This window comes from Urocitellus parryii, chromosome Y (genome assembly GCF_045843805.1).
Source record: "Urocitellus parryii isolate mUroPar1 chromosome Y, mUroPar1.hap1, whole genome shotgun sequence".
Taxonomy (NCBI): domain Eukaryota; kingdom Metazoa; phylum Chordata; class Mammalia; order Rodentia; family Sciuridae; genus Urocitellus; species Urocitellus parryii.
In genome coordinates, this window is record NC_135548.1 from 59,215,251 (window position 1) to 59,287,339 (window position 72,089).

The window sequence follows — 72,089 nt, forward strand, 5'->3', positions numbered from 1 at the left end:
CTACTGCACATCCATAGAAATTCTGCCAAGAACCCCTTTAGCTCCGTATTTACATACATGCAAAGCCTAACATTCCGAAGCTTTGGCATGACCCCCCAGGTGATCCCGACCCCAAATTCCTACACCTAGTCATGCTAAGGAGGTTCTCTTCCCTGCCACCAGGAACACATCCCCTCCTACACATGTGACAAGTCACTGCCACCTCCTCTGCTCCAACTTCACTCATTGAGAATACCAAGTTCTAGGCACTGCAGCCTGCACCCTGGACATATCTCTGCCTTCATCTGTCCACAGCACTTCCGTCTGCACTTCTGGCCTGCAAAACCCACAATACACAGGCCCACTCACCACTGAAGCTGGGCATGCTGATGCTCTCCCTCCTCAGGTCAAGCCCTTAAGACGGACCTCTCTCTTCTTTATTTTCCACCATAGCCCTGGGGTTGGCTGTGTCTCCTGCCTTCCACTGTGTGGACACCCAGGAGGCAGCCCTGCTGTCGGGCTTACCGGGATGCGCTTTGTCTCCCTCAGGCTCTGTCCCTCTAGGAGGACGTGAACAACGCGGCTGTCTTCCACCTGCTCGCTGGAGTGAAGCAGTGAGGAGCTGCTACTCACAGCTGCTGGGGTCCTGGATGCCACTGCCACAGAAGGTTCCAAGAACTGTGGGGGATGACAACATCAGCAAAGCCCAGCAACTGCACCCCACCCAGCCTGGCAGTTGGCTCTGTGGGCATTCTACAACATCCATCCAGAACCTGAGGTTCTTGTCCCCTTGGAGGACGTGGAGTGGCACCAGGAGTAAAGACTGAAGAAGGTGGCTGTTTTGGGAACAAGAGATCCAGCACCTGCTGGGTGGGGATGAAATCCCAGGAGATTAACCCCATGTTGCTGCTGAAATGTAGGTCCCTCCCACAAATGACAGGCAGGAGCTCATTCCTAAGCTGGTCCTGCCTGTAAGGTTCAAGGCTCTGAACCCTGAAGGGCTCCTCCGTGTTCTGATCATTTTCACCCTGGGTTGGGACCAAGAATGGTGGGTTCAAAATGGAAATGGTGACAAACAGAAAAATGACTTGTGCCAATACACTAGAGTCAAAGCACAATGGGACAGTTCCCATCAGTACAAACACACACACACACACACACACACACACACACACACACACACACACAGAGTCAGAATAGGAGTCCTGGGCCATTCATCAGGGATCAGACTAGAGGGCCTGCTGGGCTCACCTGCCCTGTGCTACTCACTGTTACTCTTGAGCTCCTCTGCGACAATCGCCAGAGGCTCTGGCGTCTAAGATGAAGCCTCACCCAGTGTATCCACAAAAGGGCTAGTTGGCCCCCCTGAGATTCCTGGGAGCCTGAGGCTCGGCATTGTCTGCAACCACAGGAGAACATCCTTCTCCCTCCAGTGGCTCCAACCAAGTGAGCTCGGATGGCTTGGTCAGTGAAGTGGGTGCCTGGATACCAGGGTTCCATGTTCTGTTTGATCCATTGTCAAGGCAATGATGTCATTTCCTGTGCCCATACCTGAGCCTCTTTTCACATAAGACCACTTTCAACAGCCCTATGGGCTGCCGATTTCTCCTCCATGCCTACCCATCTCAGGTGCGCAGGTGTTCACCAACAACTACCCAAACATCCCCACCAGCATCTGCCCTGCTTGGTGCCACTAGAGTTCCAGCTTGGAGCCTTCAAAAATGCATTCACAACCAGTCCTTCCCTCTCAGCAGCTTTTGGACCCTGGTCCCATCATTGTGCAACTCATGGTGTGCCCAGTCTTTTCTGGAAAGTAGGGTAGCATCTAATCTCTAGGGTTTAATTAATCTCTAATTAATCTCTAATCTCTGCTCCCCTCTGCCATACAACTTCCCAAGGCTTCTCCTAAGATTTCAAAAGGGCCAAGTGTGTCTAGTGTTGGGGTCTCACAGAGACTCCGAGGTACCACAGCATCCTGCTGCCCAGAACCGGTTCACCCCTCACCTCAAGGGGGCTCAGCCTCTGGATTCATGGGAATTGAAGTGGGTACAGGTGATGGGATATCACCTCCAAGACTGAGTTATGCCAGGTCCATGACCCCTGTCTGCATCCCTGTCTCCAGCACCACTCCCCCCTCTCTCTTTCCTCCTCAGAGCAAACAAATCCATTTAGCAAGTGTGTCCTGTGATAAAGACATGACGGTCACCCATCCTCTCATTACAAAAACACTGAGGCTCAGCCAACATGGATCCTACAGGGAACACAGGCATAAACTCAGACTCCGATCCTCCCAGCCGAGCCTCAGTGGAGCCTGGACTCCCAGCCTCCTGAGTCAAGGAAACAGAGGTTCCTAGCCGAGCCACCTTGGATGCAGCCGCACACAAACTGAACTCATCAATGCCCCTTGCTCTCAGTTGTGAGTAAGAGGGGAAGTGGTGTTTCACAACCCTGGACATCAAGTGCAGTCTCCAGGCTTTGGGGTGTGCCCTGGCCTCTGTCTATCTGCCCAGGCTCTCCAACCCACACTGGCCTCTTACCCAACCTCCTCCTAGGGCCAAACTCAATCCTGCCTCTCAATTTCTGCTGCCTTCCCCAACACACTGCTCCCCAAAATGAGCAGGGCTGGCTCTCGGTTATCATGCTGGTGCCAGCAGCAATGCCACCCCACTGACATAATTCTGAGTCCCAACCTAGGCACTCCAGCTGTCTTTGCCACACCTGGCCTGTTTGGGCTCTGGCTCTTGCTCTTTTCTTTCATGTGCATGTGTTTTGAGGTTTTGAGTTTCTCCCACTGCAGAACTGCAGCTGTGGCAGGGTAGAGCTCATGAGGGTGACATTCTGAGCCACATCCAATCCCATCAGGACTGTTCACTGGGGTGACTGCTGGAACACAGTGATGAGTGAACACATGGGAGGTGGTTGGACCCACCTTGCCTCTGAGTGGCTTCCTTTCAGGACAGGAATGTAGGCACGGGAGCCCCTGGCGTGGGATGCTTTGCACAAGGCGTGACCATGGGCTCTCTTTCCTGGCAAAAATGGCTCCACTCAGCATGGAGAGCACTGTCATTCCTGGTGGCTAACAACAGCCCTGGACCCCAGAAAGGAACCCACACTCAAGATTAACGTCTGAGTGTGCGTGTCCTCGAGGAAATGAGGTCTCCTGATCCCAGGTGCAAAGGGGTAAGTCCTCTAACTCCAGGGGCCATGAAGGGACATCTGAGTTTCCCTTGTCCTTCTTTCCCTCTCTAACTAACCACAGTTAGGACCCTGGCCTCATTCCCCAGTGAGGATCATTAGGCTCCATAAAGGACAGTCTCTAAGATGCTCAGTGGACCAACACCCTCTGCACAACCCATAACCCTATTCACCCAAGAGGCAAGAGGATTTCTATTCAGGAAAACCAGGAAAGGGAGAGCCTTTCTCAAGGACACAAGGACATTAGTGAGTGAGGGAGTGATTAATGGATGGAGAACTATTTCCAACACCAACTTCCAGGAGCATATATGGCCCCCTGGAGAATTCTGCAGTGTGTTGGTGATTAAGGAGAACGTGTGAATTCAGGGGTCACTAGGTCCTCTCAGCCATAAGGAGGGAAACTGCCATAAAGGAACTAGGACAAGGGTGCGAGGAATGCTCACTGGTGGGAGATCGGAAGGAAGGAAAGTGTACTCATTAGAAAAGTGTCGCCTGAAAATTCTTAGCCAGCCAAAAGCCGTGCGAACTTGTGTGGGAAAAGAGTCTTTGCACAGTGATGAAGCTAAGAGCTCACATGATGGAACACAGCATCAACTGGGACCAAATCCAATATCTGATATTCTTGTAGGAAGAGGAGAGTCTGGACCCAGATACCAGGGAGACTGGGGGATACCGGATATGTGAGGTTGGAGCCAGGGCGGGATGCCCATATGGGAACCACAGATCGTGGGCAGCAATAGGAGAGTGGGCAAGGGCTGGGAGAGTTGGGGAGACAGTCCCCTTGAAACCTGGGAGGGGTTATGGCACTGGGACAGCCCAACACCTACTGTGTTGAGCCTCTGGAGCTCAACGGAAGACACTTCCTCTGTTGTCGGCCACCCAGTTAACAGAGTTTGGTTGCAGCAGCCTAGGACCCAGCTGAAGGTCTGAGCATGTTGGCCATGCAGGTTGGATCTGGACCACAGACACCCTCATCAGAGATTGTAGGGTCTCAGCCCTGAGGCAAGACAGGCACTAAGTCAGGCCAGGTGGGGAAACGGATAGGCACACACTCTGGGGGCTGGTGCCTGTGTTACTGGGAGCACTTCTGATCGCAATTCCCTGATCTGCTGCCAACACAGGCTACAGAGGAGGGTACAGAAACACAGACCACGGATCTGCCCCACTCAGTGGGCCCAGGCCAACACCACACCCAGCAGCCTCGTGCCATACCCAATGAGTCTCGAAGCGGCCCCCTCTTCCCATCCTGAGAGCTCTTCCCTTCCTCATGTGCCAATAGCTCCCTACTGTCACTGGCAATATCTACTCTGTGAGATGTCAACATCCGTGGGTACTGTTCTCTCATCCCAGGACAGTGTGGTCCCACACACCCTGGTGAAATGGGCCACCTGGAGGCTGGACCTGGAGGTTGTTGAGGCTGAATGGCAGCGGTGGTCCTCTGGCACTTAATATTATTTAAGTTAAAAAAAAAAAAACAAAAACAAAAACAAAAAACGGGTCTTGGTGCTCAAAAATGTTTGATTTGCATATTCTCATCCCCTAACCCCAATATTTTCATTATTTCCTCACATATGAAATCTTACTAGCATAAAGGTAATTTCGTATTAAACAAAGTGGATTGAAATAACATTGGTAAAAATAATCAATCACCATACTTTCAATTTTTGTTCTGCTTTCCTATTAGAAACCACTTGGATACAAGAGAACAGAGGACAGACTCATGGAAATGCTTGAAATGACAAGAAGCTCCCACTCAAGCTCAGCATTCAGTCCTGGACAGGGTAAGACCAGGCCACTTTGACATCTGTGCCAAAGAGTCTACCAGACAGAATCCTCTGACTGATCCCTGACTGAGCCATAGGAACTGGCTAGAAAAGCCTTCACATCCTCAATACATTCTTCACGTCAGAATACTTGACAACCATTGATATCCATCTCTCGTTAACTTGCTCCCCAGCCAACCATTCTTCAACAAATTCAAAGGAGTAACTCATGCAAGCACACAGAAAGGGGTGTTCACTACACACATCCATGTGCGAAAAAGACAACTGGTATTTCTTGTTTGGGCTATTTCAAATGAAATCCCTTCTGCATGACCTCCACAAACCAAAGGAAAATATTTGTGAAATTCCCACGTAGAAGACAAGATACACTTGCCAAGGAGGCAGTGGCAAGAATTTTGACACTCCAAATGTAGAGTGTGTGTTTAGGAAGCAGTCACAGTTTCCATGAGAGAGTCCCATGAAATCAATTAGGAAGATCCATGCTCTAGCCCTACCATGCAAGTGATGTGACTCGAAAGAGTCACTTAGTCTTAGTAACCATCATCACTAACAAGTAAGTCAATGAATAAAGGTCCTCAGGTGCCAAGCTACAAAATGTGGGATGAGCATGGATGAGGATGGGTGGGAGAAGTCTCCAACTCTAACACAATTAGGGAAGGATGTGCTGACCTCAAGTGGCTGGGGGGCTGGGATCCTGCCACAGAGGGGGATTCCAAACCTCACATCCCCTGACCCAGGCCAGAAGACCAGGTAGAGTCCAAGGACCCTGGGGTGGCCCAATGGCAATAAAGGTCAAAAGGAACTAGGGATCTGCCTGGTCCCTCAATCCCCTACTCTGAGCAGGGCTGCATGACGAGGCCAGAGGCCATCCACAGCAATCTGCCTTTACAGGAAAACACGGACTGCAGGCTGCCTCTGGCTCACTGAATCAGGGTGGTGTTTTCATAAAGCAAGACCACTTCCTCACATTTGACCAGCAGCTCATGTGTTGACAGCACAATGACTGACTTGACTCAGGCCCTGATGAATGAAATAGAAAATTCATAGCAAACCCATCTTTAGCTCTTCCACATCATCAGGGGCTCTGATTCAATTCCGTCCAGAAAGGTGTCTGAAATGATTTCTAAACATGCTGGGGACTCACCTCTGTGTGGAACTTTTCAGGAAAAAGGGGATCAAATCTCATGAAGCAACTCTTCTCTCTTCTAGCCCATGGGCAATGCAAGGAACCTGCATGATACCAGAGGCTCACTTCTCTCTTCTCATGTCTTCTGGAAAGGATTCGTTAATGCTTCCTGCAAGGTGAAGCAGAAGCCTGCATCCCCAGCTGCACAGAAGTGTTTTAGGGCAGTGTCTCCCTTAAAACCCAAAAATAAAAAAACAGGTCATTCAACAGGCACATGGATTCGAGTACATGTTCAATGATCCCTCCTCCCTGGAGCCTTCCACATGCCCATCTTCCACATTCACAGAGCAATGCTTGGCCATTCTCAAGACCAGGAGACCATGATGCTCCTCACCAGGAAGTCAATAAGGAACATGAAGAGAGCAGCATGGATTGCAGAAGGTGGCACATCAAGGATCTTCAGCTCTGCTGCTAGAACACAAGAGCTTAACTTCAGTATTGACTTTTTGCCAACTACCAAGTACGATAGCAGTGTCAAGCCCAATATGCAGATATGCAAGTAGTAGGTGACACCCCGCATCCATTCACAAAAGTGGGCAACATCTGCATCAGAACAAGGAAGTATCTTACCCTTACTCATAAAAATCATCAGAAACAAAATAAAATGGATGCAAGACTTCTCATTTCACTATTAGGTAGCTGTTGGAATTCCCTATTAAATAATACCTCCTCCAAAATAAAAAGTATCTCAGACATGTGTCAACTATTCAATGGATGACATTTTAAAAACTATGGACTTTACTTAATATTTATGTATGCTATATCCCTGCCTAAGGCTCTATGAGAAAGGAGCACATAGAATTGGATCTTTGAAAATCTCACATTTGCTGATAAATATTACTGCTGATCTCAGGCATGGCGAAGTGAAAAGTGGGACTTTGGATATTCCAAGAATGCTATGTTGTGGGATTGGTGTCCCTGATTCATACATAGCATATGGTTTCTATGAAATCCAGTGAGGGAGCAGGAGTAACGAAGCTGATTGCACAGATGACCTCAGGGAATACTGACAGATAGGCCAAATGAAAAATATGTTCCAGCTAACCATTGGTATTTGGGCTTCTGATCCCAGTCCTGTTTTTAAAAAAGGTGCAGACAGGCAGTGTTCATTAAAAACTGTCTACCATGTAAAAGTGGGTAATTTAAATGGCATCTAGTTACACATCTGATAGAATGGTCGGGCAACATATGAATTTCATTCTAACAACAACAACAACAACAAAACATAGAAAATGAGACATAAAGATAAAACCTTGTCTTCACCAGGATGCCTAAAAATAGGTTTTATTTGGCTCATGCAAATAAATATCTTTCAATAGAATTTCTGATTTCTGAATGAATCCATTCAACTTCATACTGCACAGATCACAAGGTTTTCTTTACAGAATATTCTCTTCTTCTTCTTAAAGCCTCACATAGAAAATGTCTCACAGGACATAGGAGGGCTAAAGTTTGAAGGCATCTAATTGTACTCTAAAACAATTATGAACCTATTCGATCCATTATTAATAAATATCACCACTTTACCTCTTGAACCAAATCACAGAAAATTGGAAACAGATGATCATTGGCTTTGATACCTTTACTTCTGTTTCATTACTCAGAGTCGATCAACTCTATACATCAAGTGACACAGATTTATTACAGAATGCCTAAGATCCTAAGGATCTATTTTAGCTCAGCCCATGGTATTGCTTCATTATTTTATTATTTTGTAAGTAATAAAATATAACTTCATGTTGGATGATATATTCAAGCCATGAATATATCATCCAACATTGTTCTTCCCAAAATATTAGCCCAATTTCTGCGCGCGCTCACTTACTGTTCAGGAATTTTACTAATTGTTTGAAGGTTCTAGAGGACCTGTTAGACTCCTAATGGACAAACCATACAACATACTCCAGAGAACGGACGAGTGCCATAAGAAGAAAATAAGGTCAGCCTACAGCAATGGGCAGCTGCCTGCCCTCGGCTGGGAGGAGCCCTGGCCATGGCACCAGGGCTGCTGGGCAGCAGAAGCCTCCACAGCCCTGCAGGGAGCCTGGAGCACAGCTCTGCCTAACCATGCTCAGCCCTGGACAGATGCACATGAGTTCCCATCACAGGCTCGAGTGTGACAGTCCCAGGTGCATGCCTGTCATGCCAGCCACCAGGGAGGCTGAGGCAAGAGGAACGTTTGAGGTCAGCCTTGGCAACTTAGACCCCGAGGCAAAGGGGAAATACTTTTACAGGGGTCTCTGAGGGTGTAGCTCAGGTAGGTCACTTGCCTCACAGGCTCAAGGCCCTGGGTTCAATCCCCAGAACCCACGTACACACAAAAAGTGAACTTGGAATATTGTTTAAAATGATGGATCAGGTACACACAAGGACTTCAATATGACCTCTCAGAGGAGCTCAATTTGAGATCAGACTGAACAAAAGACCACCTGGACCATTGACTCAGTGTCTGAAACCCTCTGTGAGCATGGGAAGCACTGCTGGCAAGACACCAGAGGGCCAAAGCACTTGTGCCCCCTGCAGGGGTGTCTCTTGTCTACCGCCAAAGACTGTTCCCATTCTGGGGCAGCTGAGAGCAAGCTGGGCCTTGGAGCAAGGACTAGTGCTTTAGATATAGACTATGCAAGCAAGGGGCAATGTCTTTAATAAAACTAAAATTAAAAAGTCACATTGAAAAAATTTTAAAAAGAAGAAAATAAGGTCAAGTAGAGGAAGCCCATTTTCACAGGAAAAAATCCCCCACTGAAAAGCATCAGAATAGATACCAAGAAAAATACCAACAAAAACAGTGTGCTCCCACTATGTATCTACTCAACATGCAAAAGTTAGTAAGCTAGATAATACAATCCTGGCCACAGGTAGAGCTATGCAGAAGAGCCACCTGGCAGTGTTTAGTCAAAGAAGTAAGCATGCACACTTTGACCTAGAAATTCCACCTGTGTGTAAACCAGGCGGTGCTTAAGCAGTTTCACAAGGGGACATGCACAGGGAAATTTATCCTCAGGTTCTTATAGAGTTGTCTGTGCTTACAGGGAGTTGATGGTTGTCAAGATGCCCACAGCTGCGAAAGTCAAAAGCTAAAAAAATAATAGATGCCAACCTGGATATATTAATAATCCCGTATCTATGATGACCTTCATAAGGTAGCTTCCCAACTTCTGTGTGGAAGTGTGTTTCTCCTTGGCCCTTACACTGTTGTGGAGACCACTAGGAGTTCAGCTTTGTGCAGGATCATCTGACCTGGACTTTTGGCAAGACCTGTACAGCCCTCACACATGCTCAGATGCTACAGGACTTTTCAGACCAGTCCAGACAACAGTAGGCATCCATTCATTGTCTGCACTCTACAGATTCCTAGATGCACGACATTCATTACCATCAAATGCAGAATTTTCATCAAAAACTAATATATATATCATTCCAATCTGAATCAAGAAAATCGGAAATATCCCCAAATCCAAAGAGTGGATCCCCATTGTGATGCTACAAGTTGAAAATTCCACAGCTGACCTCATGGGATGGTTCACAGTCAAAAGACAGCTGCATGAAAAATATTACATGACCTTCCTGCTATGTGAAAAGTGGCATGTGAAGTACACATGCATGTCTTCCTCAGACATGGGTTCATTTGCAAAACACCTTGTGCAATTGAAAATATTCCAAAAGGGGAGAAATCAGAACCATGTCTCCAAAGTATTTCAGCAGAGACCAACTCCATCTGTCTATCTATCTCTCAGTGAGTGTGTGTGCTCTTGTGTGTGTTTGTGTGTCTTTGTTTGTGTTTGTACCATCATAGCTGATACTTCATTGGACCCATTGGAAAACTGACTCAGATAATGCCATCTGCCAAACTCCTAAAAACCAAAGTTCTTGCTGATAGAATGAAACATTCCTTCCTGTTGGTTTGGATGTGTCCTTTAGGAATCACTGCTACATTTAGTATACTCAAATCATCACAGTAGATCAGGTAACAAATCATATATATTTTAAAATAATAATAATATATTAATGGAAATAACAAATACAGGATAGAGTAACAACTGTGTTACTAAACAAGGTCAAGGACAATGGCAAACTATAGATTCAAACTTTGAAGAAAATAGTAATCAATGTAAATATTCCTGGGCTGCCTCAGCCCCGCCCAGGCACACAGCAACAGAATGGTTTTGCAAGCATCCTCAGGAGGGCAGGAGCCTTCTTTGCAGGACGAGAGGGAGGTTGAGGCTCGATCCACCCATCATTCTTTTGGGAGAGGCTCCTTTTCCTCAGCACAAAGTTGGATTTTTTGTGAGGATTCTTGGCATCAAATACGTTGGCCTCTGCTGGAATCCTCAGCTCTGGGGAGAGAGGGGTGTACAAAAAGAAGGTGGCACTCAGGAGGTGCTCCCTAGGACACGCCAACATCTGAGAGCCTGTGCCAGAAAAGGCCAGAGCCACACACCTGAGAGCTCTCCAATTCAGCACCAATACCAACAAAGACAGCCTCCACAGTCCTCCCTGAGGAAGAACTAGGCAGAGCACTTCAACAGACCTAATGTCTGTTCCTACCGAAGGCTTTGGACTCCAGAATATCTCAGGTCCTCTTGCATCTGCCAAAGCACACCACTAAGGTTTGCATCTGAAATCTCCCACAAAAGGCTCCTGTGCCGAAGATTCAGTCCCCACATGAGCCATCTTCATAGGTGGGTTTGGAGGGAAGCATTGGATGGTGAGTGCTCTGATGTCAACATGAAATTCTCATTCAAGATGAATACACTACTGGGGGGTGGGAGGGACTGGAAGAAAGGTTGAGCATGGTTGGAGTAAGACCTAAACAGGGTTGTGCCCTGGGCAACAGTACCTTGTTCCTGTTGGCTCCACTGAATCCTCATTCTCCAAGGAGAGGTCCTCCCTCTCCATCTTTCTCTCTCTCCCTCTCTGCCAGCCTCGTTCTCTCTCTCCCAGTCTATGCCTTTGTGGCAAGGGCTGAGGAGCTCTCCACTGCCACACACTAGAGCTTTATGGACAGCCTCAGTGCACAACCAAAGAGAAAGCTATGAAACCCAGAGAAAAAAGGCCTAGGATTCCTCCTCTGAGTTATTTTCCTCAAGTATGGCCACAGTGAGGACAGGCTGACCAGCACGGATACCACGTTAGAGCCATGCTTCTGCGTTGGTGGAGCCCGCCTCCATGTGAACCAGGCTTCTGAGAATGGAGGCCACATTCCAAATACTGCCCTACTGAGAACAATGGTTCCAAAGACCAGCAAAGGGACTGCTTCCCTCCAACATGGCGTATGGCCCAGTGGTGCCATGACCCCGAGTGGGGGAATACAACAGCCGCTTCTCCTTCCTCTGAACATGTGTTTCCTGTCGCCCTCCTCTCACCTAGAGCCTGTTCTCCATCCCTTCTGGGTTGGATGTGGAGATCTCTGCTATGAATTTCTTAGGCTACCAAGGCCCCAGACAGACTTCCTCTTCCATAGACTCTACTAACCTAACAGTAGGTTAAGATAGGAGACAAGTGATCCTAGAACTCATAGGGATGGTGGTCTTCAGGGTACATAGGCTGGGATAATGGCTGCTGTGGTGTTTGGCTCACAAAAACCAACCAACCAACCAACGAAAAAGCGCTGGCATTATTATCAGATGAGCTCTGTGGCTACGTGCTCAGGAAGCCCTCATCTGACTTTAGTTAGGGATCACAACCTGGCTATTGTGATCACTCCTTGCCTAGTGGACTCAGGTGCGTAAGACCATGGAATTTATGCAAAAACAGATGATTCAGGCTGTCTCCCAGGCTGTGTTTTCTTCCCAATTTCATCCTGTTACTGCTTGCTAGAATCCTGGCAATGCTCTGCCCAGGCAGTGGTTTTTTGGTCACACAGAAGGCTTTCAATAGTACTGCTTCAGTCCACAAAATGCCAGTTCCCTCTTTAGCCCATGCATTCCCATGTTCCTTTGAAACCACTCCTATCCCAGACCATGAAAACATACTGCTCCTGGAGAGAGGTTTTCCTCCTCACTCCTCAAAGATGTCAGCTTTGGATGCCTGTTCATGTCCAGGGGAGGGCACCTGGTGGGGAGCCGCAATATCCACCGGGGTATACCATTGGACCTCAAGACCTTCCACCAGCAGAAGTGCAGTTGGCTTTGTGCACGAACCCAACACACCTGTTGGAGTGTTCTTGGGGGTCAGAGACTACTCTTTGTTGCTAAGAGTTGACCTGAGTCCACATCCTGACCCTTGCTCTCTGCTATCTGATTGTCTCACTTACTCTGACGGCGAGAGATGATTTGGCCCAGCTCATAATCCTCTGGATTCTCCTCAGTAAGGAAGTGTAGGTCGAGGGCGCTGCGGATGATGACAGGAGCCCTATCGTGGCAGGTCACCTGGAGCAGCATGGGAGACAGGCCTTCAGGAAATGGGCCTTGAAGTGACTACTCAAGGACAGTGGGCAGGGGCATTCTGGAGGCACCTCCACTCTAAATACAAGGGCAACATCCATGACCCTACTACCCGAGGCTGACCTCCTGCTCATCGTGTGGGCTCTTCCCACAGGCTACTAGCCCAATCCTTGTACATAGGACTTCCTGGGCCTGCCATTGCTCTTTGTGGAGCTGCACTCCTCTCGGAGTGAAAGGACCCCACTACCTGCATACAGATGCAATCTCATCCCACAAGTTGGGAGGAATGGGACAATAGCCTCCAAGATCCCAGGTCTGCCCGAGGATGCAGGCGGCATTGGGAATGGCCTAGGCACAAAACCTAGAGGCTTTGGTCTGGATTGCCAGGGCCAAAAACAGACCCAGGAACATGACCACACACAGGAGAGCTGAAAGATAGCCACGAGAGCTCCTGGCCTCCAGAGGCTCAGTGCTGGCTGGGATGTAGGAGGCCACCTCATCCGGCAAGGGTGGTCATTGGGTTACCTGGACATTTAGTGTGCTTGCTCCACATCCATATCGACTCTGCAGAGAGACTCTCTCAGCTCCTTGTTCAAGGAACATGGAGAAACTCACACTGCTGTCCTCCTCCATAGACGTCAGCATCCCATACAAGGGAACCTGCAACCTAGTTCCTGTCCTATTCTCATCTGTCACCCATACCTGTCCCTGCCCTTCTGGACTGCATGCTGCCACCTGACACACAGACTCCCTCAGACATGGAAGTGGACAAGCTGCTGCACTCGCTCATCTCAGCTCCAGCCCTTCACACTGACCTCTCCCTTCTTGATTCCCATCTATCCTCCTGATCATCCAGAAGCTCCAAATTCAAGAGGGCATGAGTAGTCCATGGTATTGGACCAGTGTCTGCTCCCCACCCAGGTGTAAGCACCACGGGACACCCCTGCTCCCAGGCTTACCAGAACACTCTTGGCCATCTCTGGACTTTGTGTTTCTAAGTGGACACGAATTAAGCAGGTGTCTCCCACCTGCTTGTGGGAAAGCGGCCTGGAGGACTTGCAGGTTGATTCTGAGAACTGTGGGGGATGGAACATCAGCAAACCCAGAAACAGAAAGCCACCCCAGACTGTCAGTTGGCTCTATGGGCTTCCAGCAAATATGTCCAGGTGCTGAGGCTTCTTATTTCCTCAGGTCGGAGTGGAATGGCAGCACATGCACAGCTTGAATAAGGTAGGTGTTTACCTCCTTTCCCTTGACCTGGGGGCGTTTCCTCACCATGAAATATTGTATTCCCAGATTCATGGACAGACACACGAGTGAGTGGTCAGAGACCTTGATTTCTGCAGAGCGAAGTGGAGAGAATTGTTAGGTGGCACTCAAGGATTATACCACAAAACACCCACAACCCCTGAGAGTCTCCGCCAGGCCCATCACACTTTGGTATTTTGGGGCCAAGGCCCACTTTCTCTTGGCTGTCAGTTATCCTGAGCCCACTGTGGATCATGTCTCCCCACTGTCTGATTGTCCTACTTACTCTCATCCTCAGACATCATATACAGCAGCTCAAAGTTGTCCACATCCTCATGCTGCAACAAATTTTGGTCCAAGGCCCTGCGGATGAGGCTTGTCACCGTCTCCTGAAAGGTCACCTGGATCAGGGTGGGACAAATGTCATCAGAGAATGGCTTTTAGAAGAGCTACCCAGAAGACTGTGGTCAAACATTCAGGAGAAATCTCAGCTACATATACAAGGGCACAATCTTGTTATCCTGCTACCTGAGTGTGTCCTCCATATACCACCTGGGTTCTTGCAATGTGCTACTAGAACAATCCTGGTACAAATATCTGCCTGTACCTGCCATCTCCCCTCCCCCTGGGGAGCCACATTCCACTCATGTCAAAGGACCAAACTGCCTATGCACAGACACACTCTCATCTCACTGAGATGAGAGCAATGGGCCAGGGATCTGCGCACCAAGTGTGATCTGGGATGCAGGCTGCCTTTGTGGGTGGAAGAGGCAGATGCACTGAAAATTTGGGTCCTGACTGCCACGACACAAAACAGACTCAGATACAAGAGTGTGCACTTGAGTGCTTCATGATAGCTTTGAGAGGCCCTGGCCTCTGGAAGCTCGGTGCGGGTCTGGTTGTCATGATGTACTTGACTCAGCACTGGCAGTCACTGAACATGTCTCCTCTGCAGCTGGACACCTGCAGCATTAGCGTGTCTACTGCACATCCATAGAAATTCTGCCAAGAACCCCTTTAGCTCCGTATTTACATACATGCAAAGCCTAACATTCCGAAGCTTTGGCATGACCCCCCAGGTGATCCCGACCCCAAATTCCTACACCTAGTCATGCTAAGGAGGTTCTCTTCCCTGCCACCAGGAACACATCCCCTCCTACACATGTAACAAGTCACTGCCACCTCCTCTGCTCCAACTTCACTCATTGAGAATACCAAGTTCTAGGCACTGCAGCCTGCACCCTGGACATATCTCTGCCTTCATCTGTCCACAGCACTTCCGTCTGCACTTCTGGCCTGCAAAACCCACAATACACAGGCCCACTCACCACTGAAGCTGGGCATGCTGATGCTCTCCCTCCTCAGGTCAAGCCCTTAAGACGGACCTCTCTCTTCTTTATTTCCCACCATAGCCCTGGGGTTGGCTGTGTCTCCTGCCTTCCACTGTGTGGACACCCAGGAGGCAGCCCTGCTGTCGGGCTTACCGGGATGCGCTTTGTCTCCCTCAGGCTCTGTCCCTCTAGGAGGACGTGAACAACGCGGCTGTCTTCCACCTGCTCGCTGGAGTGAAGCAGTGAGGAGCTGCTACTCACAGCTGCTGGGGTCCTGGATGCCACTGCCACAGAAGGTTCCAAGAACTGTGGGGGATGACAACATCAGCAAAGCCCAGCAACTGCACCCCACCCAGCCTGGCAGTTGGCTCTGTGGGCATTCTACAACATCCATCCAGAACCTGAGGTTCTTGTCCCCTTGGAGGATGTGGAGTGGCACCAGGAGTAAAGACTGAAGAAGGTGGCTGTTTTGGGAACAAGAGATCCAGCACCTGCTGGGTGGGGATGAAATCCCAGGAGATTAACCCCATGTTGCTGCTGAAATGTAGGTTCCTCCCACAAATGACAGGCAGGAGCTCATTCCTAAGCTGGTCCTGCCTGTAAGGTTCAAGGCTCTGAACCCTGAAGGGCTCCTCCGTGTTCTGATCATTTTCACCCTGGGTTGGGACCAAGAATGGTGGGTTCAAAATGGAAATGGTGACAAACAGAAAAATGACTTGTGCCAATACACTAGAGTCAAAGCACAATGGGACAGTTCCCATCAGTACAAACACACACACACACACACACACACACAGAGTCAGAACAGGAGTCCTGGGCCATTCATCAGGGATCAGACTAGAGGGCCTGCTGGGCTCACCTGCCCTGTGCTACTCACTGTTACTCTTGAGCTCCTCTGCGACAATCGCCAGAGGCTCTGGCGTCTAAGATGAAGCCTCACCCAGTGTATCCACAAAAGGGCTAGTTGGCCCCCCTGAGATTCCTGGGAGCCTGAGGCTCGGCATTGTCTGCAACCACAGGAGAACATCCTTCTCCCTCCAGTGGCTCCAACCAAGTGAGCTCGGATGGCTTGGTCAGTGAAGTGGGTGCCTGGATACCAGGGTTCCATGTTCTGTTTGATCCATTGTCAAGGCAATGATGTCATTTCCTGTGCCCATACCTGAGCCTCTTTTCACATAAGACCACTTTCAACAGCCCTATGGGCTGCCGATTTCTCCTCCATGCCTACCCATCTCAGGTGCGCAGGTGTTCACCAACAACTACCCAAACATCCCCACCAGCATCTGCCCTGCTTGGTGCCACTAGAGTTCCAGCTTGGAGCCTTCAAAAATGCATTCACAACCAGTCCTTCCCTCTCAGCAGCTTTTGGACCCTGGTCCCATCATTGTGCAACTCATGGTGTGCCCAGTCTTTTCTGGAAAGTAGGGTAGCATCTAATCTCTAGGGTTTATTGTGTCTATTGGCCCATAACACCCTCTGTTCTCTCTGAAACCAGAGATGGGACTCACAGGTGGCTAAAGCACAAATGTAGAGATGGGATAATCACAAGAAAGGGAGAGACAAAGAATGCACCCTAACTCAATCAGGCCTGTGTCCCACACAGGGACATGGCCAATGTCCGTCCCATCGTGGCTGCAGTTCCCTCTCTACACCATGGCAAGTTGGAGGGGACTGAGATGCAGAGGCTGCTCCCCTCTGCCACACAACTTCCCAAGGCTTCTCCTAAGATTTCTAAAGGGCCAAGTGTGTCTAGTGTTGGGGTCTCACAGAGACTCCGAGGTACCACAGCATCCTGCTGCCCAGAACCGGTTCACCCCTCACCTCAAGGGGGCTCAGCCTCTGGATTCATGGGAATTGAAGTGGGTACAGGTGATGGGATATCACCTCCAAGACTGAGTTATGCCAAGTCCATGACCCCTGTCTGCATCCCTGTCTCCAGCACCACTCCCCCCTCTCTCTTTCCTCCTCAGAGCAAACAAATCCATTTAGCAAGTGTGTCCTGTGATAAAGACATGACGGTCACCCATCCTCTCATTACAAAAACACTGAGGCTCAGCCAACATGGATCCTACAGGGAACACAGGCATAAACTCAGACTCCGATCCTCCCAGCCGAGCCTCAGTGGAGCCTGGACTCCCAGCCTCCTGAGTCAAGGAAACAGAGGTTCCTAGCCGAGCCACCTTGGATGCAGCCGCACACAAACTGAACTCATCAATGCCCCTTGCTCTCAGTTGTGAGTAAGAGGGGAAGTGGTGTTTCACAACCCTGGACATCAAGTGCAGTCTCCAGGCTTTGGGGTGTGCCCTGGCCTCTGTCTATCTACCCAGGCTCTCCAACCCACACTGGCCTCTTACCCAACCTCCTCCTAGGGCCAAACTCAATCCTGCCTCTCAATTTCTGCTGCCTTCCCCAACACACTGCTCCCCAAAATGAGCAGGGCTGGCTCTCGGTTATCATGCTGGTGCCAGCAGCAATGCCACCCCACTGACATAATTCTGAGTCCCAACCTAGGCACTCCAGCTGTCTTTGCCACACCTGGCCTGTTTGGGCTCTGGCTCTTGCTCTTTTCTTTCATGTGCATGTGTTTTGAGGTTTTGAGTTTCTCCCACTGCAGAACTGCAGCTGTGGCAGGGTAGAGCTCATGAGGGTGACATTCTGAGCCACATCCAATCCCATCAGGACTGTTCACTGGGGTGACTGCTGGAACACAGTGATGAGTGAACACATGGGAGGTGGTTGGACCCACCTTGCCTCTGAGTGGCTTCCTTTCAGGACAGGAATGTAGGCACGGGAGCCCCTGGCGTGGGATGCTTTGCACAAGGCGTGACCATGGGCTCTCTTTCCTGGCAAAAATGGCTCCACTCAGCATGGAGAGCACTGTCATTCCTGGTGGCTAACAACAGCCCTGGACCCCAGAAAGGAACCCACACTCAAGATTAACGTCTGAGTGTGCGTGTCCTCGAGGAAATGAGGTCTCCTGATCCCAGGTGCAAAGGGGTAAGTCCTCTAACTCCAGGGGCCATGAAGGGACATCTGAGTTTCCCTTGTCCTTCTTTCCCTCTCTAACTAACCACAGTTAGGACCCTGGCCTCATTCCCCAGTGAGGATCATTAGGCTCCATAAAGGACAGTCTCTAAGATGCTCAGTGGACCAACACCCTCTGCACAACCCATAACCCTATTCACCCAAGAGGCAAGAGGATTTCTATTCAGGAAAACCAGGAAAGGGAGAGCCTTTCTCAAGGACACAAGGACATTAGTGAGTGAGGGAGTGATTAATGGATGGAGAACTATTTCCAACACCAACTTCCAGGAGCATATATGGCCCCCTGGAGAATTCTGCAGTGTGTTGGTGATTAAGGAGAACGTGTGAATTCAGGGGTCACTAGGTGCTCTCAGCCATAAGGAGGGAAACTGCCATAAAGGAACTAGGACAAGGGTGCGAGGAATGCTCACTGGTGGGAGATCGGAAGGAAGGAAAGTGTACTCATTAGAAAAGTGTCGCCTGAAAATTCTTAGCCAGCCAAAAGTCGTGCGAACTTGTGTGGGAAAAGAGTCTTTGCACAGTGATGAAGCTAAGAGCTCACATGATGGAACACAGCATCAACTGGGACCAAATCCAATATCTGATATTCTTGTAGGAAGAGGAGAGTCTGGACCCAGATACCAGGGAGACTGGGGGATACCGGATATGTGAGGTTGGAGCCAGGGCGGGATGCCCATATGGGAACCACAGATCGTGGGCAGCAATAGGAGAGTGGGCAAGGGCTGGGAGAGTTGGGGAGACAGTCCCCTTGAAACCTGGGAGGGGTTATGGCACTGGGACAGCCCAACACCTACTGTGTTGAGCCTCTGGAGCTCAACGGAAGACACTTCCTCTGTTGTCGGCCACCCAGTTAACAGAGTTTGGTTGCAGCAGCCTAGGACCCAGCTGAAGGTCTGAGCATGTTGGCCATGCAGGTTGGATCTGGACCACAGACACCCTCATCAGAGATTGTAGGGTCTCAGCCCTGAAGCAAGACAGGCACTAAGTCAGGCCAGGTGGGGAAACGGATAGGCACACACTCTGGGGGCTGGTGCCTGTGTTACTGGGAGCACTTCTGATCGCAATTCCCTGATCTGCTGCCAACACAGGCTACAGAGGAGGGTACAGAAACACAGACCACGGATCTTCCCCACTCAGTGGGCCCAGGCCAACACCACACCCAGCAGCCTCGTGCCATACCCAATGAGTCTCGAAGCGGCCCCCTCTTGCCATCCTGAGAGCTCTTCCCTTCCTCATGTGCCAATAGCTCCCTACTGTCACTGGCAATATCTACTCTGTGAGATGTCAACATCCGTGGGTACTGTTCTCTCATCCCAGGACAGTGTGGTCCCACACACCCTGGTGAAATGGGCCACCTGGAGGCTGGACCTGGAGGTTGTTGAGGCTGAATGGCAGCGGTGGTCCTCTGGCACTTAATATTATTTAAGTTAAAAAAAAAAAAAAAACAAAAAAAAAAACAAAAAACGGGTCTTGGTGCTCAAAAATGTTTGATTTGCATATTCTCATCCCCTAACCCCAATATTTTCATTATTTCCTCACATATGAAATCTTACTAGCATAAAGGTAATTTCGTATTAAACAAAGTGGATTGAAATAACATTGGTAAAAATAATCAATCACCATACTTTCAATTTTTGTTCTGCTTTCCTATTAGAAACCACTTGGATACAAGAGAACAGAGGACAGACTCATGGAAATGCTTGAAATGACAAGAAGCTCCCACTCAAGCTCAGCATTCAGTCCTGGACAGGGTAAGACCAGGCCACTTTGACATCTGTGCCAAAGAGTCTACCAGACAGAATCCTCTGACTGATCCCTGACTGAGCCATAGGAACTGGCTAGAAAAGCCTTCACATCCTCAATACATTCTTCACGTCAGAATACTTGACAACCATTGATATCCATCTCTCGTTAACTTGCTCCCCAGCCAACCATTCTTCAACAAATTCAAAGGAGTAACTCATGCAAGCACACAGAAAGGGGTGTTCACTACACACATCCATGTGCGAAAAAGACAACTGGTATTTCTTGTTTGGGCTATTTCAAATGAAATCCCTTCTGCATGACCTCCACAAACCAAAGGAAAATATTTGTGAAATTCCCACGTAGAAGACAAGATACACTTGCCAAGGAGGCAGTGGCAAGAATTTTGACACTCCAAATGTAGAGTGTGTGTTTAGGAAGCAGTCACAGTTTCCATGAGAGAGTCCCATGAAATCAATTAGGAAGATCCATGCTCTAGCCCTACCATGCAAGTGATGTGACTTGAAAGAGTCACTTAGTCTTAGTAACCATCATCACTAACAACTAAGTCAATGAATAAAGGTCCTCAGGTGCCAAGCTACAAAATGTGGGATGAGCATGGATGAGGATGGGTGGGAGAAGTCTCCAACTCTAACACAATTAGGGAAGGATGTGCTGACCTCAAGTGGCTGGGGGGCTGGGATCCTGCCACAGAGGGGGATTCCAAACCTCACATCCCCTGACCCAGGCCAGAAGACCAGGTAGAGTCCAAGGACACTGGGGTGGCCCAATGGCAATAAAGGTCAAAAGGAACTAGGGATCTGCCTGGTCCCTCAATCCCCTACTCTGAGCAGGGCTGCATGACGAGGCCAGAGGCCATCCACAGCAATCTGCCTTTACAGGAAAACAGGGACTGCAGGCTGCCTCTGGCTCACTGAATCAGGGTGGTGTTTTCATAAAGCAAGACCACTTCCTCACATTTGACCAGCAGCTCATGTATTGACAGCACAATGACTGACTTGACTCAGGCCCTGATGAATGAAATAGAAAATTCATAGCAAACCCATCTTTAGCTCTTCCACATCATCAGGGGCTCTGATTCAATTCCGTCCAGAAAGGTGTCTGAAATGATTTCTAAACATGCTGGGGACTCACCTCTGTGTGGAACTTTTCAGGAAAAAGGGGATCAAATCTCATGAAGCAACTCTTCTCTCTTCTAGCCCATGGGCAATGCAAGGAACCTGCATGATACCAGAGGCTCACTTCTCTCTTCTCATGTCTTCTGGAAAGGATTCGTTAATGCTTCCTGCAAGGTGAAGCAGAAGCCTGCATCCCCAGCTGCACAGAAGTGTTTTAGGGCAGTGTCTCCCTTAAAACCCAAAAATAAAAAAAAAACAGGTCATTCAACAGGCACATGGATTCGAGTACATGTTCAATGATCCCTCCTCCCTGGAGCCTTCCACATGCCCATCTTCCACATTCACAGAGCAATGCTTGGCCATTCTCAAGACCAGGAGACCATGATGCTCATCACCAGGAAGTCAATAAGGAACATGAAGAGAGCAGCATGGATTGCAGAAGGTGGCACATCAAGGATCTTCAGCTCTGCTGCTAGAACACAAGAGCTTAACTTCAGTATTGACTTTTTGCCAACTACCAAGTACGATAGCAGTGTCAAGCCCAATATGCAGATATGCAAGTAGTAGGTGACACCCCGCATCCATTCACAAAAGTGGGCAACATCTGCATCAGAACAAGGAAGTATCTTACCCTTACTCATAAAAATCATCAGAAACAAAATAAAATGGATGCAAGACTTCTCATTTCACTATTAGGTAGCTGTTGGAATTCCCTATTAAATAATACCTCCTCCAAAATAAAAAGTATCTCAGACATGTGTCAACTATTCAATGGATGACATTTTAAAAACTATGGACTTTACTTAATATTTATGTATGCTATATCCCTGCCTAAGGCTCTATGAGAAAGGAGCACATAGAATTGGATCTTTGAAAATCTCACATTTGCTGATAAATATTACTGCTGATCTCAGGCATGGCGAAGTGACAAGTGGGACTTTGGATATTCCAAGAATGCTATGTTGTGGGATTGGTGTCCCTGATTCATACATAGCATATGGTTTCTTTGAAATCCAGTGAGGGAGCAGGAGTAACGAAGCTGATTGCACAGATGACCTCAGGGAATACTGACAGATAGGCCAAATGAAAAATATGCTCCAGCTAACCATTGGTATTTGGGCTTCTGATCCCAGTCCTGTTTTTAAAAAAGGTGCAGACAGGCAGTGTTCATTAAAAACTGTCTACCATGTAAAAGTGGGTAATTTAAATGGCATCTAGTTACACATCTGATAGAATGGTCTGGCAACATATGGATTTCATTCTAACAACAACAACAACAAGAAAACATAGAAAATGAGACATAAAGATAAAACCTTGTCTTCACCAGGATGCCTAAAAATAGGTTTTATTTGGCTCATGCCAATAAATATCTTTCAATAGAATTTCTGATTTCTGAATGAATCCATTCAACTTCATACTGCACAGATCACAAGGTTTTCTTTACAGAATATTCTCTTCTTCTTCTTAAAGCCTCACATAGAAAATGTCTCACAGGACATAGGAGGGGAATGACCCAAAGGATGAGAGAATGGCTGGAACCGTTCTCAAATGTGCCCATGTAGCCTAAAGTTTGAAGGCATCTAATTGTACTCTAAAACAATTATGAACCTATTCGATCCATTATTAATAAATATCACCACTTTACCACTTGAACCAAATCACAGAAAATTGGAAACAGATGATCATTGGCTTTGATACCTTTACTTCTGTTTCATTACTCAGAGTCGATCAACTCTATACTTCAAGTGACACAGATTTATTACAGAATGCCTAAGATCCTAAGGATCTATTTTAGCTCAGCCCATGGTATTGCTTCATTATTTTATTATTTTGTAAGTAATAAAATATAACTTCATGTTGGATGATATATTCAAGCCATGAATATATCATCCAACATTGTTCTTCCCAAAATATTAGGCCAATTTCTGCGCGCGCTCACTTACTGTTCAGGAATTTTACTAATTGTTTGAAGGTTCTAGAGGACCTGTTAGACTCCTAATGGACAAACCATACAACATACTCCAGAGAACGGACGAGTGCCATAAGAAGAAAATAAGGTCAGCCTACAGCAATGGGCAGCTGCCTGCCCTCGGCTGGGAGGAGCCCTGGCCATGGCACCAGGGCTGCTGGGCAGCAGAAGCCTCCACAGCCCTGCAGGGAGCCTGGAGCACAGCTCTGCCTAACCATGCTCAGCCCTGGACAGATGCACATGAGTTCCCATCACAGGCTCGAGTGTGACAGTCCCAGGTGCATGCCTGTCATGCCAGCCACCAGGGAGGCTGAGGCAAGAGGAACGTTTGAGGTCAGCCTTGGCAACTTAGACCCCGAGGCAAAGGGGAAATACTTTTACAGGGGTCTCTGAGGGTGTAGCTCAGGTAGGTCACTTGCCTCACAGGCTCAAGGCCCTGGGTTCAATCCCCAGAACCCACGTACACACAAAAAGTGAACTTGGAATATTGTTTAAAATGATGGATCAGGTACACACAAGGACTTCAATATGACCTCTCAGAGGAGCTCAATTTGAGATCAGACTGAACAAAAGACCACCTGGACCATTGACTCAGTGTCTGAAACCCTCTGTGGGCATGAGAAGCACTGCTGGCAAGACACCAGAGGGCCAAAGCACTTGTGCCCCCTGCAGAGGCGTCTCTTGTCTACCGCCAAAGACTGTTCCCCTCCTGGGGCAGCTGAGAGCAAGCTGGGCCTTGGAGCAAGGACTAGTGCTTTAGATATAGACTATGCAAGCAAGGGGCAATGTCTTTAATAAAACTAAAATTAAAAAGTCACATTGAAAAAATTTTAAAAAGAAGAAAATAAGGTCAAGTAGAGGAAGCCCATTTTCACAGGAAAAAATCCCCCAGTGAAAAGCATCAGAATAGATACCAAGAAAAATACCAACAAAAACAGTGTGCTCCCACTATGTATCTACTCAACATGCAAAAGTTAGAAAGCTAGATAATACAATCCTGGCCACAGGTAGAGCTATGCAGAAGAGCCACCTGGCAGTGCTTAGTCAAAGAAGTAAACATGCACACTTTGACCTAGAAATTCCACCTGTGTGTAAACCAGGCGGTGCTTAAGCAGTTTCACAAGGGGACATGCACAGGGAAATTTATCCTCAGGTTCTTATAGAGTTGTCTGTGCTTACAGGGAGTTGATGGTTGTCAAGATGCCCACAGCTGCGAAAGTCAAAAGCTAAAAAAATAATAGATGCCAACCTGGATATATTAATAATCCCGTATCTATGATCACCTTCATAAGGTAGCTTCCCAACTTCTGTGTGGAAGTGTGTTTCTCCTTGGCCCTTACACTGTTGTGGAGACCACTAGGAGTTCAGCTTTGTGCAGGATCATCTGACCTGGACTTTTGGCAAGACCTGTACAGCCCTCACACATGCTCAGATGCTACAGGACTTTTCAGACCAGTCCAGACAACAGTAGGCATCCATTCATTGTCTGCACTCTACAGATTCCTAGATGCACGACATTCATTACCATCAAATGCAGAATTTTCATCAAAAACTAATATATATATCATTCCAATCTGAATCAAGAAAATCGGAAATATCCCCAAATCCAAAGAGTGGATCCCCATTGTGATGCTACAAGTTGAAAATTCCACAGCTGACCTCATGGGATGGTTCACAGTCAAAAGACAGCTGCATGAAAAATATTACATGACCTTCCTGCTATGTGAAAAGTGGCATGTGAAGTACACATGCATGTCTTCCTCAGACATGGGTTCATTTGCAAGACACCTTGTGCAATTGAAAATACTCCAAAAGGGGAGAAATCAGAACCATGTCTCCAAAGTATTTCAGCAGAGACCAACTCCATCTGTCTATCTATCTCTCAGTGAGTGTGTGTGCTCTTGTGTGTGTTTGTGTGTCTTTGTTTGTCTTTGTACCATCACAGCTGATACTTCATTGCCCCCATTGGAAAACTGACTCAGATAATGCCATCTGCCAAACTCCTAAAAACCAAAGTTCTTGCTGATAGAATGAAACATTCCTTCCTGTTGGTTTGGATGTGTCCTTTAGGAATCACTGCTACATTTAGTATACTCAAATCATCACAGTAGATCAGGTAACAAAAACATATATATTTTAAAATAATAATAATATATTAATGGAAACAACAAATACAGGATACAGTAACAACTGTGTAACTAAGCAAGGTCAAGGACAATGGCAAACTATAGATTCAAACTTTGAAGAAAATAGTAATCAATGTAAATATTCCTGGGCTGCCTCAGCCCCGCCCAGGCACACAGCAACAGAATGGTTTTGCAAGCATCCTCAGGAGGGCAGGAGCCTTCTTTGCAGGACGAGAGGGAGGTTGAGGCTCGATCCACCCATCATTCTTTTGGGAGAGGCTCCTTTTCCTCAGCACAAAGTTGGATTTTTTGTGAGGATTCTTGGCATAAAATACGTTGGCCTCTGCTGGAATCCTCAGCTCTGGGGAGAGAGGGGTGTACAAAAAGAAGGTGGCACTCAGGAGGTGCTCCCTAGGACACGCCAACATCTGAGAGCCTGTGCCAGAAAAGGCCAGAGCCACACACCTGAGAGCTCTCCAATTCAGCACCAATACCAACAAAGACAGCCTCCACAGTCCTCCCTGAGGAAGAACTAGGCAGAGCACTTCAACAGACCTAATGTCTATTCCTACCGAAGGCTTTGGACTCCAGAATATCTCAGGTCCTCTTGCATCTGCCAAAGCACACCACTAGGGTTTGCATCTGAAATCTCCCACAAAAGGCTCCTGTGCCGAAGATTCAGTCCCCACATGAGCCATCTTCATAGGTGGGTTTGGAGGGAAGCATTGGATGGTGAGTGCTCTGATGTCAACATGAAATTCTCATTCAAGATGAATACACTACTGGGGGGTGGGAGGGACTGGAAGAAAGGTTGAGCATGGTTGGAGTAAGACCTAAACAGGGTTGTGCCCTGGGCAACAGTACCTTGTTCCTGTTGGCTCCACTGAATCCTCATTCTCCAAGGAGAGGTCCTCCCTCTCCATCTTTCTCTCTCTCCCTCTCTGCCAGCCTCGTTCTCTCTCTCCCAGTCTATGCCTTTGTGGCAAGGGCTGAGGAGCTCTCCACTGCCACACACTAGAGCTTTATGGACAGCCTCAGTGCACAACCAAAGAGAAAGCTATGAAACCCAGAGAAAAAAAGGCCTAGGATTCCTCCTCTGAGTTATTTTCCTCAAGTATGGCCACAGTGAGGACAGGCTGACCAGCGCGGATACCACGTTAGAGCCATGCTTCTGCGTTGGTGGAGCCCGCCTCCATGTGAACCAGGCTTCTGAGAATGGAGGCCACATTCCAAATACTGCCCTACTGAGAACAATGGTTCCAAAGACCAGCAAAGGGACTGCTTCCTTCCAACATGGCGTATGGCCCAGTGGTGCCATGACCCCGAGTGGGGGAATACAACAGCCGCTTCTCCTTCCTCTGAACATGTGTTTCCTGTCGCCCTCCTCTAACCTAGAGCCTGTTCTCCATCCCTTCTGGGTTGGATGTGGAGATCTCTGCTATGAATTTCTTAGGCTACCAAGGCCCCAGACAGACTTCCTCTTCCATAGACTCTACTAACCTAACAGTAGGTTAAGATAGGAGACAAGTGATCCTAGAACTCATAGGGATGGTGGTCTTCAGGGTACATAGGCTGGGATAATGGCTGCTGTGGTGTTTGGCTCACAAAAACCAACCAACCAACCAACGAAAAAGCGCTGGCATTATTATCAGATGAGCTCTGTGGCTACGTGCTCAGGAAGCCCTCATCTGACTTTAGTTAGGGATCACAACCTGGCTATTGTGATCACTCCTTGCCTAGTGGACTCAGGTGCGTAAGACCATGGAATTTATGCAAAAACAGATGATTCAGGCTGTCTCCCAGGCTGTGTTTTCTTCCCAATTTCATCCTGTTACTGCTTGCTAGAATCCTGGCAATGCTCTGCCCAGGCAGTGGTTTTTTGGTCACACAGAAGGCTTTCAATAGTACTGCTTCAGTCCACAAAATGCCAGTTCCCTCTTTAGCCCATGCATTCCCATGTTCCTTTGAAACCACTCCTATCCCAGACCATGAAAACATACTGCTCCTGGAGAGAGGCTTTCCTCCTCACTCCTCAAAGATGTCAGCTTTGGATGCCTGTTCATGTCCAGGGGAGGGCACCTGGTGGGGAGCCGCAATATCCACCGGGGTATACCATTGGACCTCAAGACCTTCCACCAGCAGAAGTGCAGTTGGCTTTGTGCACGAACCCAACACACCTGTTGGAGTGTTCTTGGGGGTCAGAGACTACTCTTTGTTGCTAAGAGTTGACCTGAGTCCACATCCTGACCCTTGCTCTCTGCTATCTGATTGTCTCACTTACTCTGATGGCGAGAGATGATTTGGCCCAGCTCATAATCCTCTGGATTCTCCTCAGTAAGGAAGTGTAGGTCGAGGGCGCTGCGGATGACGACAGGAGCCCTATCGTGGCAGGTCACCTGGAGCAGCATGGGAGACAGGCCTTCAGGAAATGGGCCTTGAAGTGACTACTCAAGGACAGTGGGCAGGGGCATTCTGGAGGCACCTCCACTCTAAATACAAGGGCAACATCCATGACCCTACTACCCGAGGCTGACCTCCTGCTCATCGTGTGGGCTCTTCCCACAGGCTACTAGCCCAATCCTTGTACATAGGACTTCCTGGGCCTGCCATTGCTCTTTGTGGAGCTGCACTCCTCTCGGAGTGAAAGGACCCCACTACCTGCATACAGATGCAATCTCATCCCACAAGTTGGGAGGAATGGGACAATAGCCTCCAAGATCCCAGGTCTGCCCGAGGATGCAGGCGGCATTGGGAATGGCCTAGGCACAAAACCTAGAGGCTTTGGTCTGGATTGCCAGGGCCAAAAACAGACCCAGGAACATGACCACACACAGGAGAGCTGAAAGATAGCCACGAGAGCTCCTGGCCTCCAGAGGCTCAGTGCTGGCTGGGATGTAGGAGGCCACCTCATCCGGCAAGGGTGGTCATTGGGTTACCTGGACATTTAGTGTGCTTGCTCCACATCCATATCGACTCTGCAGAGAGACTCTCTCAGCTCCTTGTTCAAGGAACATGGAGAACCTCACACTGCTGTCCTCCTCCATAGACGTCAGCATCCCATACAAGGGAACCTGCAACCTAGTTCCTGTCCTATTCTCATCTGTCACCCATACCTGTCCCTGCCCTTCTGGACTGCATGCTGCCACCTGACACACAGACTCCCTCAGACATGGCAGTGGACAAGCTGCTGCACTCGCTCATCTCAGCTCCAGCCCTTCACACTGACCTCTCCCTTCTTGATTCCCATCTATCCTCCTGATCATCCAGAAGCTCCAAATTCAAGAGGGCATGAGTAGTCCATGGTATTGGACCAGTGTCTGCTCCCCACCCAGGTGTAAGCACCACGGGACACCCCTGCTCCCAGGCTTACCAGAACACTCTTGGCCATCTCTGGACTTTGTGTTTCTAAGTGGACACGAATTAAGCAGGTGTCTCCCACCTGCTTGTGGGAAAGCGGCCTGGAGGACTTGCAGGTTGATTCTGAGAACTGTGGGGGATGGAACATCAGCAAACCCAGAAACAGAAAGCCACCCCAGACTGTCAGTTGGCTCTATGGGCTTCCAGCAAATATGTCCAGGTGCTGAGGCTTCTTATTTCCTCAGGTCGGAGTGGAATGGCAGCACATGCACAGCTTGAATAAGGTAGGTGTTTACCTCCTTTCCCTTGACCTGGGGGCGTTTCCTCACGATGAAATATTGTATTCCCAGATTCATGGACAGACACACGAGTGAGTGGTCAGAGACCTTGATTTCTGCAGAGCGAAGTGGAGAGAATTGTTAGGTGGCACTCAAGGATTATACCACAAAACACCCACAACCCCTGAGAGTCTCCGCCAGGCCCATCACACTTTGGTATTTTGGGGCCAAGGCCCACTTTCTCTTGGCTGTCAGTTATCCTGAGCCCACTGTGGATCATGTCTCCCCACTGTCTGATTGTCCTACTTACTCTCATCCTCAGACATCATATACAGCAGCTCAAAGTTGTCCACATCCTCATGCTGCAACAAATTTTGGTCCAAGGCCCTGCGGATGAGGCTTGTCACCGTCTCCTGAAAGGTCACCTGGATCAGGGTGGGACAAATGTCATCAGAGAATGGCTTTTAGAAGAGCTACCCAGAAGACTGTGGTCAAACATTCAGGAGAAATCTCAGCTACATATACAAGGGCACAATCTTGTTATCCTGCTACCTGAGTGTGTCCTCCATATACCACCTGGGTTCTTGCAATGTGCTACTAGAACAATCCTGGTACAAATATCTGCCTGTACCTGCCATCTCCCCTCCCCCTGGGGAGCCACATTCCACTCATGTCAAAGGACCAAACTGCCTATGCACAGACACACTCTCATCTCACTGAGATGAGAGCAATGGGCCAGGGATCTGCGCACCAAGTGTGATCTGGGATGCAGGCTGCCTTTGTGGGTGCAAGAGGCAGATGCACTGAAAATTTGGGTCCTGACTGCCACGACACAAAACAGACTCAGATACAAGAGTGTGCACTTGAGTGCTTCATGATAGCTTTGAGAGGCCCTGGCCTCTGGAAGCTCGGTGCGGGTCTGGTTGTCATGATGTACTTGACTCAGCACTGGCAGTCACTGAACATGTCTCCTCTGCAGCTGGACACCTGCAGCATTAGCGTGTCTACTGCACATCCATAGAAATTCTGCCAAGAACCCCTTTAGCTCCGTATTTACATACATGCAAAGCCTAACGTTCCGAAGCTTTGGCATGACCCCCCAGGTGATCCCGACCCCAAATTCCTACACCTAGTCATGCTAAGGAGGTTCTCTTCCCTGCCACCAGGAACACATCCCCTCCTACACATGTAACAAGTCACTGCCACCTCCTCTGCTCCAACTTCACTCATTGAGAATACCAAGTTCTAGGCACTGCAGCCTGCACCCTGGACATATCTCTGCCTTCATCTGTCCACAGCACTTCCGTCTGCACTTCTGGCCTGCAAAACCCACAATACACAGGCCCACTCACCACTGAAGCTGGGCATGCTGATGCTCTCCCTCCTCAGGTCAAGCCCTTAAGACGGACCTCTCTCTTCTTTATTTCCCACCATAGCCCTGGGGTTGGCTGTGTCTCCTGCCTTCCACTGTGTGGACACCCAGGAGGCAGCCCTGCTGTCGGGCTTACCGGGATGCGCTTTGTCTCCCTCAGGCTCTGTCCCTCTAGGAGGACGTGAACAACGCGGCTGTCTTCCACCTGCTCGCTGGAGTGAAGCAGTGAGGAGCTGCTACTCACAGCTGCTGGGGTCCTGGATGCCACTGCCACAGAAGGTTCCAAGAACTGTGGGGGATGACAACATCAGCAAAGCCCAGCAACTGCACCCCACCCAGCCTGGCAGTTGGCTCTGTGGGCATTCTACAACATCCATCCAGAACCTGAGGTTCTTGTCCCCTTGGAGGATGTGGAGTGGCACCAGGAGTAAAGACTGAAGAAGGTGGCTGTTTTGGGAACAAGAGATCCAGCACCTGCTGGGTGGGGATGAAATCCCAGGAGATTAACCCCATGTTGCTGCTGAAATGTAGGTTCCTCCCACAAATGACAGGCAGGAGCTCATTCCTAAGCTGGTCCTGCCTGTAAGGTTCAAGGCTCTGAACCCTGAAGGGCTCCTCCGTGTTCTGATCATTTTCACCCTGGGTTGGGACCAAGAATGGTGGGTTCAAAATGGAAATGGTGACAAACAGAAAAATGACTTGTGCCAATAAAGTAGAGTCAAAGCACAATGGGACAGTTCCCATCAGTACAAACACACACACACACACACACACGCACACACACACACACACACACACACACACAGAGTCAGAATAGGAGTCCTGGGCCATTCATCAGGGATCAGACTAGAGGGCCTGCTGGGCTCACCTGCCCTGTGCTACTCACTGTTACTCTTGAGCTCCTCTGCGACAATCGCCAGAGGCTCTGGCGTCTAAGATGAAGCCTCACCCAGTGTATCCACAAAAGGGCTAGTTGGCCCCCCTGAGATTCCTGGGAGCCTGAGGCTCGGCATTGTCTGCAACCACAGGAGAACATCCTTCTCCCTCCAGTGGCTCCAACCAAGTGAGCTCGGATGGCTTGGTCAGTGAAGTGGGTGCCTGGATACCAGGGTTCCATGTTCTGTTTGATCCATTGTCAAGGCAATGATGTCATTTCCTGTGCCCATACCTGAGCCTCTTTTCACATAAGACCACTTTCAACAGCCCTATGGGCTGCCGATTTCTCCTCCATGCCTACCCATCTCAGGTGCGCAGGTGTTCACCAACAACTACCCAAACATCCCCACCAGCATCTGCCCTGCTTGGTGCCACTAGAGTTCCAGCTTGGAGCCTTCAAAAATGCATTCACAACCAGTCCTTCCCTCTCAGCAGCTTTTGGACCCTGGTCCCATCATTGTGCAACTCATGGTGTGCCCAGTCTTTTCTGGAAAGTAGGGTAGCATCTAATCTCTAGGGTTTATTGTGTCTATTGGCCCATAACACCCTCTGTTCTCTCTGAAACCAGAGATGGGACTCACAGGTGGCTAAAGCACAAATGTAGAGATGGGATAATCACAAGAAAGGGAGAGACAAAGAATGCACCCTAACTCAATCAGGCCTGTGTCCCACACAGGGACATGGCCAATGTCCGTCCCATCGTGGCTGCAGTTCCCTCTCTACACCATGGCAAGTTGGAGGGGACTGAGATGCAGAGGCTGCTCCCCTCTGCCATACAACTTCCCAAGGCTTCTCCTAAGATTTCAAAAGGGCCAAGTGTGTCTAGTGTTGGGGTCTCACAGAGACTCCGAGGTACCACAGCATCCTGCTGCCCAGAACCGGTTCACCCCTCACCTCAAGGGGGCTCAGCCTCTGGATTCATGGGAATTGAAGTGGGTATAGGTGATGGGATATCACCTCCAAGACTGAGTTATGCCAAGTCCATGACCCCTGTCTGCATCCCTGTCTCCAGCACCACTCCCCCCTCTCTCTTTCCTCCTCAGAGCAAACAAATCCATTTAGCAAGTGTGTCCTGTGATAAAGACATGACGGTCACCCATCCTCTCATTACAAAAACACTGAGGCTCAGCCAACATGGATCCTACAGGGAACACAGGCATAAACTCAGACTCCGATCCTCCCAGCCGAGCCTCAGTGGAGCCTGGACTCCCAGCCTCCTGAGTCAAGGAAACAGAGGTTCCTAGCCGAGCCACCTTGGATGCAGCCGCACACAAACTGAACTCATCAATGCCCCTTGCTCTCAGTTGTGAGTAAGAGGGGAAGTGGTGTTTCACAACCCTGGACATCAAGTGCAGTCTCCAGGCTTTGGGGTGTGCCCTGGCCTCTGTCTATCTGCCCAGGCTCTCCAACCCACACTGGCCTCTTACCCAACCTCCTCCTAGGGCCAAACTCAATCCTGCCTCTCAATTTCTGCTGCCTTCCCCAACACACTGCTCCCCAAAATGAGCAGGGCTGGCTCTCGGTTATCATGCTGGTGCCAGCAGCAATGCCACCCCACTGACATAATTCTGAGTCCCAACCTAGGCACTCCAGCTGTCTTTGCCACACCTGGCCTGTTTGGGCTCTGGCTCTTGCTCTTTTCTTTCATGTGCATGTGTTTTGAGGTTTTGAGTTTCTCCCACTGCAGAACTGCAGCTGTGGCAGGGTAGAGCTCATGAGGGTGACATTCTGAGCCACATCCAATCCCATCAGGACTGTTCACTGGGGTGACTGCTGGAACACAGTGATGAGTGAACACATGGGAGGTGGTTGGACCAACCTTGCCTCTGAGTGGCTTCCTTTCAGGACAGGAATGTAGGCATGGGAGCCCCTGGCGTGGGATGCTTTGCACAAGGCGTGACCATGGGCTCTCTTTCCTGGCAAAAATGGCTCCACTCAGCATGGAGAGCACTGTCATTCCTGGTGGCTAACAACAGCCCTGGACCCCAGAAAGGAACCCACACTCAAGATTAACGTCTGAGTGTGCGTGTCCTCGAGGAAATGAGGTCTCCTGATCCCAGGTGCAAAGGGGTAAGTCCTCTAACTCCAGGGGCCATGAAGGGACATCTGAGTTTCCCTTGTCCTTCTTTCCCTCTCTAACTAACCACAGTTAGGACCCTGGCCTCATTCCCCAGTGAGGATCATTAGGCTCCATAAAGGACAGTCTCTAAGATGCTCAGTGGACCAACACCCTCTGCACAACCCATAACCCTATTCACCCAAGAGGCAAGAGGATTTCTATTCAGGAAAACCAGGAAAGGGAGAGCCTTTCTCAAGGACACAAGGACATTAGTGAGTGAGGGAGTGATTAATGGATGGAGAACTATTTCCAACACCAACTTCCAGGAGCATATATGGCCCCCTGGAGAATTCTGCAGTGTGTTGGTGATTAAGGAGAACGTGTGAATTCAGGGGTCACTAGGTCCTCTCAGCCATAAGGAGGGAAACTGCCATAAAGGAACTAGGACAAGGGTGCGAGGAATGCTCACTGGTGGGAGATCGGAAGGAAGGAAAGTGTACTCATTAGAAAAGTGTCGCCTGAAAATTCTTAGCCAGCCAAAAGTCGTGCGAACTTGTGTGGGAAAAGAGTCTTTGCACAGTGATGAAGCTAAGAGCTCACATGATGGAACACAGCATCAACTGGGACCAAATCCAATATCTGATATTCTTGTAGGAAGAGGAGAGTCTGGACCCAGATACCAGGGAGACTGGGGGATACCGGATATGTGAGGTTGGAGCCAGGGCGGGATGCCCATATGGGAACCACAGATCGTGGGCAGCAATAGGAGAGTGGGCAAGGGCTGGGAGAGTTGGGGAGACAGTCCCCTTGAAACCTGCGAGGGGTTATGGCACTGGGACAGCCCAACACCTACTGTGTTGAGCCTCTGGAGCTCAACGGAAGACACTTCCTCTGTTGTCGGCCACCCAGTTAACAGAGTTTGGTTGCAGCAGCCTAGGACCCAGCTGAACGTCTGAGCATGTTGGCCATGCAGGTTGGATCTGGACCACAGACACCCTCATCAGAGATTGTAGGGTCTCAGCCCTGAGGCAAGACAGGCACTAAGTCAGGCCAGGTGGGGAAACGGATAGGCACACACTCTGGGGGCTGGTGCCTGTGTTACTGGGAGCACTTCTGATCGCAATTCCCTGATCTGCTGCCAACGCAGGCTACAGAGGAGGGTACAGAAACACAGACCACGGATCTGCCCCACTCAGTGGGCCCAGGCCAACACCACACCCAGCAGCCTCGTGCCATACCCAATGAGTCTCGAAGCGGCCCCCTCTTCCCATCCTGAGAGCTCTTCCCTTCCTCATGTGCCAATAGCTCCCTACTGTCACTGGCAATATCTACTCTGTGAGATGTCAACATCCGTGGGTACTGTTCTCTCATCCCAGGACAGTGTGGTCCCACACACCCTGGTGAAATGGGCCACCTGGAGGCTGGACCTGGAGGTTGTTGAGGCTGAATGGCAGCGGTGGTCCTCTGGCACTTAATATTATTTAAGTTAAAAAAAAAACAAAAACAAAAACAAAAAACGGGTCTTGGTGCTCAAAAATGTTTGATTTGCATATTCTCATCCCCTAACCCCAATATTTTCATTATTTCCTCACATATGAAATCTTACTAGCATAAAGGTAATTTCGTATTAAACAAAGTGGATTGAAATAACATTGGTAAAAATAATCAATCACCATACTTTCAATTTTTGTTCTGCTTTCCTATTAGAAACCACTTGGATACAAGAGAACAGAGGACAGACTCATGGAAATGCTTGAAATGACAAGAAGCTCCCACTCAAGCTCAGCATTCAGTCCTGGACAGGGTAAGACCAGGCCACTTTGACATCTGTGCCAAAGAGTCTACCAGACAGAATCCTCTGACTGATCCCTGACTGAGCCATAGGAACTGGCTAGAAAAGCCTTCACATCCTCAATACATTCTTCACGTCAGAATACTTGACAACCATTGATATCCATCTCTCGTTAACTTGCTCCCCAGCCAACCATTCTTCAACAAATTCAAAGGAGTAACTCATGCAAGCACACAGAAAGGGATGTTCACTACACACATCCATGTGCGAAAAAGACAACTGGTATTTCTTGTTTGGGCTATTTCAAATGAAATCCCTTCTGCATGACCTCCACAAACCAAAGGAAAATATTTGTGAAATTCCCACGTAGAAGACAAGATACACTTGCCAAGGAGGCAGTGGCAAGAATTTTGACACTCCAAATGTAGAGTGTGTGTTTAGGAAGCAGTCACAGTTTCCATGAGAGAGTCCCATGAAATCAATTAGGAAGATCCATGCTCTAGCCCTACCATGCAAGTGATGTGACTTGAAAGAGTCACTTAGTCTTAGTAACCATCATCACTAACAACTAAGTCAATGAATAAAGGTCCTCAGGTGCCAAGCTACAAAATGTGGGATGAGCATGGATGAGGATGGGTGGGAGAAATCTCCAACTCTAACACAATTAGGGAAGGATGTGCTGACCTCAAGTGGCTGGGGGGCTGGGATCCTGCCACAGAGGGGGATTCCAAACCTCACATCCCCTGACCCAGGCCAGAAGACCAGGTAGAGTCCAAGGACCCTGGGGTGGCCCAATGGCAATAAAGGTCAAAAGGAACTAGGGATCTGCCTGGTCCCTCAATCCCCTACTCTGAGCAGGGCTGCATGACGAGGCCAGAGGCCATCCACAGCAATCTGCCTTTACAGGAAAACAGGGACTGCAGGCTGCCTCTGGCTCACTGAATCAGGGTGGTGTTTTCATAAAGCAAGACCACTTCCTCACATTTGACCAGCAGCTCATGTGTTGACAGCACAATGACTGACTTGACTCAGGCCCTGATGAATGAAATAGAAAATTCATAGCAAACCCATCTTTAGCTCTTCCACATCATCAGGGGCTCTGATTCAATTCCGTCCAGAAAGGTGTCTGAAATGATTTCTAAACATGCTGGGGACTCACCTCTGTGTGGAACTTTTCAGGAAAAAGGGGATCAAATCTCATGAAGCAACTCTTCTCTCTTCTAGCCCATGGGCAATGCAAGGAACCTGCATGATACCAGAGGCTCACTTCTCTCTTCTCATGTCTTCTGGAAAGGATTCGTTAATGCTTCCTGCAAGGTGAAGCAGAAGCATGCATCCCCAGCTGCACAGAAGTGTTTTAGGGCAGTGTCTCCCTTAAAACCCCAAAATAAAAAAAAAAAACAGGTCATTCAACAGGCACATGGATTCGAGTACATGTTCAATGATCCCTCCTCCCTGGAGCCTTCCACATGCCCATCTTCCACATTCACAGAGCAATGCTTGGCCATTCTCAAGACAAGGAGACCATGATGCTCATCACCAGGAAGTCAATAAGGAACATGAAGAGAGCAGCATGGATTGCAGAAGGTGGCACATCAAGGATCTTCAGCTCTGCTGCTAGAACACAAGAGCTTAACTTCAGTATTGACTTTTTGCCAACTACCAAGTACGATAGCAGTGTCAAGCCCAATATGCAGATATGCAAGTAGTAGGTGACACCCCGCATCCATTCACAAAAGTGGGCAACATCTGCATCAGAACAAGGAAGTATCTTACCCTTACTCATAAAAATCATCAGAAACAAAATAAAATGGATGCAAGACTTCTCATTTCACTATTAGGTAGCTGTTGGAATTCCCTATTAAATAATACCTCCTCCAAAATAAAAAGTATCTCAGACATGTGTCAACTATTCAATGGATGACATTTTAAAAACTATGGACTTTACTTAATATTTATGTATGCTATATCCCTGCCTAAGGCTCTATGAGAAAGGAGCACATAGAATTGGATTTTGAAAATCTCACATTTGCTGATAAATATTACTGCTGATCTCAGGCATGGCGAAGTGAAAAGTGGGACTTTAGATATTCCAAGAATGCTATGTTGTGGGATTGGTGTCCCTGATTCATACATAGCATATGGTTTCTATGAAATCCAGTGAGGGAGCAGGAGTAACGAAGCTGATTGCAGAGATGACCTCAGGGAATACTGACAGATAGGCCAAATGAAAAATATGCTCCAGCTAACCATTGGTATTTGGGCTTCTGATCCCAGTCCTGTTTTTAAAAATGGTGCAGACAGGCAGTGTTCATTAAAAACTGTCTACCATGTAAAAGTGGGTAATTTAAATGGCATCTAGTTACACATCTGATAGAATGGTCTGGCAACATATGAATTTCATTCTAACAACAACAACAACAACAAAACATAGAAAATGAGACATAAAGATAAAACCTTGTCTTCACCAGGATGCCTAAAAATAGGTTTTATTTGGCTCATGCCAATAAATATCTTTCAATAGAATTTCTGATTTCTGAATGAATCCATTCAACTTCATACTGCACAGATCACAAGGTTTTCTTTACAGAATATTCTCTTCTTCTTCTTAAAGCCTCACATAGAAAATGTCTCACAGGACATAGGAGGGGAATGACCCAAAGGATGAGAGAATGGCTGGAACCGTTCTCAAATGTGCCCATGTAGCCTAAAGTTTGAAGGCATCTAATTGTACTCTAAAACAATTATGAACCTATTCGATCCATTATTAATAAATATCACCACTTTACCACTTGAACCAAATCACAGAAAATTGGAAACAGATGATCATTGGCTTTGATACCTTTACTTCTGTTTCATTACTCAGAGTCGATCAGCTCTATACTTCAAGTGACACAGATTTATTACAGAATGCCTAAGATCCTAAGGATCTATTTTAGCTCAGCCCATGGTATTGATTCATTATTTTATTATTTTGTAAGTAATAAAATATAACTTCATGTTGGATGATATATTCAAGCCATGAATATATCATCCAACATTGTTCTTCCCAAAATATTAGCCCAATTTCTGCGCGTGCTCACTTACTGTTCAGGAATTTTACTAATTGTTTGAAGGTTCTAGAGGACCTGTTAGACTCCTAATGGACAAACCATACAACATACTCCAGAGAACGGACGAGTGCCATAAGAAGAAAATAAGGTCAGCCTACAGCAATGGGCAGCTGCCTGCCCTCGGCTGGGAGGAGCCCTGGCCATGGCACCAGGGCTGCTGGGCAGCAGAAGCCTCCACAGCCCTGCAGGGAGCCTGGAGCACAGCTCTGCCTAACCATGCTCAGCCCTGGACAGATGCACATGAGTTCCCATCACAGGCTCGAGTGTGACAGTCCCAGGTGCATGCCTGTCATGCCAGCCACCAGGGAGGCTGAGGCAAGAGGAACGTTTGAGGTCAGCCTTGGCAACTTAGACCCCGAGGCAAAGGGGAAATACTTTTACAGGGGTCTCTGAGGGTGTAGCTCAGGTAGGTCACTTGCCTCACAGGCTCAAGGCCCTGGGTTCAATCCCCAGAACCCACGTACACACAAAAAGTGAACTTGGAATATTGTTTAAAATGATGGATCAGGTACACACAAGGACTTCAATATGACCTCTCAGAGGAGCTCAATTTGAGATCAGACTGAACAAAAGACCACCTGGACCATTGACTCAGTGTCTGAAACCCTCTGTGATCATGGGAAGCACTGCTGGCAAGACACCAGAGGGCCAAAGCACTTGTGCCCCCTGCAGGGGCGTCTCTTGTCTACCGCCAAAGACTGTTCCCCTCCTGGGGCAGCTGAGAGCAAGCTGGGCCTTGGAGCAAGGACTAGTGCTTTAGATATAGACTATGCAAGCAAGGGGCAATGTCTTTAATAAAACTAAAATTAAAAAGTCACATTGAAACAATTTTAAAAAGAAGAAAATAAGGTCAAGTAGAGGAAGCCCATTTTCACAGGAAAAAATCCCCCAGTGAAAAGCATCAGAATAGATACCAAGAAAAATACCAACAAAAACAGTGTGCTCCCACTATGTATCTACTCAACCTGCAAAAGTTAGAAAGCTAGATAATACAATCCTGGCCACAGGTAGAGCTATGCAGAAGAGCCACCTGGCAGTGCTTAGTCAAAGAAGTAAACATGCACACTTTGACCTAGAAATTCCACCTGTGTGTAAACCAGGCGGTGCTTAAGCAGTTTCACAAGGGGACATGCACAGGGAAATTTATCCTCAGGTTCTTATAGAGTTGTCTGTGCTTACAGGGAGTTGATGGTTGTCAAGATGCCCACAGCTGCGAAAGTCAAAAGCTAAAAAAATAATAGATGCCAACCTGGATATATTAATAATCCCGTATCTATGATCACCTTCATAAGGTAGCTTCCCAACTTCTGTGTGGAAGTGTGTTTCTCCTTGGCCCTTACACTGTTGTGGAGACCACTAGGAGTTCAGCTTTGTGCAGGATCATCTGACCTGGACTTTTGGCAAGACCTGTACAGCCCTCACACATGCTCAGATGCTACAGGACTTTTCAGACCAGTCCAGACAACAGTAGGCATCCATTCATTGTCTGCACTCTACAGATTCCTAGATGCATGACTTTCATTACCATCAAATGCAGAATTTTCATCAAAAACTAATATATATATCATTCCAATCTGAATCAAGAAATTCGGAAATATCCCCAAATCCAAAGAGTGGATCCCCATTGTGATGCTACAAGTTGAAAATTCCACAGCTGACCTCATGGGATGGTTCACAGTCAAAAGACAGCTGCATGAAAAATATTACATGACCTTCCTGCTATGTGAAAAGTGGCATGTGAAGTACACATGCATGTCTTCCTCAGACATGGGTTCATTTGCAAGACACCTTGTGCAATTGAAAATACTCCAAAAGGGGAGAAATCAGAACCATGTCTCCAAAGTATTTCAGCAGAGACCAACTCCATCTGTCTATCTATCTCTCAGTGAGTGTGTGTGCTCTTGTGTGTGTTTGTGTGTCTTTGTTTGTGTTTGTACCATCACAGCTGATACTTCATTGCCCCCATTGGAAAACTGACTCAGATAATGTCATCTGCCAAACTCCTAAAAACCAAAGTTCTTGCTGATAGAATGAAACATTCCTTCCTGTTGGTTTGGATGTGTCCTTTAGGAATCACTGCTACATTTAGTATACTCAAATCATCACAGTAGATCAGGTAACAAAAACATATATATTTTAAAATAATAATAATATATTAATGGAAACAACAAATACAGGATAGAGTAACAACTGTGTTACTAAACAAGGTCAAGGACAATGGCAAACTATAGATTCAAACTTTGAAGAAAATAGTAATCAATGTAAATATTCCTGGGCTGCCTCAGCCCCGCCCAGGCACACAGCAACAGAATGGTTTTGCAAGCATCCTCAGGAGGGCAGGAGCCTTCTTTGCAGGACGAGAGGGAGGTTGAGGCTCGATCCACCCATCATTCTTTTGGGAGAGGCTCCTTTTCCTCAGCACAAAGTTGGATTTTTTGTGAGGATTCTTGGCATCAAATACGTTGGCCTCTGCTGGAATCCTCAGCTCTGGGGAGAGAGGGGTGTACAAAAAGAAGGTGGCACTCAGGAGGTGCTCCCTAGGACACGCCAACATCTGAGAGCCTGTGCCAGAAAAGGCCAGAGCCACACACCTGAGAGCTCTCCAATTCAGCACCAATACCAACAAAGACAGCCTCCACAGTCCTCCCTGAGGAAGAAGTAGGCAGAGCACTTCAACAGACCTAATGTCTGTTCCTACCGAAGGCTTTGGACTCCAGAATATCTCAGGTCCTCTTGCATCTGCCAAAGCACACCACTAGGTTTTGCATCTGAAATCTCCCACAAAAGGCTCCTGTGCCGAAGATTCAGTCCCCACATGAGCCATCTTCATAGGTGGGTTTGGAGGGAAGCATTGGATGGTGAGTGCTCTGATGTCATCATGAAATTCTCATTCAAGATGAATACACTACTGGGGGGTGGGAGGGACTGGAAGAAAGGTTGAGCATGGTTGGAGTAAGACCTAAACAGGGTTGTGCCCTGGGCAACAGTACCTTGTTCCTGTTGGCTCCACTGAATCCTCATTCTCCAAGGAGAGGTCCTCCCTCTCCATCTTTCTCTCTCTCCCTCTCTGCCAGCCTCGTTCTCTCTCTCCCAGTCTATGCCTTTGTGGCAAGGGCTGAGGAGCTCTCCACTGCCACACACTAGAGCTTTATGGACAGCCTCAGTGCACAACCAAAGAGAAAGCTATGAAACCCAGAGAAAAAAGGCCTAGGATTCCTCCTCTGAGTTATTTTCCTCAAGTATGGCCACAGTGAGGACAGGCTGACCAGCACGGATACCACGTTAGAGCCATGCTTCTGCGTTGGTGGAGCCCGCCTCCATGTGAATCAGGCTTCTGAGAATGGAGGCCACATTCCAAATACTGCCCTACTGAGAACAATGGTTCCAAAGACCAGCAAAGGGACTGCTTCCCTCCAACATGGTGTATGGCCCAGTGGTGCCATGACCCCGAGTGGGGGAATACAACAGCCGCTTCTCCTTCCTCTGAACATGTGTTTCCTGTCGCCCTCCTCTAACCTAGAGCCTGTTCTCCATCCCTTCTGGGTTGGATGTGGAGATCTCTGCTATGAATTTCTTAGGCTACCAAGGCCCCAGACAGACTTCCTCTTCCATAGACTCTACTAACCTAACAGTAGGTTAAGATAGGAGACAAGTGATCCTAGAACTCATAGGGATGGTGGTCTTCAGGGTACACAGGCTGGGATAATGGCTGCTGTGGTGTTTGGCTCACAAAAACCAACCAACCAACCAACGAAAAAGCGCTGGCATTATTATCAGATGAGCTCTGTGGCTACGTGCTCAGGAAGCCCTCATCTGACTTTAGTTAGGGATCACAACCTGGCTATTGTGATCACTCCTTGCCTAGTGGACTCAGGTGCGTAAGACCATGGAATTTATGCAAAAACAGATGATTCAGGCTGTCTCCCAGGCTGTGTTTTCTTCCCAATTTCATCCTGTTACTGCTTGCTAGAATCCTGGCAATGCTCTGCCCAGGCAGTGGTTTTTTGGTCACACAGAAGGCTTTCAATAGTACTGCTTCAGTCCACAAAATGCCAGTTCCCTCTTTAGCCCATGCATTCCCATGTTCCTTTGAAACCACTCCTATCCCAGACCATGAAAACATACTGCTCCTGGAGAGAGGCTTTCCTCCTCACTCCTCAAAGATGTCAGCTTTGGATGCCTGTTCATGTCCAGGGGAGGGCACCTGGTGGGGAGCCGCAATATCCACCGGGGTATACCATTGGACCTCAAGACCTTCCACCAGCAGAAGTGCAGTTGGCTTTGTGCACGAACCCAACACACCTGTTGGAGTGTTCTTGGGGGTCAGAGACTACTCTTTGTTGCTAAGAGTTGACCTGAGTCCACATCCTGACCCTTGCTCTCTGCTATCTGATTGTCTCACTTACTCTGACGGCGAGAGATGATTTGGCCCAGCTCATAATCCTCTGGATTCTCCTCAGTAAGGAAGTGTAGGTCGAGGGCGCTGCGGATGACGACAGGAGCCCTATCGTGGCAGGTCACCTGGAGCAGCATGGGAGACAGGCCTTCAGGAAATGGGCCTTGAAGTGACTACTCAAGGACAGTGGGCAGGGGCATTCTGGAGGCACCTCCACTCTAAATACAAGGGCAACATCCATGACCCTACTACCCGAGGCTGACCTCCTGCTCATCGTGTGGGCTCTTCCCACAGGCTACTAGCCCAATCCTTGTACATAGGACTTCCTGGGCCTGCCATTGCTCTTTGTGGAGCTGCACTCCTCTCGGAGTGAAAGGACCCCACTACCTGCATACAGATGCAATCTCATCCCACAAGTTGGGAGGAATGGGACAATAGCCTCCAAGATCCCAGGTCTGCCCGAGGATGCAGGCGGCATTGGGAATGGCCTAGGCACAAAACCTAGAGGCTTTGGTCTGGATTGCCAGGGCCAAAAACAGACCCAGGAACATGACCACACACAGGAGAGCTGAAAGATAGCCACGAGAGCTCCTGGCCTCCAGAGGCTCAGTGCTGGCTGGGATGTAGGAGGGCACCTCATCCGGCAAGGGTGGTCATTGGGTTACCTGGACATTTAGTGTGCTTGCTCCACATCCATATCGACTCTGCAGAGAGACTCTCTCAGCTCCTTGTTCAAGGAACATGGAGAACCTCACACTGCTGTCCTCCTCCATAGACATCAGCATCCCATACAAGGGAACCTGCAACCTAGTTCCTGTCCTATTCTCATCTGTCACCCATACCTGTCCCTGCCCTTCTGGACTGCATGCTGCCACCTGACACACAGACTCCCTCAGACATGGCAGTGGACAAGCTGCTGCACTCGCTCATCTCAGCTCCAGCCCTTCACACTGACCTCTCCCTTCTTGATTCCCATCTATCCTCCTGATCATCCAGAAGCTCCAAATTCAAGAGGGCATGAGTAGTCCATGGTATTGGACCAGTGTCTGCTCCCCACCCAGGTGTAAGCACCACGGGACACCCCTGCTCCCAGGCTTACCAGAACACTCTTGGCCATCTCTGGACTTTGTGTTTCTAAGTGGACACGAATTAAGCAGGTGTCTCCCACCTGCTTGTGGGAAAGCGGCCTGGAGGACTTGCAGGTTGATTCTGAGAACTGTGGGGGATGGAACATCAGCAAACCCAGAAACAGAAAGACACCCCAGACTGTCAGTTGGCTCTATGGGCTTCCAGCAAATATGTCCAGGTGCTGAGGCTTCTTATTTCCTCAGGTCGGAGTGGAATGGCAGCACATGCACAGCTTGAATAAGGTAGGTGTTTACCTCCTTTCCCTTGACCTGGGGGCGTTTCCTCACCATGAAATACTGTATTCCCAGATTCATGGACAGACACACGAGTGAGTGGTCAGAGACCTTGATTTCTGCAGAGCGAAGTGGAGAGAATTGTTAGGTGGCACTCAAGGATTATACCACAAAACACCCACAACCCCTGAGAGTCTCCGCCAGGCCCATCACACTTTGGTATTTTGGGGCCAAGACCCACTTTCTCTTGGCTGTCAGTTATCCTGAGCCCACTGTGGATCATGTCTCCCCACTGTCTGATTGTCCTACTTACTCTCATCCTCAGACATCATATACAGCAGCTCAAAGTTGTCCACATCCTCATGCTGCAACAAATTTTAGTCCAAGGCCCTGCGGATGAGGCTTGTCACCGTCTCCTGAAAGGTCACCTGGATCAGGGTGGGACAAATGTCATCAGAGAATGGCTTTTAGAAGAGCTACCCAGAAGACTGTGGTCAAACATTCAGGAGAAATCTCAGCTACATATACAAGGGCACAATCTTGTTATCCTGCTACCTGAGTGTGTCCTCCATATACCACCTGGGTTCTTGCAATGTGCTACTAGAACAATCCTGGTACAAATATCTGCCTGTACCTGCCATCTCCCCTCCCCCTGGGGAGCCACATTCCACTCATGTCAAAGGACCAAACTGCCTATGCACAGACACACTCTCATCTCACTGAGATGAGAGCAATGGGCCAGGGATCTGCGCACCAAGTGTGATCTGGGATGCAGGCTGCCTTTGTGGGTGGAAGAGGCAGATGCACTGAAAATTTGGGTCCTGACTGCCACGACACAAAACAGACTCAGATACAAGAGTGTGCACTTGAGTGCTTCATGATAGCTTTGAGAGGCCCTGGCCTCTGGAAGCTCGGTGCGGGTCTGGTTGTAATGATGTACTTGACTCAGCACTGGCAGTCACTGAACATGTCTCCTCTGCAGCTGGACACCTGCAGCATTAGCGTGTCTACTGCACATCCATAGAAATTCTGCCAAGAACCCCTTTAGCTCCGTATTTACATACATGCAAAGCCTAACATTCCGAAGCTTTGGCATGACCCCCCAGGTGATCCCGACCCCAAATTCCTACACCTAGTCATGCTAAGGAGGTTCTCTTCCCTGCCACCAGGAACACATCCCCTCCTACACATGTGACAAGTCACTGCCACCTCCTCTGCTCCAACTTCACTCATTGAGAATACCAAGTTCTAGGCACTGCAGCCTGCACCCTGGACATATCTCTGCCTTCATCTGTCCACAGCACTTCCGTCTGCACTTCTGGCCTGCAAAACCCACAATACACAGGCCCACTCACCACTGAAGCTGGGCATGCTGATGCTCTCCCTCCTCAGGTCAAGCCCTTAAGACGGACCTCTCTCTTCTTTATTTCCCACCATAGCCCTGGGGTTGGCTGTGACTCCTGCCTTCCACTGTGTGGACACCCAGGAGGCAGCCCTGCTGTCGGGCTTACCGGGATGCGCTTTGTCTCCCTCAGGCTCTGTCCCTCTAGGAGGACGTGAACAACGCGGCTGTCTTCCACCTGCTCGCTGGAGTGAAGCAGTGAGGAGCTGCTACTCACAGCTGCTGGGGTCCTGGATGCCACTGCCACAGAAGGTTCCAAGAACTGTGGGGGATGACAACATCAGCAAAGCCCAGCAACTGCACCCCACCCAGCCTGGCAGTTGGCTCTGTGGGCATTCTACAACATCCATCCAGAACCTGAGGTTCTTGTCCCCTTGGAGGATGTGGAGTGGCACCAGGAGTAAAGACTGAAGAAGGTGGCTGTTTTGGGAACAAGAGATCCAGCACCTGCTGGGTGGGGATGAAATCCCAGGAGATTAACCCCATGTTGCTGCTGAAATGTAGGTTCCTCCCACAAATGACAGGCAGGAGCTCATTCCTAAGCTGGTCCTGCCTGTAAGGTTCAAGGCTCTGAACCCTGAAGGGCTCCTCCGTGTTCTGATCATTTTCACCCTGGGTTGGGACCAAGAATGGTGGGTTCAAAATGGAAATGGTGACAAACAGAAAAATGACTTGTGCCAATACACTAGAGTCAAAGCACAATGGGACAGTTCCCATCAGTACAAACACACACACACACACACACACACACACACACACACACACACACACACACACAGAGTCAGAATAGGAGTCCTGGGCCATTCATCAGGGATCAGACTAGAGGGCCTGCTGGGCTCACCTGCCCTGTGCTACTCACTGTTACTCTTGAGCTCCTCTGCAACAATCGCCAGAGGCTCTGGCGTCTAAGATGAAGCCTCACCCAGTGTATCCACAAAAGGGCTAGTTGGCCCCCCTGAGATTCCTGGGAGCCTGAGGCTCGGCATTGTCTGCAACCACAGGAGAACATCCTTCTCCCTCCAGTGCTCCAACCAAGTGAGCTCGGATGGCTTGGTCAGTGAAGTGGGTGCCTGGATACCAGGGTTCCATGTTCTGTTTGATCCATTGTCAAGGCAATGATGTCATTTCCTGTGCCCATACCTGAGCCTCTTTTCACATAAGACCACTTTCAACAGCCCTATGGGCTGCCGATTTCTCCTCCATGCCTACCCATCTCAGGTGCGCAGGTGTTCACCAACAACTACCCAAACATCCCCACCAGCATCTGCCCTGCTTGGTGCCACTAGAGTTCCAGCTTGGAGCCTTCAAAAATGCATTCACAACCAGTCCTTCCCTCTCAGCAGCTTTTGGACCCTGGTCCCATCATTGTGCAACTCATGGTGTGCCCAGTCTTTTCTGGAAAGTAGGGTAGCATCTAATCTCTAGGGTTTATTGTGTCTATTGGCCCATAACACCCTCTGTTCTCTCTGAAACCAGAGATGGGACTCACAGGTGGCTAAAGCACAAATGTAGAGATGGGATAATCACAAGAAAGGGAGAGACAAAGAATGCACCCTAACTCAATCAGGCCTGTGTCCCACACAGGGACATGGCCAATGTCCGTCCCATCGTGGCTGCAGTTCCCTCTCTACACCATGGCAAGTTGGAGGGGACTGAGATGCAGAGGCTGCTCCCCTCTGCCATACAACTTCCCAAGGCTTCTCCTAAGATTTCAAAAGGGCCAAGTGTGTCTAGTGTTGGGGTCTCACAGAGACTCCGAGGTACCACAGCATCCTGCTGCCCAGAACCGGTTCACCCCTCACCTCAAGGGGGCTCAGCCTCTGGATTCATGGGAATTGAAGTGGGTACAGGTGATGGGATATCACCTCCAAGACTGAGTTATGCCAAGTCCATGACCCCTGTCTGCATCCCTGTCTCCAGCACCACTCCCCCCTCTCTCTTTCCTCCTCAGAGCAAACAAATCCATTTAGCAAGTGTGTCCTGTGATAAAGACATGACGGTCACCCATCCTCTCATTACAAAAACACTGAGGCTCAGCCAACATGGATCCTACAGGGAACACAGGCATAAACTCAGACTCCGATCCTCCCAGCCGAGCCTCAGTGGAGCCTGGACTCCCAGCCTCCTGAGTCAAGGAAACAGAGGTTCCTAGCCAAGCCACCTTGGATGCAGCCGCACACAAACTGAACTCATCAATGCTCTCAGTTGTGAGTAAGAGGGGAAGTGGTGTTTCACAACCCTGGACATCAAGGGCAGTCTCCAGGCTTTGGGGTGTGCCCTGGCCTCTGTCTATCTGCCCAGGCTCTCCAACCCACACTGGCCTCTTACCCAACCTCCTCCTAGGGCCAAACTCAATCCTGCCTCTCAATTTCTGCTGCCTTCCCCAACACACTGCTCCCCAAAATGAGCAGGGCTGGCTCTCGGTTATCATGCTGGTGCCAGCAGCAATGCCACCCCACTGACATAATTCTGAGTCCCAACCTAGGCACTCCAGCTGTCTTTGCCACACCTGGCCTGTTTGGGCTCTGGCTCTTGCTCTTTTCTTTCATGTGCATGTGTTTTGAGGTTTTGAGTTTCTCCCACTGCAGAACTGCAGCTGTGGCAGGGTAGAGCTCATGAGGGTGACATTCTGAGCCACATCCAATCCCATCAGGACTGTTCACTGGGGTGACTGCTGGAACACAGTGATGAGTGAACACATGGGAGGTGGTTGGACCCACCTTGCCTCTGAGTGGCTTCCTTTCAGGACAGGAATGTAGGCATGGGAGCCCCTGGCGTGGGATGCTTTGCACAAGGCGTGACCATGGGCTCTCTTTCCTGGCAAAAATGGCTCCACTCAGCATGGAGAGCACTGTCATTCCTGGTGGCTAACAACAGCCCTGGACCCCAGAAAGGAACCCACACTCAAGATTAACGTCTGAGTGTGCGTGTCCTCGAGGAAATGAGGTCTCCTGATCCCAGGTGCAAAGGGGTAAGTCCTCTAACTCCAGGGGCCATGAAGGGACATCTGAGTTTCCCTTGTCCTTCTTTCCCTCTCTAACTAACCACAGTTAGGACCCTGGCCTCATTCCCCAGTGAGGATCATTAGGCTCCATAAAGGACAGTCTCTAAGATGCTCAGTGGACCAACACCCTCTGCACAACCCATAACCCTATTCACCCAAGAGGCAAGAGGATTTCTATTCAGGAAAACCAGGAAAGGGAGAGCCTTTCTCAAGGACACAAGGACATTAGTGAGTGAGGGAGTGATTAATGGATGGAGAACTATTTCCAACACCAACTTCCAGGAGCATATATGGCCCCCTGGAGAATTCTGCAGTGTGTTGGTGATTAAGGAGAACGTGTGAATTCAGGGGTCACTAGGTCCTCTCAGCCATAAGGAGGGAAACTGCCATAAAGGAACTAGGACAAGGGTGCGAGGAATGCTCACTGGTGGGAGATCGGAAGGAAGGAAAGTGTACTCATTAGAAAAGTGTCGCCTGAAAATTCTTAGCCAGCCAAAAGTCGTGCGAACTTGTGTGGGAAAAGAGTCTTTGCACAGTGATGAAGCTAAGAGCTCACATGATGGAACACAGCATCAACTGGGACCAAATCCAATATCTGATATTCTTGTAGGAAGAGGAGAGTCTGGACCCAGATACCAGGGAGACTGGGGGATACCGGATATGTGAGGTTGGAGCCAGGGCGGGATGCCCATATGGGAACCACAGATCGTGGGCAGCAATAGGAGAGTGGGCAAGGGCTGGGAGAGTTGGGGAGACAGTCCCCTTGAAACCTGGGAGGGGTTATGGCACTGGGACAGCCCAACACCTACTGTGTTGAGCCTCTGGAGCTCAACGGAAGACACTTCCTCTGTTGTCGGCCACCCAGTTAACAGAGTTTGGTTGCAGCAGCCTAGGACCCAGCTGAAGGTCTGAGCATGTTGGCCATGCAGGTTGGATCTGGACCACAGACACCCTCATCAGAGATTGTAGGGTCTCAGCCCTGAGGCAAGACAGGCACTAAGTCAGGCCAGGTGGGGAAACGGATAGGCACACACTCTGGGGGCTGGTGCCTGTGTTACTGGGAGCACTTCTGATCGCAATTCCCTGATCTGCTGCCAACACAGGCTACAGAGGAGGGTACAGAAACACAGACCACGGATCTGCCCCACTCAGTGGGCCCAGGCCAACACCACACCCAGCAGCCTCGTGCCATACCCAATGAGTCTCGAAGCGGCCCCCTCTTCCCATCCTGAGAGCTCTTCCCTTCCTCATGTGCCAATAGCTCCCTACTGTCACTGGCAATATCTACTCTGTGAGATGTCAACATCCGTGGGTACTGTTCTCTCATCCCAGGACAGTGTGGTCCCACACACCCTGGTGAAATGGGCCACCTGGAGGCTGGACCTGGAGGTTGTTGAGGCTGAATGGCAGCGGTGGTCCTCTGGCACTTAATATTATTTAAGTTAAAAAAAAAACAAAAACAAAAACAAAAAACGGGTCTTGGTGCTCAAAAATGTTTGATTTGCATATTCTCATCCCCTAACCCCAATATTTTCATTATTTCCTCACATATGAAATCTTACTAGCATAAAGGTAATTTCGTATTAAACAAAGTGGATTGAAATAACATTGGTAAAAATAATCAATCACCATACTTTCAATTTTTGTTCTGCTTTCCTATTAGAAACCACTTGGATACAAGAGAACAGAGGACAGACTCATGGAAATGCTTGAAATGACAAGAAGCTCCCCCTCAAGCTCAGCATTCAGTCCTGGACAGGGTAAGACCAGGCCACTTTGACATCTGTGCCAAAGAGTCTACCAGACAGAATCCTCTGACTGATCCCTGACTGAGCCATAGGAACTGGCTAGAAAAGCCTTCACATCCTCAATACATTCTTCACGTCAGAATACTTGACAACCATTGATATCCATCTCTCGTTAACTTGCTCCCCAGCCAACCATTCTTCAACAAATTCAAAGGAGTAACTCATGCAAGCACACAGAAAGGGGTGTTCACTACACACATCCATGTGCGAAAAAGACAACTGGTATTTCTTGTTTGGGCTATTTCAAATGAAATCCCTTCTGCATGACCTCCACAAACCAAAGGAAAATATTTGTGAAATTCCCACGTAGAAGACAAGATACACTTGCCAAGGAGGCAGTGGCAAGAATTTTGACACTCCAAATGTAGAGTGTGTGTTTAGGAAGCAGTCACAGTTTCCATGAGAGAGTCCCATGAAATCAATTAGGAAGATCCATGCTCTAGCCCTACCATGCAAGTGATGTGACTTGAAAGAGTCACTTAGTCTTAGTAACCATCATCACTAACAACTAAGTCAATGAATAAAGGTCCTCAGGTGCCAAGCTACAAAATGTGGGATGAGCATGGATGAGGATGGGTGGGAGAAGTCTCCAACTCTAACACAATTAGGGAAGGATGTGCTGACCTCAAGTGGCTGGGGGGGCTGGGATCCTGCCACAGAGGGGGATTCCAAACCTCACATCCCCTGACCCAGGCCAGAAGACCAGGTAGAGTCCAAGGACCCTGGGGTGGCCCAATGGCAATAAAGGTCAAAAGGAACTAGGGATCTGCCTGGTCCCTCAATCCCCTACTCTGAGCAGGGCTGCATGACGAGGCCAGAGGCCATCCACAGCAATCTGCCTTTACAGGAAAACACGGACTGCAGGCTGCCTCTGGCTCATTGAATCAGGGTGGTGTTTTCATAAAGCAAGACCACTTCCTCACATTTGACCAGCAGCTCATGTGTTGACAGCACAATGACTGACTTGACTCAGGCCCTGATGAATGAAATAGAAAATTCATAGCAAACCCATCTTTAGCTCTTCCACATCATCAGGGGCTCTGATTCAATTCCGTCCAGAAAGGTGTCTGAAATGATTTCTAAACATGCTGGGGACTCACCTCTGTGTGGAACTTTTCAGGAAAAAGGGGATCAAATCTCATGAAGCAACTCTTCTCTCTTCTATCCCATGGGCAATGCAAGGAACCTGCATGATACCAGAGGCTCACTTCTCTCTTCTCATGTCTTCTGGAAAGGATTCGTTAATGCTTCCTGCAAGGTGAAGCAGAAGCATGCATCCCCAGCTGCACAGAAGTGTTTTAGGGTAGTGTCTCCCTTAAAACCCAAAAATAAAAAAACAGGTCATTCAACAGGCACATGGATTCGAGTACATGTTCAATGATCCCTCCTCCCTGGAGCCTTCCACATGCCCATCTTCCACATTCACAGAGCAATGCTTGGCCATTCTCAAGACCAGGAGACCATGATGCTCCTCACCAGGAAGTCAATAAGGAACATGAAGAGAGCAGCATGGATTGCAGAAGGTGGCACATCAAGGATCTTCAGCTCTGCTGCTAGAACACAAGAGCTTAACTTCAGTATTGACTTTTTGCCAACTACCAAGTACGATAGCAGTGTCAAGCCCAATATGCAGATATGCAAGTAGTAGGTGACACCCCGCATCCATTCACAAAATTGGGCAACATCTGCATCAGAACAAGGAAGTATCTTACCCTTACTCATAAAAATCATCAGAAACAAAATAAAATGGATGCAAGACTTCTCATTTCACTATTAGGTAGCTGTTGGAATTCCCTATTAAATAATACCTCCTCCAAAATAAAAAGTATCTCAGACATGTGTCAACTATTCAATGGATGACATTTTAAAAACTATGGACTTTACTTAATATTTATGTATGCTATATCCCTGCCTAAGGCTCTATGAGAAAGGAGCACATAGAATTGGATCTTTGAAAATCTCACATTTGCTGATAAATATTACTGCTGATCTCAGGCATGGCGAAGTGAAAAGTGGGACTTTGGATATTCCAAGAATGCTATGTTGTGGGATTGGTGTCCCTGATTCATACATAGCATATGGTTTCTATGAAATCCAGTGAGGGAGCAGGAGTAACGAAGCTGATTGCACAGATGACCTCAGGGAATACTGACAGATAGGCCAAATGAAAAATATGCTCCAGCTAACCATTGGTATTTGGGCTTCTGATCCCAGTCCTGTTTTTAAAAAAGGTGCAGACAGGCAGTGTTCATTAAAAACTGTCTACCATGTAAAAGTGGGTAATTTAAATGGCATCTAGTTACACATCTGATAGAATGGTCTGGCAACATATGAATTTCATTCTAACAACAACAACAACAACAAAACATAGAAAATGAGACATAAAGATAAAACCTTGTCTTCACCAGGATGCCTAAAAATAGGTTTTATTTGGCTCATGCCAATAAATATCTTTCAATAGAATTTCTGATTTCTGAATGAATCCATTCAACTTCATACTGCACAGATCACAAGGTTTTCTTTACAGAATATTCTCTTCTTCTTCTTAAAGCCTCACATAGAAAATGTCTCACAGGACATAGGAGGGGAATGACCCAAAGGATGAGAGAATGGCTGGAACCGTTCTCAAATGTGCCCATGTAGCCTAAAGTTTGAAGGCATCTAATTGTACTCTAAAACAATTATGAACCTATTCGATCCATTATTAGTAAATATCACCACTTTACCACTTGAACCAAATCACAGAAAATTGGAAACAGATGATCATTGGCTTTGATACCTTTACTTCTGTTTCATTACTCAGAGTCCATCAACTCTATACTTCAAGTGACACAGATTTATTACAGAATGCCTAAGATCCTAAGGATCTATTTTAGCTCAGCCCATGGTATTGCTTCATTATTTTATTATTTTGTAAGTAATAAAAAATAACTTCATGTTGGATGATATATTCAAGCCATGAATATATCATCCAACATTGTTCTTCCCAAAATATTAGCCCAATTTCTGCGCGCGCTCACTTACTGTTCAGGAATTTTACTAATTGTTTGAAGGTTCTAGAGGACCTGTTAGACTCCTAATGGACAAACCATACAACATACTCCAGAGAACGGACGAGTGCCATAAGAAGAAAATAAGGTCAGCCTACAGCAATGGGCAGCTGCCTGCCCTCGGCTGGGAGGAGCCCTGGCCATGGCACCAGGGCTGCTGGGCAGCAGAAGCCTCCACAGCCCTGCAGGGAGCCTGGAGCACAGCTCTGCCTAACCATGCTCAGCCCTGGACAGATGCACATGAGTTCCCATCACAGGCTCGAGTGTGACAGTCCCAGGTGCATGCCTGTCATGCCAGCCACCAGGGAGGCTGAGGCAAGAGGAACGTTTGAGGTCAGCCTTGGCAACTTAGACCCCGAGGCAAAGGGGAAATACTTTTACAGGGGTCTCTGAGGGTGTAGCTCAGGTAGGTCACTTGCCTCACAGGCTCAAGGCCCTGGGTTCAATCCCCAGAACCCACGTACACACAAAAAGTGAACTTGGAATATTGTTTAAAATGATGGGTCAGGTACACACAAGGACTTCAATATGACCTCTCAGAGGAGCTCAATTTGAGATCAGACTGAACAAAAGACCACCTGGACCATTGATTCAGTGTCTGAAACCCTCTGTGATCATGGGAAGCACTGCTGGCAAGACACCAGAGGGCCAAAGCACTTGTGCCCCCTGCAGGGGCGTCTCTTGTCTACCGCCAAAGACTGTTCCCCTCCTGGGGCAGCTGAGAGCAAGCTGGGCCTTGGAGCAAGGACTAGTGCTTTAGATATAGACTATGCAAGCAAGGGGCAATGTCTTTAATAAAACTAAAATTAAAAAGTCACATTGAAACAATTTTAAAAAGAAGAAAATAAGGTCAAGTAGAGGAAGCCCATTTTCACAGGAAAAAATCCCCCAGTGAAAAGCATCAGAATAGATACCAAGAAAAATACCAACAAAAACAGTGTGCTCCCACTATGTATCTACTCAACCTGCAAAAGTTAGAAAGCTAGATAATACAATCCTGGCCACAGGTAGAGCTATGCAGAAGAGCCACCTGGCAGTGCTTAGTCAAAGAAGTAAACATGCACACTTTGACCTAGAAATTCCACCTGTGTGTAAACCAGGCGGTGCTTAAGCAGTTTCACAAGGGGACATGCACAGGGAAATTTATCCTCAGGTTCTTATAGAGTTGTCTGTGCTTACAGGGAGTTGATGGTTGTCAAGATGCCCACAGCTGCGAAAGTCAAAAGCTAAAAAAATAATAGATGCCAACCTGGATATATTAATAATCCCGTATCTATGATCACCTTCATAAGGTAGCTTCCCAACTTCTGTGTGAAAGTGAGTTTCTCCTTGGCCCTTACACTGTTGTGGAGACCACTAGGAGTTCAGCTTTGTGCAGGATCATCTGACCTGGACTTTTGGCAAGACCTGTACAGCCCTCACACATGCTCAGATGCTACAGGACTTTTCAGACCAGTCCAGACAACAGTAGGCATCCATTCATTGTCTGCACTCTACAGATTCCTAGATGCACGACATTCATTACCATCAAATGCAGAATTTTCATCAAAAACTAATATATATATCATTCCAATCTGAATCAAGAAAATCGGAAATATCCCCAAATCCAAAGAGTGGATCCCCATTGTGATGCTACAAGTTGAAAATTCCACAGCTGACCTCATGGGATGGTTCACAGTCAAAAGACAGCTGCATGAAAAATATTACATGACCTTCCTGCTATGTGAAAAGTGGCATGTGAAGTACACATGCATGTCTTCCTCAGACATGGGTTCATTTGCAAGACACCTTGTGCAATTGAAAATACTCCAAAAGGGGAGAAATCAGAACCATGTCTCCAAAGTATTTCAGCAGAGACCAACTCCATCTGTCTATCTATCTCTCAGTGAGTGTGTGTGCTCTTGTGTGTGTTTGTGTGTCTTTGTTTGTGTTTGTACCATCATAGCTGATACTTCATTGCCCCCATTGGAAAACTGACTCAGATAATGCCATCTGCCAAACTCCTAAAAACCAAAGTTCTTGCTGATAGAATGAAACATTCCTTCCTGTTGGTTTGGATGTGTCCTTTAGGAATCACTGCTACATTTAGTATACTCAAATCATCACAGTAGATCAGGTAACAAAAACATATATATTTTAAAATAATAATGATATATTAATGGAAACAACAAATACAGGATAGAGTAACAACTGTGTTACTAAACAAGGTCAAGGACAATGGCAAACTATAGATTCAAACTTTGAAGAAAATAGTAATCAATGTAAATATTCCTGGGCTGCCTCAGCCCCGCCCAGGCACACAGCAACAGAATGGTTTTGCAAGCATCCTCAGGAGGGCTGGAGCCTTCTTTGCAGGACGAGAGGGAGGTTGAGGCTGGATCCACCCATCATTCTTTTGGGAGAGGCTCCTATTCCCCAGCACAAAGCTGGATTTTTTGTGAGGATTCTTGGCATAAAATACGTTGGCCTCTGCTGGAATCCTCAGCTCTGGGGAGAGAGTGGTGTACAAAAAGAAGGTGGCACTCAGGAGGTGCTCCCTAGGACACGCCAACACTGAGAGCCTGTGCCAGAAAAGGCCAGAGCCACACACCTGAGAGCTCTCCAATTCAGCACCAATACCAACAAAGACAGCCTCCACAGTCCTCCCTGAGGAAGAACTAGGCAGAGCACTTCAACAGACCTAATGTCTGTTCCTACCGAAGGCTTTGGACTCCAGAATATCTCAGGTCCTCTTGCATCTGCCAAAGCACACCACTAGGGTTTGCATCTGAAATCTCCCACAAAAGGCTCCTGTGCCGAAGATTCAGTCCCCACATGAGCCATCTTCATAGGTGGGTTTGGAGGGAAGCATTGGATGGTGAGTGCTCTGATGTCAACATGAAATTCTCATTCAAGATGAATACAGTACTGGGGGCTGGGAGGGACTGGAAGAAAGGTTGAGCATGGTTGGAGTAAGACCTAAACAGGGTTGTGCCCTGGGCAACAGTACCTTGTTCCTGTTGGCTCCACTGAATCCTCATTCTCCAAGGAGAGGTCCTCCCTCTCCATCTTTCTCTCTCTCCCTCTCTGCCAGCCTCGTTCTCTCTCTCCCAGTCTATGCCTTTGTGGCAAGGGCTGAGGAGCTCTCCACTGCCACACACTAGAGCTTTATGGACAGCCTCAGTGCACAACCAAAGAGAAAGCTATGAAACCCAGAGAAAAAAGGCCTAGGATTCCTCCTCTGAGTTATTTTCCTCAAGAATGGCCACAGTGAGGACAGGCTGAACAGCGCGGATACCACGTTAGAGCCATGCTTCTGCGTTGGTGGAGCCCGCCTCCATGTGAACCAGGCTTCTGAGAATGGAGGCCACATTCCAAATACTGCCCTACTGAGAACAATGGTTCCAAAGACCAGCAAAGGGACTGCTTCCCTCCAACATGGTGTATGGCCCAGTGGTGCCATGACCCCGAGTGGGGGAATACAACAGCCGCTTCTCCTTCCTCTGAACATGTGTTTCCTGTCGCCCTCCTCTAACCTAGAGCCTGTTCTCCATCCCTTCTGGGTTGGATGTGGAGATCTCTGCTATGAATTTCTTAGGCTACCAAGGCCCCAGACAGACTTCCTCTTCCATAGACTCTACTAACCTAACAGTAGGTTAAGATAGGAGACAAGTGATCCTAGAACTCATAGGGATGGTGGTCTTCAGGGTACATAGGCTGGGATAATGGCTGCTGTGGTGTTTGGCTCACAAAAACCAACCAACCAACCAACGAAAAAGCGCTGGCATTATTATCAGATGAGCTCTGTGGCTACGTGCTCAGGAAGCCCTCATCTGACTTTAGTTAGGGATCACAACCTGGCTATTGTGATCACTCCTTGCCTAGTGGACTCAGGTGCGTAAGACCATGGAATTTATGCAAAAACAGATGATTCAGGCTGTCTCCCAGGCTGTGTTTTCTTCCCAATTTCATCCTGTTACTGCTTGCTAGAATCCTGGCAATGCTCTGCCCAGGCAGTGTTTTTTTGGTCACACAGAAGGCTTTCAATAGTACTGCTTCAGTCCACAAAATGCCAGTTCCCTCTTTAGCCCATGCATTCCCATGTTCCTTTGAAACCACTCCTATCCCAGACCATGAAAACATACTGCTCCTGGAGAGAGGCTTTCCTCCTCACTCCTCAAAGATGTCAGCTTTGGATGCCTGTTCATGTCCAGGGGAGGGCACCTGGTGGGGATCCGCAATATCCACCGGGGTATACGATTGGACCTCAAGACCTTCCACCAGCAGAAGTGCAGTTGGCTTTTTGCACGAACCCAACACACCTGTTGGAGTGTTCTTGGGGGTCAGAGACTACTCTTTGTTGCTAAGAGTTGACCTGAGTCCACATCCTGACCCTTGCTCTCTGCTATCTGATTGTCTCACTTACTCTGACGGCGAGAGATGATTTGGCCCAGCTCATAATCCTCTGGATTCTCCTCAGTAAGGAAGTGTAGGTCGAGGGCGCTGCGGATGACGACAGGAGCCCTATCGTGGCAGGTCACCTGGAGCAGCATGGGAGACAGGCCTTCAGGAAATGGGCCTTGAAGTGACTACTCAAGGACAGTGGGCAGGGGCATTCTGGAGGCACCTCCACTCTAAATACAAGGGCAACATCCATGACCCTACTACCCGAGGCTGACCTCCTGCTCATCGTGTGGGCTCTTCCCACAGGCTACTAGCCCAATCCTTGTACATAGGACTTCCTGGGCCTGCCATTGCTCTTTGTGGAGCTGCACTCCTCTCGGAGTGAAAGGACCCCATTACCTGCATACAGATGCAATCTCATCCCACAAGTTGGGAGGAATGGGACAATAGCCTCCAAGATCCCAGGTCTGCCCGAGGATGCAGGCGGCATTGGGAATGGCCTAGGCACAAAACCTAGAGGCTTTGGTCTGGATTGCCAGGGCCAAAAACAGACCCAGGAACATGACCACACACAGGAGAGCTGAAAGATAGCCACGAGAGCTCCTGGCCTCCAGAGGCTCAGTGCTGGCTGGGATGTAGGAGGGCAACTCATCCGGCAAGGGTGGTCATTGGGTTACCTGGACATTTAGTGTGCTTGCTCCACATCCATATCGACTCTGCAGAGAGACTCTCTCAGCTCCTTGTTCAAGGAACATGGAGAACCTCACACTGCTGTCCTCCTCCATAGACGTCAGCATCCCATACAAGGGAACCTGCAACCTAGTTCCTGTCCTATTCTCATCTGTCACCCATACCTGTCCCTGCCCTTCTGGACTGCATGCTGCCACCTGACACACAGACTCCCTCAGACATGGCAGTGGACAAGCTGCTGCACTCGCTCATCTCAGCTCCAGCCCTTCACACTGACCTCTCCCTTCTTGATTCCCATCTATCCTCCTGATCATCCAGAAGCTCCAAATTCAAGAGGGCATGAGTAGTCCATGGTATTGGACCAGTGTCTGCTCCCCACCCAAGTGTAAGCACCACGGGACACCCCTGCTCCCAGGCTTACCAGAACACTCTTGGCCATCTCTGGACTTTGTGTTTCTAAGTGGACACGAATTAAGCAGGTGTCTCCCACCTGCTTGTGGGAAAGCGGCCTGGAGGACTTGCAGGTTGATTCTGAGAACTGTGGGGGATGGAACATCAGCAAACCCAGAAACAGAAAGACACCCCAGACTGTCAGTTGGCTCTATGGGCTACCAGCAAATATGTCCAGGTGCTGAGGCTTCTTATTTCCTCAGGTCGGAGTGGAATGGCAGCACATGCACAGCTTGAATAAGGTAGGTGTTTACCTCCTTTCCCTTGACCTGGGGGCGTTTCCTCACGATGAAATATTGTATTCCCAGATTCATGGACAGACACACGAGTGAGTGGTCAGAGACCTTGATTTCTGCAGAGCGAAGTGGAGAGAATTGTTAGGTGGCACTCAAGGATTATACCACAAAACACCCACAACCCCTGAGAGTCTCCGCCAGGCCCATCACACTTTGGTATTTTGGGGCCAAGGCCCACTTTCTCTTGGCTGTCAGTTATCCTGAGCCCACTGTGGATCATGTCTCCCCACTGTCTGATTGTCCTACTTACTCTCATCCTCAGACATCATATACAGCAGCTCAAAGTTGTCCACATCCTCATGCTGCAACAAATTTTGGTCCAAGGCCCTGCGGATGAGGCTTGTCACCGTCTCCTGAAAGGTCACCTGGATCAGGGTGGGACAAATGTCATCAGAGAATGGCTTTTAGAAGAGCTACCCAGAAGACTGTGGTCAAACATTCAGGAGAAAACTCAGCTACATATACAAGGGCACAATCTTGTTATCCTGCTACCTGAGTGTGTCCTCCATATACCACCTGGGTTCTTGCAATGTGCTACTAGAACAATCCTGGTACAAATATCTGCCTGTACCTGCCATCTCCCCTCCCCCTGGGGAGCCACATTCCACTCATGTCAAAGGACCAAACTGCCTATGCACAGACACACTCTCATCTCACTGAGATGAGAGCAATTGGCCAGGGATCTGCGCACCAAGTGTGATCTGGGATGCAGGCTGCCTTTGTGGGTGCAAGAGGCAGATGCACTGAAAATTTGGGTCCTGACTGCCACGACACAAAACAGACTCAGATACAAGAGTGTGCACTTGAGTGCTTCATGATAGCTTTGAGAGGCCCTGGCCTCTGGAAGCTCGGTGCGGGTCTGGTTGTCATGATGTACTTGACTCAGCACTGGCAGTCACTGAACATGTCTCCTCTGCAGCTGGACACCTGCAGCATTAGCGTGTCTACTGCACATCCATAGAAATTCTGCCAAGAACCCCTTTAGCTCCGTATTTACATACATGCAAAGCCTAACATTCCGAAGCTTTGGCATGACCCCCCAGGTGATCCCGACCCCAAATTCCTACACCTAGTCATGCTAAGGAGGTTCTCTTCCCTGCCACCAGGAACACATCCCCTCCTACACATGTGACAAGTCACTGCCACCTCCTCTGCTCCAACTTCACTCATTGAGAATACCAAGTTCTAGGCACTGCAGCCTGCACCCTGGACATATCTCTGCCTTCATCTGTCCACAGCACTACTGTCTGCACTTCTGGACTGCAAAACCCACAATTCACAGGCCCACTCACCACTGAAGCTGGGCATGCTGATGCTCTCCCTCCTCAGGTGAAGCCCTTAAGACGGACCTCTCTCTTTCTTTATTTCCCACCATAGCCCTGGGGTTGGCTGTGTCTCCTGCCTTCCACTGTGTGGACACCCAGGAGGCAGCCCTGCTGTCGGGCTTACCGGGATGCGCTTTGTCTCCCTCAGGCTCTGTCCCTCTAGGAGGACGTGAACAACGCGGCTGTCTTCCACCTGCTCGCTGGAGTGAAGCAGTGAGGAGCTGCTACTCACAGCTGCTGGGGTCCTGGATGCCACTGCCACAGAAGGTTCCAAGAACTGTGGGGGATGACAACATCAGCAAAGCCCAGCAACTGCACCCCACCCAGCCTGGCAGTTGGCTCTGTGGGCATTCTACAACATCCGTCCAGAACCTGAGGTTCTTGTCCCCTTGGAGGATGTGGAGTGGCACCAGGAGTAAAGACTGAAGAAGGTGGCTGTTTTGGGAACAAGAGATCCAGCACCTGCTGGGTGGGGATGAAATCCCAGGAGATTAACCCCATGTTGCTGCTGAAATGTAGGTTCCTCCCACAAATGACAGGCAGGAGCTCATTCCTAAGCTGGTCCTGCCTGTAAGGTTCAAGGCTCTGAACCCTGAAGGGCTCCTCCGTGTTCTGATCATTTTCACCCTGGGTTGGGACCAAGAATGGTGGGTTCAAAATGGAAATGGTGACAAACAGAAAAATGACTTGTGCCAATACACTAGAGTCAAAGCACAATGGGACAGTTCCCATCAGTACAAACACACACACACACACACACACACACACACACACACACACACACACACAGAGTCAGAATAGGAGTCCTGGGCCATTCATCAGGGATCAGACTAGAGGGCCTGCTGGGCTCACCTGCCCTGTGCTACTCACTGTTACTCTTGAGCTCCTCTGCGACAGTCGCCAGAGGCTGTGGCGTCTAAGATGAAGCCTCACCCAGTGTATCCACAAAAGGGCTAGTTGGCCCCCCTGAGATTCCTGGGAGCCTGAGGCTCGGCATTGTCTGCAACCACAGGAGAACATCCTTCTCCCTCCAGTGGCTCCAACCAAGTGAGCTCGGATGGCTTGGTCAGTGAAGTGGGTGCCTGGATACCAGGGTTCCATGTTCTGTTTGATCCATTGTCAAGGCAATGATGTCATTTCCTGTGCCCATACCTGAGCCTCTTTTCACATAAGACCACTTTCAACAGCCCTATGGGCTGCCGATTTCTCCTCCATGCCTACCCATCTCAGGTGCGCAGGTGTTCACCAACAACTACCCAAACATCCCCACCAGCATCTGCCCTGCTTGGTGCCACTAGAGTTCCAGCTTGGAGCCTTCAAAAATGCATTCACAACCAGTCCTTCCCTCTCAGCAGCTTTTGGACCCTGGTCCCATCATTGTGCAACTCATGGTGTGCCCAGTCTTTTCTGGAAAGTAGGGTAGCATCTAATCTCTAGGGTTTATTGTGTCTATTGGCCCATAACACCCTCTGTTCTCTCTGAAACCAGAGATGGGACTCACAGGTGGCTAAAGCACAAATGTAGAGATGGGATAATCACAAGAAAGGGAGAGACAAAGAATGCACCCTAACTCCATCAGGCCTGTGTCCCACACAGGGACATGGCCAATGTCCGTCCCATCGTGGCTGCAGTTCCCTCTCTACACCATGGCAAGTTGGAGGGGACTGAGATGCAGAGGCTGCTCCCCTCTGCCATACAACTTCCCAAGGCTTCTCCTAAGATTTCAAAAGGGCCAAGTGTGTCTAGTGTTGGGGTCTCACAGAGACTCCGAGGTACCACAGCATCCTGCTGCCCAGAACCGGTTCACCCCTCACCTCAAGGGGGCTCAGCCTCTGGATTCATGGGAATTGAAGTGGGTACAGGTGATGGGATATCACCTCCAAGACTGAGTTATGCCAAGTCCATGACCCCTGTCTGCATCCCTGTCTCCAGCACCACTCCCCCCTCTCTCTTTCCTCCTCAGAGCAAACAAATCCATTTAGCAAGTGTGTCCTGTGATAAAGACATGACGGTCACCCATCCTCTCATTACAAAAACACTGAGGCTCAGCCAACATGGATCCTACAGGGAACACAGGCATAAACTCAGACTCCGATCCTCCCAGCCGAGCCTCAGTGGAGCCTGGACTCCCAGCCTCCTGAGTCAAGGAAACAGAGGTTCCTAGCCGAGCCACCTTGGATGCAGCCGCACACAAACTGAACTCATCAATGCCCCTTGCTCTCAGTTGTGAGTAAGAGGGGAAGTGGTGTTTCACAACCCTGGACATCAAGTGCAGTCTCCAGGCTTTGGGGTGTGCCCTGGCCTCTGTCTATCTGCCCAGGCTCTCCAACCCACACTGGCCTCTTACCCAACCTCCTCCTAGGGCCAAACTCAATCCTGCCTCTCAATTTCTGCTGCCTTCCCCAACACACTGCTCCCCAAAATGAGCAGGGCTGGCTCTCGGTTATCATGCTGGTGCCAGCAGCAATGCCACCCCACTGACATAATTCTGAGTCCCAACCTAGGCACTCCAGCTGTCTTTGCCACACCTGGCCTGTTTGGGCTCTGGCTCTTGCTCTTTTCTTTCATGTGCATGTGTTTTGAGGTTTTGAGTTTCTCCCACTGCAGAACTGCAGCTGTGGCAGGGTAGAGCTCATGAGGGTGACATTCTGAGCCACATCCAAAACCATCAGGACTGTTCACTGGGGTGACTGCTGGAACACAGTGATGAGTGAACACAAGGGAGGTGGTTGGACCCACCTTGCCTCTGAGTGGCTTCCTTTCAGGACAGGAATGTAGGCATGGGAGCCCCTGGCGTGGGATGCTTTGCACAAGGCGTGACCATGGGCTCTCTTTCCTGGCAAAAATGGCTCCACTCAGCATGGAGAGCACTGTCATTCCTGGTGGCTAACAACAGCCCTGGACCCCAGAAAGGAACCCACACTCAAGATTAACGTCTGAGTGTGCGTGTCCTCGAGGAAATGAGGTCTCCTGATCCCAGGTGCAAAGGGGTAAGTCCTCTAACTCCAGGGGCCATGAAGGGACATCTGAGTTTCCCTCGTCCTTCTTTCCCTCTCTAACTAACCACAGTTAGGACCCTGGCCTCATTCCCCAGTGAGGATCATTAGGCTCCATAAAGGACAGTCTCTAAGATGCTCAGTGGACCAACACCCTCTGCACAACCCATAACCCTATTCACCCAAGAGGCAAGAGGATTTCTATTCAGGAAAACCAGGAAAGGGAGAGCCTTTCTCAAGGACACAAGGACATTAGTGAGTGAGGGAGTGATTAATGGATGGAGAACTATTTCCAACACCAACTTCCAGGAGCATATATGGCCCCCTGGAGAATTCTGCAGTGTGTTGGTGATTAAGGAGAACGTGTGAATTCAGGGGTCACTAGGTCCTCTCAGCCATAAGGAGGGAAACTGCCATAAAGGAACTAGGACAAGGGTGCGAGGAATGCTCACTGGTGGGAGATCGGAAGGAAGGAAAGTGTACTCATTAGAAAAGTGTCGCCTGAAAATTCTTAGCCAGCCAAAAGTCGTGCGAACTTGTGTGGGAAAAGAGTCTTTGCACAGTGATGAAGCTAAGAGCTCACATGATGGAACACAGCATCAACTGGGACCAAATCCAATATCTGATATTCTTGTAGGAAGAGGAGAGTCTGGACCCAGATACCAGGGAGACTGGGGGATACCGGATATGTGAGGTTGGAGCCAGGGCGGGATGCCCATATGGGAACCACAGATCGTGGGCAGCAATAGGAGAGTGGGCAAGGGCTGGGAGAGTTGGGGAGACAGTCCCCTTGAAACCTGGGAGGGGTTATGGCACTGGGACAGCCCAACACCTACTGTGTTGAGCCTCTGGAGCTCAACGGAAGACACTTCCTCTGTTGTCGGCCACCCAGTTAACAGAGTTGGGTTGCAGCAGCCTAGGACCCAGCTGAAGGTCTGAGCATGTTGGCCATGCAGGTTGGATCTGGACCACAGACTCCCTCATCAGAGATTGTAGGGTCTCAGCCCTGAGGCAAGACAGGCACTAAGTCAGGCCAGGTGGGGAAACGGATAGGCACACACTCTGGGGGCTGGTGCCTGTGTTACTGGGAGCACTTCTGATCGCAATTCCCTGATCTGCTGCCAACACAGGCTACAGAGGAGCGTACAGAAACACAGACCACGGATCTGCCCCACTCAGTGGGCCCAGGCCAACACCACACCCAGCAGCCTCGTGCCATACCCAATGAGTCTCGAAGCGGCCCCCTCTTCCCATCCTGAGAGCTCTTCCCTTCCTCATGTGCCAATAGCTCCCTACTGTCACTGGCAATATCTACTCTGTGAGATGTCAACATCCGTGGGTACTGTTCTCTCATCCCAGGACAGTGTGGTCCCACACACCCTGGTGAAATGGGCCACCTGGAGGCTGGACCTGGAGGTTGTTGAGGCTGAATGGCAGCGGTGGTCCTCTGGCACTTAATATTATTTAAGTTAAAAAAAAACAAAAACAAAAACAAAAAACGGGTCTTGGTGCTCAAAAATGTTTGATTTGCATATTCTCATCCCCTAACCCCAATATTTTCATTATTTCCTCACATATGAAATCTTACTAGCATAAAGGTAATTTCGTATTAAACAAAGTGGATTGAAATAACATTGGTAAAAATAATCAATCACCATACTTTCAATTTTTGTTCTGCTTTCCTATTAGAAACCACTTGGATACAAGAGAACAGAGGACAGACTCATGGAAATGCTTGAAATGACAAGAAGCTCCCACTCAAGCTCAGCATTCAGTCCTGGACAGGGTAAGACCAGGCCACTTTGACATCTGTGCCAAAGAGTCTACCAGACAGAATCCTCTGACTGATCCCTGACTGAGCCATAGGAACTGGCTAGAAAAGCCTTCACATCCTCAATACATTCTTCACGTCAGAATACTTGACAACCATTGATATCCATCTCTCGTTAACTTGCTCCCCAGCCAACCATTCTTCAACAAATTCAAAGGAGTAACTCATGCAAGCACACAGAAAGGGGTGTTCACTACACACATCCATGTGCGAAAAAGACAACTGGTATTTCTTGTTTGGGCTATTTCAAATGAAATCCCTTCTGCATGACCTCCACAAACCAAAGGAAAATATTTGTGAAATTCCCACGTAGAAGACAAGATACACTTGCCAAGGAGGCAGTGGCAAGAATTTTGACACTCCAAATGTAGAGTGTGTGTTTAGGAAGCAGTCACAGTTTCCATGAGAGAGTCCCATGAAATCAATTAGGAAGATCCATGCTCTAGCCCTACCATGCAAGTGATGTGACTTGAAAGAGTCACTTAGTCTTAGTAACCATCATCACTAACAACTAAGTCAATGAATAAAGGTCCTCAGGTGCCAAGCTACAAAATGTGGGATGAGCATGGATGAGGATGGGTGGGAGAAGTCTCCAACTCTAACACAATTAGGGAAGGATGTGCTGACCTCAAGTGGCTGGGGGGCTGGGATCCTGCCACAGAGGGGGATTCCAAACCTCACATCCCCTGACCCAGGCCAGAAGACCAGGTAGAGTCCAAGGACCCTGGGGTGGCCCAATGGCAATAAAGGTCAAAAGGAACTAGGGATCTGCCTGGTCCCTCAATCCCCTACTCTGAGCAGGGCTGCATGACGAGGCCAGAGGCCATCCACAGCAATCTGCCTTTACAGGAAAACAGGGACTGCAGGCTGCCTCTGGCTCACTGAATCAGGGTGGTGTTTTCATAAAGCAAGACCACTTCCTCACATTTGACCAGCAGCTCATGTGTTGACAGCACAATGACTGACTTGACTCAGGCCCTGATGAATGAAATAGAAAATTCATAGCAAACCCATCTTTAGCTCTTCCACATCATCAGGGGCTCTGATTCAATTCCGTCCAGAAAGGTGTCTGAAATGATTTCTAAACATGCTGGGGACTCACCTCTGTGTGGAACTTTTCAGGAAAAAGGGGATCAAATCTCATGAAGCAACTCTTCTCTCTTCTAGCCCATGGGCAATGCAAGGAACCTGCATGATACCAGAGGCTCACTTCTCTCTTCTCATGTCTTCTGGAAAGGATTCGTTAATGCTTCCTGCAAGGTGAAGCAGAAGCATGCATCCCCAGCTGCACAGAAGTGTTTTAGGGCAGTGTCTCCCTTAAAACCCAAAAATAAAAAAACAGGTCATTCAACAGGCACATGGATTCGAGTACATGTTCAATGATCCCTCCTCCCTGGAGCCTTCCACATGCCCATCTTCCACATTCACAGAGCAATGCTTGGCCATTCTCAAGACCAGGAGACCATGATGCTCCTCACCAGGAAGTCAATAAGGAACATGAAGAGAGCAGCATGGATTGCAGAAGGTGGCACATCAAGGATCTTCAGCTCTGCTGCTAGAACACAAGAGCTTAACTTCAGTATTGACTTTTTGCCAACTACCAAGTACGATAGCAGTGTCAAGCCCAATATGCAGATATGCAAGTAGTAGGTGACACCCCGCATCCATTCACAAAAGTGGGCAACATCTGCATCAGAACAAGGAAGTATCTTACCCTTACTCATAAAAATCATCAGAAACAAAATAAAATGGATGCAAGACTTCTCATTTCACTATTAGGTAGCTGTTGGAATTCCCTATTAAATAATACCTCCTCCAAAATAAAAAGTATCTCAGACATGTGTCAACTATTCAATGGATGACATTTTAAAAACTATGGACTTTACTTAATATTTATGTATGCTATATCCCTGCCTAAGGCTCTATGAGAAAGGAGCACATAGAATTGGATCTTTGAAAATCTCACATTTGCTGATAAATATTACTGCTGATCTCAGGCATGGCGAAGTGAAAAGTGGGACTTTGGATATTCCAAGAATGCTATGTTGTGGGATTGGTGTCCCTGATTCATACATAGCATATGGTTTCTATGAAATCCAGTGAGGGGGCAGGAGTAACGAAGCTGATTGCACAGATGACCTCAGGGAATACTGACAGATAGGCCAAATGAAAAATATGCTCCAGCTAACCATTGGTATTTGGGCTTCTGATCCCAGTCCTGTTTTTAAAAAAGGTGCAGACAGGCAGTGTTCATTAAAAACTGTCTACCATGTAAAAGTGGGTAATTTAAATGGCATCTAGTTACACATCTGATAGAATGGTCTGGCAACATATGAATTTCATTCTAACAACAACAACAACAACAAAACATAGAAAATGAGACATAAAGATAAAACCTTGTCTTCACCAGGATGCCTAAAAATAGGTTTTATTTGGCTCATGCCAATAAGTATCTTTCAATAGAATTTCTGATTTCTGAATGAATCCATTCAACTTCATACTGCACAGATCACAAGGTTTTCTTTACAGAATATTCTCTTCTTCTTCTTAAAGCCTCACATAGAAAATGTCTCACAGGACATAGGAGGGGAATGACCCAAAGGATGAGAGAATGGCTGGAACCGTTCTCAAATGTGCCCATGTAGCCTAAAGTTTGAAGGCATCTAATTGTACTCTAAAACAATTATGAACCTATTCAATCCATTATTAATAAATATCACCACTTTACCACTTGAACCAAATCACAGAAAATTGGAAACAGATGATCATTGGCTTTGATACCTTTACTTCTGTTTCATTACTCAGAGTCGATCAACTCTATACTTCAAGTGACACAGATTTATTACAGAATGCCTAAGATCCTAAGGATCTATTTTAGCTCAGCCCATGGTATTGCTTCATTATTTTATTATTTTGTAAGTAATAAAATATAACTTCATGTTGGATGATATATTCAAGCCATGAATATATCATCCAACATTGTTCTTCCCAAAATATTAGCCCAATTTCTGCGCGCGCTCACTTACTGTTCAGGAATTTTACTAATTGTTTGAAGGTTCTAGAGGACCTGTTAGACTCCTAATGGACAAACCATACAACATACTCCAGAGAACGGACGAGTGCCATAAGAAGAATATAAGGTCAGCCTACAGCAATGGGCAGCTGCCTGCCCTCGGCTGGGAGGAGCCCTGGCCATGGCACCAGGGCTGCTGGGCAGCAGAAGCCTCCACAGCCCTGCAGGGAGCCTGGAGCACAGCTCTGCCTAACCATGCTCAGCCCTGGACAGATGCACATGAGTTCCCATCACAGGCTCGAGTGTGACAGTCCCAGGTGCATGCCTGTCATGCCAGCCACCAGGGAGGCTGAGGCAAGAGGAACGTTTGAGGTCAGCCTTGGCAACTTAGACCCCGAGGCAAAGGGGAAATACTTTTACAGGGGTCTCTGAGGGTGTAGCTCAGGTAGGTCACTTGCCTCACAGGCTCAAGGCCCTGGGTTCAATCCCCAGAACCCACGTACACACAAAAAGTGAACTTGGAATATTGTTTAAAATGATGGGTCAGGTACACACAAGGACTTCAATATGACCTCTCAGAGGAGCACAATTTGAGATCAGACTGAACAAAAGACCACCTGGACCATTGACTCAGTGTCTGAAACCCTCTGTGAGCATGGGAAGCACTGCTGGCAAGACACCAGAGGGCCAAAGCACTTGTGCCCCCTGCAGGGGCGTCTCTTGTCTACCGCCAAAGACTGTTCCCCTCCTGGGGCAGCTGAGAGCAAGCTGGGCCTTGGAGCAAGGACTAGTGCTTTAGATATAGACTATGCAAGCAAGGGGCAATGTCTTTAATAAAACTAAAATTAAAAAGTCACATTGAAAAAATTTTAAAAAGAAGAAAATAAGGTCAAGTAGAGGAAGCCCATTTTCACAGGAAAAAATCCCCCAGTGAAAAGCATCAGAATAGATACCAAGAAAAATACCAACAAAAACAGTGTGCTCCCACTATGTATCTACTCAACCTGCAAAAGTTAGAAAGCTAGATAATACAATCCTGGCCACAGGTAGAGCTATGCAGAAGAGCCACCTGGCAGTGCTTAGTCAAAGAAGTAAACATGCACACTTTGACCTAGAAATTCCACCTGTGTGTAAACCAGGCGGTGCTTAAGCAGTTTCACAAGGGGACATGCACAGGGAAATTTATCCTCAGGTTCTTATAGAGTTGTCTGTGCTTACAGGGAGTTGATGGTTGTCAAGATGCCCACAGCTGCGAAAGTCAAAAGCTAAAAAAATAATAGATGCCAACCTGGATATATTAATAATCCCGTATCTATGATCACCTTCATAAGGTAGCTTCCCAACTTCTGTGTGGAAGTGAGTTCCTCCTTGGCCCTTACACTGTTGTGGAGACCACTAGGAGTTCAGCTTTGTGCAGGATCATCTGACCTGGACTTTTGGCAAGACCTGTACAGCCCTCACACATGCTCAGATGCTACAGGACTTTTCAGACCAGTCCAGACAACAGTAGGCATCCATTCATTGTCTGCACTCTACAGATTCCTAGATGCACGACATTCATTACCATCAAATGCAGAATTTTCATCAAAAACTAATATATATATCATTCCAAACTGAATCAAGAAAATCGGAAATATCCCCAAATCCAAAGAGTGGATCCCCATTGTGATGCTACAAGTTGAAAATTCCACAGCTGACCTCATGGGATGGTTCACAGTCAAAAGACAGCTGCATGTAAAATATTACATGACCTTCCTGCTATGTGAAAAGTGGCATGTGAAGTACACATGCATGTCTTCCTCAGACATGGGTTCATTTGCAAGACACCTTGTGCAATTGAAAATACTCCAAAAGGGGAGAAATCAGAACCATGTCTCCAAAGTATTTCAGCAGAGACCAACTCCATCTGTCTATCTATCTCTCAGTGAGTGTGTGTGCTCTTGTGTGTGTTTGTGTGTCTTTGTTTGTGTTTGTACCATCACAGCTGATACTTCATTGCCCCCATTGGAAAACTGACTCAGATAATGCCATCTGCCAAACTCCTAAAAACCAAAGTTCTTGCTGATAGAATGAAACATTCCTTCCTGTTGGTTTGGATGTGTCCTTTAGGAATCACTGCTACATTTAGTATACTCAAATCATCACAGTAGATCAGGTAACAAAAACATATATATTTTAAAATAATAATAATATATTAATGGAAACAACAAATACAGGATAGAGTAACAACTGTGTTACTAAACAAGGTCAAGGACAATGGCAAACTATAGATTCAAACTTTGAAGAAAATAGTAATCAATGTAAATATTCCTGGGCTGCCTCAGCCCCGCCCAGGCACACAGCAACAGAATGGTTTTGCAAGCATCCTCAGGAGGGCTGGAGCCTTCTTTGCAGGACGAGAGGGAGGTTGAGGCTCGATCCACCCATCATTCTTTTGGGAGAGGCTCCTTTTCCTCAGCACAAAGTTGGATTTTTTGTGAGGATTCTTGGCATAAAATACGTTGGCCTCTGCTGGAATCCTCAGCTCTGGGGAGAGAGGGGTGTACAAAAAGAAGGTGGCACTCAGGAGGTGCTCCCTAGGACACGCCAACATCTGAGAGCCTGTGCCAGAAAAGGCCAGAGCCACACACCTGAGAGCTCTCCAATTCAGCACCAATACCAACAAAGACAGCCTCCACAGTCCTCCCTGAGGAAGAACTAGGCAGAGCACTTCAACAGACCTAATGTCTGTTCCTACCGAAGGCTTTGGACTCCAGAATATCTCAGGTCCTCTTGCATCTGCCAAAGCACACCACTAGGGTTTGCATCTGAAATCTCCCACAAAAGGCTCCTGTGCCGAAGATTCAGTCCCCACATGAGCCATCTTCATAGGTGGGTTTGGAGGGAAGCATTGGATGGTGAGTGCTCTGATGTCAACATGAAATTCTCATTCAAGATGAATACACTACTGGGGGGTGGGAGGGACTGGAAGAAAGGTTGAGCATGGTTGGAGTAAGACCTAAACAGGGTTGTGCCCTGGGCAACAGTACCTTGTTCCTGTTGGCTCCACTGAATCCTCATTCTCCAAGGAGAGGTCCTCCCTCTCCATCTTTCTCTCTCTCCCTCTCTGCCAGCCTCGTTCTCTCTCTCCCAGTCTATGCCTTTGTGGCAAGGGCTGAGGAGCTCTCCACTGCCACACACTAGAGCTTTATGGACAGCCTCAGTGCACAACCAAAGAGAAAGCTATGAAACCCAGAGAAAAAAGGCCTAGGATTCCTCCTCTGAGTTATTTTCCTCAAGTATGGCCACAGTGAGGACAGGCTGACCAGCACGGATACCACGTTAGAGCCATGCTTCTGCGTTGGTGGAGCCCGCCTCCATGTGAACCAGGCTTCTGAGAATGGAGGCCACATTCCAAATACTGCCCTACTGAGAACAATGGTTCCAAAGACCAGCAAAGGGACTGCTTCCCTCCAACATGGTGTATGGCCCAGTGGTGCCATGACCCCGAGTGGGGGAATACAACAGCCGCTTCTCCTTCCTCTGAACATGTGTTTCCTGTCGCCCTCCTCTAACCTAGAGCCTGTTCTCCATCCCTTCTGGGTTGGATGTGGAGATCTCTGCTATGAATTTCTTAGGCTACCAAGGCCCCAGACAGACTTCCTCTTCCATAGACTCTACTAACCTAACAGTAGGTTAAGATAGGAGACAAGTGATCCTAGAACTCATAGGGATGGTGGTCTTCAGGGTACATAGGCTGGGATAATGGCTGCTGTGGTGTTTGGCTCACAAAAACCAACCAACCAACCAACGAAAAAGCGCTGGCATTATTATCAGATGAGCTCTGTGGCTACGTGCTCAGGAAGCCCTCATCTGACTTTAGTTAGGGATCACAACCTGGCTATTGTGATCACTCCTTGCCTAGTGGACTCAGGTGCGTAAGACCATGGAATTTATGCAAAAACAGATGATTCAGGCTGTCTCCCAGGCTGTGTTTTCTTCCCAATTTCATCCTGTTACTGCTTGCTAGAATCCTGGCAATGCTCTGCCCAGGCAGTGGTTTTTTG